Genomic DNA, 72,089 nt, shown 5'->3' with positions numbered 1-72,089 from the left:
CCGGCAGCCTGATCGAAACCTGCATCCCCTTTTGACCTCTGACCAAGATGATCGCTCTTGTCTGCACGGATTATCCGAGAGGAGACCTCATGGAGTCCACAACGGGAGTAGAGGAACCTGCTTATGTGCAGATATCGTGTGTTTAACCTTGCATGGAGTATCCTGATCACTCAAACTAATGTCGATGCATTGTGAGCTTCATTACTGTCTTCTGAGCGTGAGCTGCACAAGGTTCCTTACTGCCCAAAGCCTTGAGAAGGATGCGGTTTAGCCAGGATTTGTGGATAGATGTAATATACGCGTTTCTTTACCAAACAAATCTTACCCAGTCATAACTGTCTTACTTTTGTACACTGACCGGAGATTGCAGATTCCTATCTGGCCTGTTATGTATCGAATCGATAAAAAATCAGAAATACAACAAAATCAAATCAGGTCTTTGCAAACACTTTCGATCGATGTACGCTACATCTTTATAAACAGAGCCGTGTCCTCTTTTTGTAAGAGTGTACATTGCAATACAATCGAGAAAAGGTAGCAATGAGCTGTACTTAATGGTGGATTGAAAAGTCATGCTTCTTCACATATAGCAAAATATGCAAATTTATGCACTGAAAAGTAAATCAAAGTGCACAAGACACATCAGACGCAAATAATAATCTGACCATATACATGGATACCTGTGCCAAGGAAACACGCATTCTTAGAAGAACACGAAAACTGTGTAAACGTCAACAACAACACTGAAGCTTATTTGAAATAAATATTTCTGTCGGTAAAACTTGATAATAAAGACGAACGCCAAACACAAGGGAGAAATCAATGTTATATAACCTGACACATATCTCAGGCTGAATTTTTTAAGGGGTGGGAAAGGGGTTGGGGTATGGGGGTGTGGAGTATGCTCATACCCGCATGACACAGGGCTGAATATTTTTCTTCAATTCTCTATCGAGGACAACGTACATAATGAGCTTCTGCAATTAAATTGTTTTATCAAATACCCATAACATATTCTGACACCATCGTTCCTTGGGTTAACCTTACCCGTGAGGGTCCGGGTTAGGATATTGGCCTTCAGTAACCCATGCTTGCCGTAAGAGGCGACTAACGGGATCGGGTGGTCAGGCTCGCAGGCTCGGTTCCCAATTTCGTAGATCTATGCTTATGTTGTTGATCACTGGATTGTCTGGTCCAGGCTCGATTAATTACAGACCGCCGTCATATAACTGGAATAATGCAGAGTGTGGCGTAAAAATAAACTCACTAACTCACTCTCGGGATAACCTAAATTACCCTCTGAAATCCCATATTATGTCTCTCTGTGTTAACCAACACATAATAACCTCTTTCTGATCTAAAAGGTACTTCTCGAGATAAGGAATCTGAATTCCATTTGACTGGGAAACTTCACACAATGGGCTGACATGACACTGGAGAACGTCTGCACAGTGAACACTATGAAAAACAATGAAATCACGTTTGCATCATAAATAGTCAGTTACCATATTGTATTACCGCAAAACGTGTGACAATCTCTGAAAATTCCCAGGATTGATTATTAAGGAGACATGTTTTAGCAGTGGAGAGCATCAGTTGATTCCCTATGGCATGTAGAATCAGAGGATATGGGTTGTATGCGATACTCTTGTCATCAGTACTGATGGGAACAATACAGCACCCTGTTTGGTGGGATCTTTGTTCTATAAACTAAACCATCGCAGAAGGGAATGTGAATGGATCACTGAAGATCAGCGATGGCACCAGGTGAAAGGATCATAAACAGAGAGAGAGTGACATGACCAATGTAATAATGCAAACCAGCGACCAGTGAATCCTTCAGCTGAAGGACATCAGATTACTTCATTCCTTGCCACTGGTCACAAAATAATTTTGATGGCTGCACCGACAACTATTAGAAGCATCAGTCGGGACATTCTAGAACCAGCGTAATGTTGCTTGATGACATTTAATGTACTAGTGTCAAGCACATGCTGAGTAGTATGGCCTTGATCATGACATTGACATGTTGCTGGTCTGCATCATCTATTACAGTGTGACAGAGCACCGTTGGTGACTGATCAGAGAATATATGGGACACCTATAAAAACCTAATCCATCATTCTTGGAGGTATTGTTGTGATTTGTCTTCTGTGTCCTGCTATAAATATAGGCTTTAGATTGCTGAATAATAATCCTGCCTCGTATATTGTTGTCACGCATTGAGCTAAATCAACCTGCATTCCAAACATACATGAAATCCGAAAAACCAATACACCCTTGTTCATCACCGCCATGACTGATTGACTGATGTATGCAATACGCTTTGATCTGCTGTATCGTACATATGATTTAACGGTAGCAAATGTTTAAATGAACAGCAAATCACTGAAATCAAAGGTAAAGCATTAGGTTTAGGATTGTATTCAACTGGATGTTGCTGTACAGTTTGGTTAGAGTACATTCCACTGCTATTAAAAGTTAACCTAATATCAAACACAGCACTATTCTCTGATCAGCATGCACGAGAAGAAAGAATCTTTTTTGACTGTCATGGTGGTATTTAAGCAAAGGCCAGACAGAATTTATGACTTTATCGGGCGACCACGCATTGGCTGTTATGATAACCATATTCTCACGGTTTTGTCCAGTGAGATTAATCTTCAGGTGAGCTTCTCAGCCTTAATCTTTCAGGGGTAAAATTGCAACAGATCATATTTTGTTGTGCAAGACATTTACGTCCGTTCCCGAAGCGACTTATTCGGTGTCGTTCACAAATGACTATACTCAGACAATTACAATCATTGGTGTAAAGGTGTATGTCCTTATGGCAAAAGAATGGCTGATACACGCATACATAGACAGATGCTACTACAGTTATCGGTCCTAATTACCAGTGGGTGCTCCGATGCAATTTCAGAATTTCAAAAACGAAAATAAGAAAGAAAACTGTCCGGAACTTGCGGACGGAAACCAGTGACTGAGAGTACCGTTTTGTGTTTCACAAGATAAGCCTGCAAGTAAACGTAATCCCTTTGTGGCATTCTCTCAAGCCTTAGAACAGTGGGGCTTTCTGCAGCGTAAAGATAGAGGAAAATGGTATCCAGCAATACAGCGACAGTTTCACAGCTTACAACGCCACTATAACACTATAAAATAGTATTTTTTACTAGCTAGACCCATCTCATGTCCTTGAGACTCTACATAATGACTTTAAGGTGTTTACTAAATTCCATGTAGAACACATCTCAAAACGAGGTGCAGGTGGTGTTGCTGTGTTTGTGAGAAAGAGTACGTTTCAGAGTAGAGGTAGTATAGATATAGATGTAAGCAACCATATCATTGGTGCTAAATTAATCAGAAACGGTGCACCCCTCTACGTTATTGGTGTCCGTCTACCGTCATCACAGGTCCTAGACAGTGTGTACTTTGATGTCATGTATGATATGCTAGACGTGTATGACGAATGCTCCCAACTTGGTACTACTATCTTACTCGGTGAGTTTAATGCCAATATATGTGTACGTGATCTCTTAAAAGGCAGGGCAAAGCCTCTCCCACGCGCTCTCGCAGCGCGTAACCTTATTTCAATTGTACCACTAGATAGCAGCTGTACAAACACGTTTAGGAGTAAATGCGGCACTGTTAGAAGTATGATTGACTATGTGTCACAGACCTTGAACTTTGCAGTAGTGGTGTAGGCTATTACGTAGATACAAGCGTCCCATATTCTGTGTCTGATCACAGCCCTGTCTTAGTATGTTTCAATATGGACGCTGATAATGTCAGTTATCCTGGTGAACGTCCCAACTGACGGAAAGCAAATTGTACTGACTTGACGCTATTTCGGTTTGAAACCGAACATTACTTCAGAAATGTACAGTTTAATGTTTCCCATTTTTCATCTCCTGATGAATACGTCGAGTATCACAATAGTTATAGCACAGAATGTCTACATGCTGCAACTATACTTGCAATTCCTACTTCAAAAGTCCAAGCACAATTAAAGCCACACTGGGGGAAGTATGAACTTAAAGAACATCATGACCATATGCGTAATTGCCGCAAAAATTGGATTTCTAACGGCTAAAGCCACAGTTTAGATGACAAATTTTTATTGAATATAAACAAGCCAAACGTGCATTTCAAAGAAACCACCGTTCAGCTAAGCAACGTTACAGAAATGAAACATTTGATGAAATCTACCAAGCAGCTGAGGTAGACATCCAAGAATACTTTAGAGTTTCAAACATGTTAAAACGTCAAAAAGAGAGCAAACACAGTCTCTAAGTTATAACGGTGACTCCTGTAACATGCAGGACGGTGTATGTAATCTCTTTGCCAGGTACTTCAGAGACTTGTCTGTACCACAGAATGCAGAATACTTTGATACTGGATTTACAGAGCACGTTGATAAGTTTGTAGAAGATGTTGTATATAACCCTGTAAATGACAACAGTGATCCAGTCATTCTCTCCCCATTTACTAAAGATGAGGTGTTTGATACCGGAAAACGTCTTAAAAACAACAAATCTCCAGGCCCAGGTGGTATTTCAAACGAGCATGTAAAGTATGCTGGTCGGTCTGTTATTGACCATATTGTATCACTATTTAATGCCATTGTATCGTTTGAGTATGTACCAAATGCATTTAGTGTTGGTAATGCTTTACCAATTCACAAAGGAAATGGTAAAAACAAGCACGATCCATGTAATTATAGAGGTATCACTCTTACGCCTGTGCTCTCAAAACTTTTTGAAAGATTACTGCTCAAAAGAATTGAAACATGGACAAAAGCAGAAAACGACTTCCCCCACCCTCTCAAGTTTGGATTTAGGAAGGTGCGGGGGCGAAAACGGCAGCGCTTACTCTAACTGAAAGGATTGCCTACTATGTCGAAAGAAATTCTCCAGTTTATTGTGCCTTCCTTGATAATGAGAAAGCATTTGACAGAGTTTGGTTGAATGGACTTTTCTATAAGCTTTACAATTTCGGAATTCGAGGTAAACTGTGGCGACTTTTATACACTATATACACATCAATGAAATCATGTGTTAGCACTGGTGGCTGTATTTCTAAAGTATTCGATGTAAAACAGGGTGTAGGTCAGGGTCGTGTCTTATCAGCTTGGCTCTGCACTCTATATATAAACGACTTACTTTACAGTATCGTTGACTCTGGGCATGGCATATTTTTACCATGGGGTAAAACACCAGGGGTGCTGTTAGCCGACGACTTGTCTTTGCTAAGTGCATACCCAGGTGGACTTCAAAGTTTGCTTGATGTTGTGCATAAGTATGCGCACACGTTTTAATGCTATCAAAGAGTCTATTTCTTGTATTTGGAGAGACAAAAAGAAATGTCAATCCTAAAATATACATTGGTGAGAAGGAAATACCTTCCAATACACATGTAGAATTTGCTGGTCTCCAAATCTATTCATCCGGTAAAACCATAGAACGTACGCAGTTTGTATGTGAAAGGCTTAGGATACTCTTTAATGCCAAAAAGAACCATGACCTGTGTTTTGGTGGCCTTAACCAACACTGTTGTATCCGTATTTGGGAAAGAGTTATTCTGCCATGCCATTTGTACTCTTGTAATGTATGGGCCCGTTTACCTGAAAAGGAATATGAAATGCTGGAAACTGTACAAAACCAGTTTTTTAAGAGTATCCAAGGCCTTTCAAAACGTAGATCATCCACAATAGCCAGAGACAGTCTCGCCCTGGTCACACTACGAAGATATATGCACCAGGAGCCCTTGCTATTTCTCGGTAAACTATGTAACAGCGATACTGAATTTGTCTTTAAGAAAGTGCTTGTGCATAGACTCTGTCAGTACAGATAGCCCTCATCACTAAAGAAAGAGCGATATAGCAAGTCATCGCCTATCTTCCACATGCTCAATCTTGTAACAATGTATGACCTAGATATGATTTATACAACTATGTAAACCAATCTACCTTCTTAACGAAGGTTGAGTGGTCTGTACTGGTTAAAGAAAAAATACTTAAAGCTGAGGATTCATATGTTGCCTCTGTAACGAGGTTGAGACTTAACCTTAAAAGATATCAGACTATGAGATATCCTAAAAATGTTCACAGACTATGGTCTGCATGCTATAAAATGCCAGAGCGTTTCAATAATATTGCTGCTCTTTTACGTATCAGCACACTGAGCATTCAGTCTCTTTGGTGTGAATGTGGCATAGTTGCCTATGATATTGTAAAACATGTATTTCTACACTGTACTCTCATACAGAGTAGTAGAAACGCTTTGATTGAGTCACTAGTTGACATGCTAGATGATGACACTTTTGTCAGTTTATGGAATGATGAAGACCTATTTGTCTCATTTATAATCGGTGGTCTACCAAATGTATATGCTCAAGAGCTTGAACAAGAAATGTGGTTTAAATGTATAAAACTAATCGCAAGCTCTGTAAAACCCTGGCTACATCAACTAAAATACCTATTCTAATTTTGATTATCTCACTCTGTAACCTGTAAATACACACACACACACACACACACACACACACATACATACATATATATATATATATATATATATATATATAACCTATATTACAACCTAACCTATGTTACAACCTGCTGTATCTTCGACTTCGGAGGAAATAAAGCTTATCTATCTATCTATCTATCTATCTATCTATCTATCTATCTATCAAATAGTATTTTTTATACCTGGGGCTAGGGAATTAATGCTTCGAAGAAGGGTCGGTATAATTACTCGTCCTTGGGGTGTCTCTTGTTCCTTTAAAAACTCGATGATGGATTCTCGATGGCTTGAATGTGTGCACAATAAACCAAGCGGTACGTGTAACTGGATTACTGGTGGCATTTGGATCTCGTTATTCTACTGGAAGTGACTCGAAGGGTGTTTTTGCGTTTTCAAAAGCTTAAGGGGTCGAGTTGTTTGTCTGGCTAACAAGTGTAAACCGTGATAAAGGTGTGCATAGTACCTATCCTACGTGAACGTCTTTAGGTTTATTTAATTCTGACAGGATATAGCCACACAGTACTGCAACAGGATTGTGTTGGAATGTTTAATGGGCCACGTTGACCGTTCTAATACTTACATGTATACTTGTAATGAATTAAGTAGAACGCGTCGTTTGATGTCTGTGTTTAAATACACTTTGACATTAGTCTAACAATATATTGCCATTCTACTGCAGGTTAATTATGCGTTCTGGATTCGTCACGATCCCTTAGTAAGCACAACGTGTATTCGACAAATAAATGACCGATCAGTTCAGTAAACGCAGACTGGAAGTAAGTGTTTAATATACTCTGTACACTTTGGCTCTCACTCTGTGAAGGTCGATGCTTAAATGCATATTGCAGTGTGGCGTGTTTCAGCAACATGTGTGGCGTGTTTCTGTTGCTTGACATCAATCATAGCATTTTTTCGCGCAGTTGCCCTTTCCAAATTTCTACTTTTTTTGCAAATTCAAACATCTGGAAAGATGCAGGGATTTGGTGATACGATTAGATTAATCAGCCTAAAATTCGTAAATACTTAAACCTGCAGGAATAAAGTGGCATTTTGCAATACCGCAAGGCACTGGGTCTCAGATCACAAGAAGCATTTTAAGCGATAATGTGATTTTGGAATTATCAGTGGTGTAATTTGATTTTGAAAAAATCCTATTAGAAGATTTGGAAAGAATGTGTTTGTTGCGTTTTGCTGTTGTTTAACTCCACTGCACATCGGTGTTAATGCACCTTTGTGAATTCGTGTTTTTGTTTAGTCTAACTTCAACAACATGACAACCTCATGGACATAAACTTGTAGTGACAAATATATTTCTATACATAGTATTAAGAACCAACTCATAATATCAAACATGAGTTACTCATTCTAAGGATCATGATGATTCCTTTTCCGGTTTGTATTTAACAAAGTCGAATTTAACGCGTGGGAAACAATATATTTCTTAATGATTGCCTCCAGGAACGATGGATACCAAGACTATTCCTCTGGCGTTCATTTTGCAACGTCTACAAAACAAGAGTAATGTCAATCCACTACAAATGAAGAAATGTCATGTCTCTAGATAAAAAGAATATATTCAAAAGATATGACCATTCTTGACATGTTTGCCTCAAGTGTGTTATTCGTCAGTTCGCGGCCACAGTAATTCATTGATGTATATAACCATGCACCTGAATAAAGCATTGTAATACAGTGATTATATTGTGTCATGTGCTGCTGTCGAGATCACATACAGAGGACGTAATTAACAATCGACCTGCAATATACACTGACGACTTTCAATATCCCTTTCATTTGTTTCAAAATGTATCTAAAATGCCAAAGACAAAGTTTAAGTTAAGATGTAATGATTTACTTCGACGACATTGTGTTTACTAACTGATCGTGATGAATTCAGAACTCAAATTCAATTCATAATTAAACAGTAGTACAATGACAATATATTGTTAGACTAATGTCAAAGTATATTTAAACACAGACATCTCCCCTTCAAACGACCCGTTCTGCTTACTTCATTACAAGTTTACATATAAGTATTAGAACGGTCATCGTGGACCATTAAACATTCCAACACAAGCCTGTTGCTATACTGTGTGGCTATATCCTGTCAGAAAGACATAAACGTAAAGGCGTTGTGGCATAGGTACGTAACACTTATACTGTCTATACATACCTTTCACACGGTTTACACATGCTAGCCAGACAAGCAGCTCCATCCCTTAAGTTTTCGAAAACGCAAAAACACCCTTCGAGTCACTTCCAATAGAATAACGAGATCCAAATGCCACCAGTAATCCAGTTAAACGTAACGCTTGCTTTCTTGTACACACATTCATCGAGAATCCACCATCAAATTTTTAAAGGAACAAGAAACACCTCAAGAATGAATAATTATACCGACCCTTCTCCGAAGCATAATTCCTTAACCCCGGGTAAAACAGCTTCTTTTATTAGCTGCACAAAGTGCCCATTATGTAAACTGCAGAGCTGATCAATACTGATGCTGTACAGCCTCCAAGTCTTTCAAACTCTTCAATAGCGAAAGTAGGAATGATTGTCAAATTCCAACGGCAAAGTACAGCGTCACTCCGTCAACGTTTTTGAAGCCCGTGACACGTGTGGATATCGAATTAAATAAATCTGCTGCAAGAAGGATTTATCATTAAATTAATTTTCAGAATGAAAGACATATTGGGTTTATAAGCGACTTTTGTTGAATTATTATTGATGTGAGACAGATCCTTGACCTTAATGTGTATGGTATAGATGGACTGTGTGCTGAATGGTAAAAAGAGTAAATACAGTTCTTTTGTTCAAACATTCTGCATAAGTGGAATTGTGTAAACGAATGAGCAATGCCTACGTGACAAGAAACCCTATAATGTAGCCGCTTTTTTCTTACGGAAGCTATTAGTACACAAGATAACGAATAGTCCCTCTTGGTACCCACGTGTAACCACATTATCGAAGATTGCACATTAGTTCTATGCCTGATTTAGATGTAATTTGGTACTGTGTTTACATTGTGGAAAATAGTAAACTAAGCTACTAAGCTATACACTATTTACCTGAAAAACTTTCCTGTCATCTGTAGACATGTATATCATTTCGTATTCGTACAGCTCGGACGAATGTAAGCGTTGTTATTCCTGTGTACTAAAATTCCTTTATTCCGGCCATCCATCCATCCATCACGGCGTATTGTTGAAAATGAGTAGAAATGTACGTCACGGTCAGCAGTATTTCCTGTAAGAGTCAAGGCAAAGCTAACCAGTTATTTCAAGGTCAGCACCACTGCGACAATCTCACCTGACTGTCTGCAGAGTTTGTTCGCATGAGGTGCTGCTCACGACATTGGGCGCAGTACGACACAATCAGCAGGTCACACATTAACAACGATTCTGGTCAGTCTGCTCATTCAACACCTTTGATCTACTAGGGACATATTCTCCATCGTTGAGAGCCACTGGTGATGAACCACACAGCATTGAAAACCCATTGCTGATAAAACCCCGGTATTTGCTTGTATGGTAATCGCTTCTGAGTACACATGAAAATTAAATGAAAGTACTGATTTTTATAGATGGTGTGAGGGATCATCCTCTTTGTATTTGAAACGTGTTTACAGTTTGATTGCGCTGAAGATTTATATTATTGTTTGATGGTGATTTAATGCTTAAAAGCTAGATACAGGCATTTTATGTGGTGAGTATGATAAGGGCGCTTTTGAAAAATTCAAACAATATCTGACAAGATGCTCACAAGAAAATGGCTATCATACTGCACCGATGTGGGTTTGACATTTGCTTTACCTTTTCAATCAAACCTCATTTTTAATACCTATGAAAATATGTAAAACTAATAAATTTCGATTTGTCTGGATGGCATTATGGTAAATGCCAAACTGAAGATATGACATTATCGACAGACCAAGAGTGCCAGAATTATAGTCATATTTTCACAGTTGTGTCCGGTGATACAACCCGGAACACAACGGCAACAAACAGTACTTCACCTATTCAGTGTGAAAAAAACCACGACAAACCATATATTGTTTTTCATGTCACTTCAGCCGGTTGATGAACAATGTGTGCAATAACCTTACTCTGGCATGCTTCATAATTACCTACATACGGCTGTCGTCAATTCCACAATTATGTTTATTGCAGTAAGGTGCTTGTTAATCAGCAGAACCTTTCACAGTGCATGTGTGTTCATATTTTAAACTGTTAGTTTGTTTGGCCAAGACGCTGTAAATTATGAGGACCGCGGCGTGACTGAACAGCAGAGACACTGAAACAGTACGATTGCTATTTTAATGATTGCCAAACATGTGCTAAAGTTGCAATCAGAATCATACAATGAGCCTTTCAGGCTGGATTTTGTATCATGATGAAAACAATATTTGGTTTGTATATATTTTTCTAACTAGTTCAAAACGAAAGCCTTGTATGTTAATTACAAAGATTCAGTGTCGCGATCTTCAACAAATAGCTACCTGCCACTCAACACTTTAGTTCGGTATGGCTACTAAACCTCGAAATATGGAATACATGCCACTATTTTACTATCTAAACAGCATCGTGACGTCTTTATACAAGTATATGTACATTTATGTTTGTAAAGCTTAAGCTACATTGTTTTTAAATCATGACAAGGCATGCATGATTTGGGGATCTCAGTGCCTTATGTTCTCCAAGTTCTCCAAGAAGAATCATTTGAAGACTCTTGTAATTTGTTTCTATCATCTTTCTTGGAAGATTTTGTTCTTCTTTGGCATTACATAAGCAGCTTGCATGTTGCATGGGTTTGTGTTCACCAAATCGACAATAATTGCTAATAGTTCCGGGTATAATGCCGCGTGTCAATTATTACAGTAGTCAGTTCACTGTATATATGGGCATTGCAGACTTTCCAAAGCAGTCTTAATTTTCTTAGTCACGGATGGGCCCTTCGCAAATACCTCCACAGACAGTATGGCATCGATCAACAGCAAGACGCCATCGTTGACATTTGATTCCACTGCAAGAACCGAGTTATCTTCCTCGCATATGTTTTCATATTCATTACTCACGAACTGTTTCCGTGTGAATTTGTGTCATAATATCGTTGGAATTTAGACAGTCGCAGCATTTCTGTTTGAAGATGTTCAGAATCTACGTGAAGGTTTATCTACTTTCTGAATTTTGAGAAAACGTCTTCACAAGAGATCGCGTAGTAGATCGTTATGGGTTGTCACCAGTGACTGTATTATTTCCTCGGATCCAAGCCTTTAATCAGCAATATCAACATTCAGTGTAGAACACTACACAAGAAGTGAGGGAAGGCGGGCTAGCCTTGTAGTTGAAGCGTTCGCTCGTCACGCCGACGTATCTGACATACTTGTCCATTGTTTATCGTTAAGGTTAGCAGAATTACAAGGTGGTATAAGTTGTTTCTGGCAAGGGACTCTCGTCACTTTTGTCCTTATCATGAACTTACGAAATCTCATATTTGAATTCTTTGATATTCGCAAATGTTGATCCTTTTCGTCAACATCCTGGGTTCATCTCTGAGACCTATTCATATAATTTTCGCCTCTCGGCTCAATGGCATAATTAGCTAACAGTGGATAGCTTTGACACTGCATCTGACGTTTATACATCCCTACATAATCTTGAAGAACAGAAACTCATATGTACTTATTTAATTTAATTTCATTAACACAAGGGTGAACCTAAGCACGGTGATAGACACATTTGCTGCAGACGTAGTTGTAATACCGATTGTCTTCTCGTGATATTTACTGTCCTTAGAGACATATATTTCAGATAGTTAATCCAAATGTTTCTTGTCACTATGTGGCCGAAAAATTGGCGATATGTGGTAAAATATTAACTCAATCACTTACTCACTTGTCACGAGACACATACGTCCACGAGAGTAGGGAGCGTTCTGGTCTGTGCCTGGTGTAACCACCGTCTTTCTTATCACTGGTCTACTACTCCTTTTTAGAACAGATTTAGAAGATAAAGCTACTCTGTTTTCAATTTTGCGGTCCTTTATCGTTGATTTAAGACCGCTATATGTAATTTAAAAACTGAACGCGTTAGCGTGAGGTTTTAAATTAAACATTTAGCGGTCTTATATCAATGATAAAGGACCGCAAAATTGAAAACAGAGTAGCTTTATCTTCATTCTAGCTCGACTGATAAGCGTTTTAAAGCCGAACTGTTTGGCGCGCAAGAACAGAAGGCGCAAAGGGGCTTTTTTCCTGAAATCGCTTGGAATCGTCCCGTTGAGGGACAGGTTGTGTAATGAACAAAATAAGACATTTTCAACAAAATAAAAGCTATATTTCAGGAACCAGTATGCTTGTATTTGTAACAAGTAGCATACATAAATAATAAAAAAATACAGTTTATACTGTGAGCAAGTACAATTATTTGCTCTTTCTCAAGCGAATTATTGATCTCCCCTACTGTATGACAATCGACTCGCCCAAATGCAAGCCGTGAACTCGCTAAGTTTAGTCGCCGCTAACTTTATTCACGGAAATAATTGCTGATAACCACCCTACTATTCCCAATTTGGAAAAGACCTGACATGCCACGTTTTATGTGGGATAGATGGACAGTGGAAGTGGAAGGACTGGGCATTACGGCCGGGACGGAAGCGGTCAGGTTAGGACGTGTGGGCCGACGTGTGTTGTCGACGTCAACACACGTAGATCTGGACCCGCTTTGAATGTACTGCCGTTTTTGCCCGCTGACGGATTTCGCAGCTTCGTAGTTTCTTCACTGGGATTAGGGTCAAGAAATTCTTCTTCAAACCATTCGCTTTTTACTTCAAGATGCGCCGAGATAGAAAGTGCCGATGTCCGACATGTTTGTTTACAAACAATAGGGTCAACGAGTTCGTTGTATTCATACGCGGTGAATCGGTCACTTTAATTAGCGGTCCTTAAACTGTCTTTTAAGTACGGTTTTGATGAGCTCTCAGCCAATCAGAATCGAGTATCACACATTGTCGTGCTAGAATATTTATGAATTCTGTCCTGCTGTATGCTCCTCCAGTCTTGAGGCAACGCGTTGGCAGGTGTGCAAGGGTTTATGACGTACTTTGACGAGGCTCAATTCTATCGAGTTCATCAGATGTTCTGGATTCAGATCCTGAGATCTGGAAGGCTGTGACAAGGTATTGAATTTGAATAAAGGCGTGAACAGTGACACCAGCTTTCTATGGTACAGGGTTGGCATGATGCAACATCTTCCTCTGTCGGAAGAAAGGGGCATTGGAGAATTTGGTCGATGTACCACCTGATTCAACAGTACCGAGATCGGAATACAATTACCTGCCTTTTCATGCATGATGGTGATATGTTAAGCGTTTTCGAACCACCTCTGTCGACTCGTGGATAGAGTGTCTGATTGGTGAGCGGGAGTTCCGTGGTCTTATTCACGACCACCAAAGTACATTTAAAGATGCTACTTGTTGTTTCCCTGCCTGGAACTATCATGGCGATAAAACAAGGAATGGTAAATTCCCTGTGTCTGAGCTGGAAATCCATGTTAAACTGCGGTATCTCATCTCAGTGCTCTAGCACTATACAACCGGAATTAGTATGGTAACTATGCCCGTCGCCATATATATGCAATACTCGTCACATTAAACCTCATTTCACCTCGTCTTTTAGGGTTTTCATGATGTCACATCGAATCTCTCCATTTTCCTCCTGTCTCGTACCGCCAAGCATCTACCTAAGGATATCCGTGGATTTATTTGTGTCTGTCTTTGTTCAGAATCTATACCAATCTCGATAAGTTTGGGGAGTTTATTTTCATTTTATCGATCAGTCCCCTAGGCCTGTTCGTAAAGAATTCAACCTTCAGGAAAAAATAACTGTTTACAATACCGCGGGACAATTGTTCTATCAGCTCAGGAAGCAATCTAGATTTCTGATTTGTTAGTGCAGTCATGTAATGTACCAATTACGATTGCTCTCAGATCTGCAAAGAATGTGTTTTTTTACACAAAAGTGCAGCAGAGCGATATCACATCTATGAAATGGTATCTTTACATTCAGAACCTTATTTACATACTTATATTAGCAATGGCGTTTACAACTAAATATTTATATTTGTGTTTATTATAGATAATGATGCCACGTAACCATGACACCAATAAACGTCCTCAGCCCATGCTTGCCCTTACAGGCGACTAACGGGACTGTGTGGCCAGGCTCGGTGGCATGGTTGATGCATGTGATCGAATCCAAATCGCCTAGATCCATGATCATGATGCCAGTCACTAGATTGTCTTCACAACATGTGCAGGTCGTCGTCATAAAGCTGAAATACTGTTGAGTGTGGCTATCAACGGAAATGAGGCTACCAAAAAATAATATGATCGCGAAAATTTTATCTTCGTTGTGTAGTTTTTGTTGTTGTTTTCTTGTTTCAATAATACTGTACAAGTGAAAGGGGAATATAGCTTGGCTTTCAAACTGAATGCGAAATTCGAATCGCCAGTCAGTAAGGCTCGGGCATATATGTTTGAAACGTTACAAAAGTCGATTGTCATGGCTACGGATGATTATATTCGATCTATGATTTGGCCGTTAATGATATCTTGTCCATTGATACTCTTCTGCAATAATCATATAACAACAATTAATGTGGGAATACTTTTCTTTCCGATTCTCTAAAATACTTCTTCTGTCGACTGACTCGAGCATCACATGACTAATGTTGTATAGAAACTATACGTTAGTGTCGTTTGACTGTACATGTTAGAAACCCTGACAAATACCTTAGCGTGTATTTCGAAACGAATATAAAGGGCAAACGACTATCCGTACAGCTTTCCTGTCTTCCGTCTTCTTAATGTTTTACTCATATTGCCTAAGATCATCCTGGTGCCTGTTCAAGTGAACCTGTAATGTAAGACGTTAAGGTATTGCTGAGCAACATGTCATAACTTATTGGTCAATAAATTCTCAAGACAGTATGCTTTGTTATTTACTGTAGCAATAGTCGCGTAGCACTATTTATCAGCTTCGTTTCAATTTGACAAGGATGTATGCATAGCTTCCGTAAATTATGACAATCTGGTATTGTATTGACTTAAAATGAATCCAGCGTGGTGTACTGATGAAACACCAACTATCTCCTAACATTGCCAGAACAAAATTCATTTGCTTCATTAAGTTCTATTGAATAGGTTAAACATCGTTCTAAAACTATTTCAGCAATTCCGCGAACTTGCTCCTGAAAGGAAGAAACATTGTCGTGGGTTTCGGGCGCTTCATGTTCTGGTAGGATAGGCACAGTCAAAGTAAAAATCAGTCTAAGAATTAAGCAATTTGAAACAGCAGATAAATACTTACCATTCAAGATTCCAAAAACAAATTTGCACATTTCACTTTCAATTACCTTTTCAAATGAAATTGCTTTCAGAACAGAGCTTAGTATTTCTTTTCTTTGTGAGTTCACAATCAGCACCAGTGGTTTATTATACACATTGTGGATAGCATTTTGCCAATATATTGTACGAGTAGAAGAAGCTCAAAATGGCGAGGCTGCACAGCTTTATGTCTGTTCACTGCATTAACAATATATGAATGTAGATGAGGCAGCCGACACCAACCAATTAGCTTTGAAGAATAAAATAACTATCTTCGAGTCTTTAAACTTTGTGACTTTGCGACGTTGCACACCATTAGACAGACACGGTTTCCTACACACACGCGGTCGAATGTCAGTCACGCATATAAATAAAAACTGCTTTCAATAAGATCGCAAGATCCGAATGACACCTGTCATCCAATTACTGCTTGCCCTCGTACATAACCAATCATACGCATAAACCTTTTGAAATGAAATTGAAACTCCTCAAGAACGAATAATTTTACCAACCCTGCCCCCTAACTCTTTAACCATGGGTAAAACATCATACTTGACCAACTGCGTGAAGTGTCTATTATCCAACGCTTAGGTCCAGCCCATCATCATAGCAATGCTTACAGTCGTCTACAGTTTGAACATGTGCATGGTTTGAAAACTAGGGATGATTTCACTCACGTTAACGTTTTGGGTCCAGATATTGAATTACTCAATCACGCTACAAGGTCTGATTTTTTTCTGACAATATAAATGAAAAAACCCGAAGAAGTGATACCGTTGGTGTAAAGAAAATTGTTACCTGTAACATTATGGCATATGCATGGTGGTGGATGGAGACTTCTCTTATCAGATCATTTCTTCAAGAACATAGTTGCCATGGTGTCCGCCACACTAACCGAATTTTGTTACGGATTGTGTTCTGCTCAGGATACAGGTTTTGGAATAGCCTGAGTCATATCATCAAAACTTACCTTGATTTGGTTGCCTTTGGAAACACAATATTTATTGACATTTTTGGGGGGTACGTAGTCAACGTTCCAACAAAATTGTCCAATTAATTAAAAGGATATACTAGAACTAGTATTTCATTACCCTTTCTACTTCATTTCACTGTATCATTTACAAATGATGATTCATATCCAAATGCTTTCAAGCAAATGACTTGGCTTGGTTATTTCTTTATTTTTGGATTTCTATTAGATTTCTGTAATATTTATAAATATATATATATAAAATGCGGAAGATATTTCTTGACATTTGCCTTATTCTTTTCTGCAACAGTGGAAACGCAGTAATTGTAAATCTCACTGAGAGCTGCATTGCAACAGACAGGGGTTCATATTCGTGTGTCTCAGAGGAAGTGTTGCGAGTCAGAAAACAAGGTTAGTTGTGTGTCAAAGAATTGTCATGAGCAACTTACGATATTAAATTTGGGGCTAAACATTGATCATGATCATGTAGAAGAAGCCAAGCAGTGGCGGTCGTAAGAACATGCGCACGTATGTAAAACTTATATGAAGCTTATTGCTTTACGCCGATCAGCAAACACAAGAAGATAATATGTATATTCGTGAAGACATTCATGCAGAAGTCTGGTTGGCAGACATCATATATGAGTATATCAAGTGACCGTTATTATCACTATAATTACATTTCTGTGTTTATGATACTCAAAAAACATGACAGCGTTTCACCCATTTCGGCTTAGCTCATGGTTTTGCAAGACATGTAGACCCGTTAATGTAAAACCTGATTCCACTTTAATCCAGCAAACCTATTCAAACCATGACACAAATATACAATATTAAATGTGCAAATATAACGAGAGTGTCGATGAAACTGATTTTGTCTCACCTACAATGTGTCGTTGCTTATCGTATGTCAATTCAACCTGTTAAATTGGATAGATGCTCCTGGTATCGGTCACCAGTCGTCAAAAAAAGGAGCACCTTTCGGTTTTGTGGGGATCCGTCGAGACTCGTGCTCATGACTCCCGGATTACTGGCACGATAACAAGCCACATTTCAACAACGTGATCTGAATTCAGATCTACGTTGGACTACGTAAAACTTACGAAAATATACGAAAATGGACGAAGCACACTGACATGTTACGGATAGCTATGGAGTCGCGCGAATACAATCATTAGCCACTCTCGTCCCGTTCCATAGCCTGCAATGGAAATGGACAAAGTGAGCCAATAAGGATCCAAACGTCAAACCTCGCGTTCAAGAGTCTGAATGGCAGAAAAGTGCAGGAAGGAATACTGTAAGAATGACGTTGCAAATGGTAAGAGTCGATGAAATGATAGGCCTGTCTGCTGGCACCATGAGTGTCATTCGCTCGCATCTGAGCCAATGTAGTTCCGTCAGTGGTTTTATGACGTCTTCTTCTGGAAGTATATATGACAATAAACCGCTATATTTTTCTCTTGTACTTGTCTTTGAGACCAATAAAAATTAACAAGACTACAGTGACAGGGGAATGTATTCGGATGATTCGACGTTTCAGTTCCTTTTCTGAAAAATTAAATATATATAACTCCCGCCAACAGCCAGTCCCTGTTATCCAATTCCGATTCCACCCGAGGTCATTGGCAAACCAGCGACATGAATGAGTTTTCTGATAATCACCATGACACCAAGTGTTTCAAATATTCCAGCAATATTACGATGGGGGGCACCAGAACTTGGTTTTACACATTGTACCTATGTAGGGAATCGAACATGGGCCTTCAACGTGACGAAATGGAGCCTTACCCACTAGACTATTCTGACTCTGAGGACTCCGCGAGCTGCAGCTTAGTTGATGTAACATGTCATTGTGTTGTTTACGTATCTTACAACACAGTGTCTCAAGGTACATTCAGTATTGCGACGTAATTGTAAAGTTTGTGGTACTTATTCTATAAGTAGGCCAGACTTAGTATTATATACTAGCCACATAAAGAAACTGTGCATTGTCAAAATATTATCCCGGTTGATAAGTACGATAACAATGTCAAAGGTACATATAAACGTTAATGGAGGGATCATGAGACCATAACAAGTCTGGAGAATTTCAATTGAAAAGTCAATCACAATGACGTCACGAGTCCACAAGCGGGACAGGGTCAAACGACCATGTCACAAGCTCAATAACGGGTATGTCCACCATCGGCATTGAGAAGAGCAGTGCATCGACGACGCATAGAGCCTGTCAAACGTGCAAGGAAGGCTTGTGGGATGTCACGCCAGATTCTCTCAAGTTCTGTTGCAAGGTCAAGGACGTTATGTGGCGGATGAGGAAGACGGCGTAGACGTCGATCCGTCTCGTCTCAAACATGCTCTATCGGGGAGAGATCCGGTGAATTTGCAGGCCAAGGCAGTAAGTCAACGTTGTGGTGTTGCAAGAAATCCATAGCAACCCTTGTCGTATGAGGGCGGGCATTGTCCTGTTGGAATGTTAACCCAGGGCCATGACGTTGCAGAAAGGAATTGCCACAGGTCGAAGAATCTGATCCCTGTAGCCCACACCAGTTAAGTTGCCCTGAACAATCACCAAAGGAGTTCTTTGGCGTGCTGTTATTCCACCTCAAATCATCACGGAAACACCATCAAAGCGATTCCTCTCAAGACACAGGCCTGTGCATAGCGTTCTCCCATGCGTCTATAGGCACGCTGACGTCCATCACTATTGTTGATGTTAAACCTGGACTCATTTGTAAAACAACATTTCTCCACCAAAACAAGGGTCTGCGGACATGATTTCGGCACCACATTCGGGGAGCTTGTCGATGACGTTGTGTCAGAATAGGCCGGATGGCGGGACGTCGTGGTCTGATCCCGTGATGACGTAAACGTTGTCGAACTGTGTTGGGGTGGATACGGCGAAGTTCTGGGATATTATACTTATGTTAGTGTAAAACAAGCTCTGACAATAAAGTCATGTTAATATGTTCAAATAATCGCTTCTTGACCCCACAGGAAAATCGCTGACACGGGGTTTAATTGTCTATTATAAAAGCTTCAAAGTCTATATGGCTAGTTCAACAAAGCAACATAGTTGTTACCCAAGTACACAGAGGTAATATCTTTGTCTCTACCAACGGACTAAGTACAGTGTCTGAGACTGAAATAGGAATTATCACCAGACCGCACACTTAAAGGTTACAGTTCGTCAATACCATGCGTTATATTTTGGTATATGTCTACATATGTGTGTTCTGTGTACAAGTAAGTAGTATGTTGTTACAACGATTGATACACTTTATTATGTTTACAGCATAGTCATGTTAATGACAAACTGTTCATTAAACTTTTCCCCTCTTTCCGCGGCCTTACAGGGGAGGTTTCATAACCCAGACATCACGTTTCTTCGTAAGTGAAACAAAAAGGAAATATAGAATTAGTTGATATTAATGTTTGAAAACATACACTCATTTCCTCACTTTGAAAGCTCTATATAAATGTTGACATGTTGTGCAATTATGGGACCTTTGTTTTCCAAACTAAACACAAATATGAATCGATACGATGCGAAAAAGAAATAAGTTACATGTGATTTCTGTTCTGTTTTGGCCATGAAACAACTGGTTAAATACATAAATATGTTGAAAAAGGTGCACGACACAAAGGTCTGTCTTTGTGTATATTTGCCTTTAACGCAACATAAAATAATATTCGCATGAGCCATGTGTGCTGTTCAGTATGATCAGGTTGTTTATCCACATGGGCAAATCCAATCCATTTTCTGTTTTGCCATATATCTCTGCAAGCATATAGTATGACCAGAAATTATTGAGAATTTTAGGATAGGTTTAATTGGATTTCTAGTATGAGCAACCTTGACCAGCTATCAAGGGCTTGGTTTCATTCAAGAGAGACAACTCTGTTAATCCTTTTTCATTAGTTTGTGAAGAGTTATCCCCCTTTGTTTACTTGCTAGCAGACGACATTTTCAGTGATCCTCAGTATGGATGATTTAGAGAAGAGGAAGTTGATTTTACAGTATCATAACAAGGACATCAGATCAGCTAAAAAGTGATTTCAATTAGAACAGGGATCCCTTTGTCCACTGTTTATCGTGTTTTGAAAAATATTGCAAATGGATATGGCATTGAGCACCAGGGAGGCGCAGGTAGGCCCAGAAAATTGACTGTCGGTGACAGGAGGCGGCTTGGTATTCTTGTTTCTAAAACAAATGAAGGAGTTCAGAAAATTTTAGGCTGGATATGATTCATAGAGGAACTGTGGCTGTCTGTAAGGAGACAATTAGAACTGAGCTGCATGCAATGGGTTGGCAGAAAAGTCGAGGAATTCCATCACCGATCATGAAACCTGAACAAAAGGAGAGAGGTTGAACTGGTGCTTACAGCAAAGACATTTTAACTGGGACAATGCGATTTTCTCAAATGAAAGTTCTGTGTGGCTGTTTCCTAATACACTGAAATTCTGGACCAAACAAACTGAAAAACCTTTGTGTAGGCGCCCAAAGTGCAGTCCGAAATTTAACGTGTGGGGTCGCATATCTGTGTTAGGGGCAACGCCCCTCTGTGTATTTGAAGGGAATATGAACAGTGAGCGGTACACAGATATTCTCGAGGGACATTTACTTCCATCTGCTCACGTGTTCTATGGGAATTTTGGGATTTTCCAGTAGGACAACGACCCAAAACATCGTTCAAAGCATTCACAGGCCTGGTTTCGGACCCAAAATATGACATTATTAGATTGGCCAAGCTATAGCCCTGACCTCAATCCAATAGAAAATGTTTGGGGACTTATGAAGGAAAGTGTCAATAAGAAAAATCTGACAAATATTGCTGAAATGAAAGAAGAGGTGGTCCGATATTGGGACAGCATGGACGTAGCATAGTGTTACGTTTCAAAATTTATATGACATTATATCTACTCAGTCAAAATGCCAAATAAACCAATAAATCCACACTTCGTTATTTATCAATATATTTATTGATATTGGCAGCAAAAAGAGGCGAAATAAAGACAGCACATTTCATGTATCTACAAAATAAGATTTTAAAGGTACGCTGACGTCAGTACTTCCGACACTGATGGCAGTGCATCGTGATGGGCGTGATTCAGATGATGGATAGCTCATAACAAACGTGCGTGCATCACATATCAGTAATGGCATTCATTTTGTAGGACCTGAATATATACTAAAGGATCGTGTCAGATGAAGAAGGGAAATACCAAGTTACTATCGTGCACTGTTCATAAGGACCATATTTCAAAATTTGGTGATAAAAAGCCAGTGATATGGGTGGTTAATTGTTATTTTCCAACTTCAACGTTGTTGAAGTTAATAACGTTGTTGTTGTTTAACGCCGCTCTCGGCAGTATTCCAGCTGTAAATAATCAAATCTGGATCAGACAATCCAGTGATCAACAGCATGAGCATCGATCTACGCAAATGGGATACGATGGCATGTGTTAACCAAGTCAAAATCAAAATCAAAATACTGATATTCCTTTCGAAAAGGAATAGTACTGTTTGGATGAGATGAGAACTGTAGGACTCATCTTTTCACATGCCAGCTCAGATCAGAGGAAATGCAAAGAACACCATTTTACTGACTGGAGATAGAGGAAGCAAGAGTAATATGTCTACTTTCTTTTCATTGCTGCCAAGACAGAAGACATGACGAAATGACAAAGGAACTTACTCAAGGAATGCCGTTCAACCAATAGTTAAGACATTCAGAAAATAATAGGATATTGTACAGCAAAAACAGCTTTTTAAACCAATTATCTTGATTGTATTAGTCTCTACGCTTACTGATGGAAGGCACGCAGTGACGAGTGGTTTAATAGAACCATGAGTTTAATTGGGTATTATTAAAATCAATATATTCCATGTGACATTATATGGAAATTGGTGTCTAAAACAAACGGACGATGTCGTAAATAACTGGTGTCGGCAAACATAAGTGATTTAATATCCGGTAATCTGGGAGAATCTGACAAAGGGAAGTTATTCTAAACACATACACGTAAGCAGCATTGAGTGTGACATTTAAAAAGATAATTGAGGGTGTCTCGTAAAATATCTTGATTGAGACACATACCGGAAATTAACCAACAGTTAAATTCACATTGCCCGGGAAGATGGCTGCGGTGTCTGTTCATATAACCAGGGGAACTCTTGATACAAGACACTGAAGGTGATAACGCGTAGCATATGTTTTAGGCATGCTACATAGACAAAGGGGGAAGCTTTCCTTGTTACTGAGGAAGCAGTCCCTGGTAATGTTTTAAGGAACGTGTAGGATGTTGAGTGTGAATCCAATATACTTCTTTAGTTGAAGCCTGTCATGACACACTGATGCATTGCCAAACAGTGACATACCCAGCAAAATACCCAAACACGTAGGTAATATGTCAGCAACATACTGAAAACACCTAAGCAAATTGCAACATAAACTGTTCTCATGAAGTATTCCGTTAATTTCCAAACAAATCATAAGTCGAGTAAGTTCCAAATGCAATCACAAGATCCGAAGTAATCAAAGATCTCTTTGTTGTGAGTCCAAACCTTCTAGAATCAACAACACAATGTTTAATTTAACAGATGCAGCTCAAGTAGGAATAATTATCCCGTTCCTTCTCAGGAGCATTCCCTCCTTAACTTCGGGTAAAACAACTTATTTGCCCAACGTGCCTTTAATGTACAACTAATGTTGTGCAACCATCAGTCTTTGGGAGATTCTTTAACTTCAACAGACATTTTGCTGGTTACAGGCCAAAGGCAATGTGTAGCATCGATTTTTTTTCTGTCACGTGCCACGAGGCCCTATATCTTCCACACGGAGATCCTAATATTCTCAATAAAAGAGTTACTGAGTGTAAAAGCGGTTTTTTGAGGGCTGGTATTGACAGGAAACATGTTGCCACGTGTCCATTGACATGAAAAGGGTAAGGTACTGACAGACCTGGTGCCGAATCAATGGTCTGTTTCACGACTTTACCCGATCTGTTATCTGACCGCAATAATTCCTATGCTCCATTTGCAAAAAAAACTGATCTTGGTGCTAGGTACCCGTTTACGAGTAGCCTCATATTGTGATCCTTGAGACGTGAAGACATACTTGACAAATATACCCAGGCTAAGTATATCGTTCACAGGTGTAAAATGGCAAGTCTGTTATTGACCTATTTATTACCTTGCTTACTCATGGCATTGTAATATATAGAGATTGACTTCTATGAACTTCAAGGCATGCAGAATAACCACCGAGTCACCGCTAGCCACCCTCTCGCGCCAAAACGATTCAGTTTGGATTTGAAATGCAAAGGTTGAACTTTACGCGGTAGTGTGAAGTAGAATATTTTTCCGTTATCATTCAAACGTCAATAGCATACCATGGCCTTCCTGTTTTCAGGGTCTCAACCCGATAGACATCTGTGGGATGAACTTAACATGCATGTACGTCAGGGTGTAAACCATACATCACAGTACACAAGGGGCGGTAGGGTAGCCTAGTGGTTAAGGGACCGCCTCCGTGGTGTAGTGGTTAGAGCGTCTGCCCGGAGAGCGGAAGGCCGCGGGTTCGATGCCCGACCGCGTCATACCAAAAGACGTTAAAATATGGTACTTGTTGGTCCCTACCTGGCGCTCGACATTAATGGGTACAACAAGGACTGGTCGGCTCGGAGTCAGTATAATGTGTCTGAGTGGGGTATTCATGCTTCACTGCGGCATGGTATCTCAGATGGCTAGCACTATAAAACCAGCGTAAATCTGGGCTAGTACAAGCAGCCGCACATACACATACACACGCATGCACGTCGTCATATGAGCGAAATATTCTCAACCACGACGTAAAACCCAATTTCACCTCACCTAGTGGTTAAGGCGTTCGCTCGTCACGCCGAAGACAAGGGTTCTATTCCCTACATGGGTACAATGTGTGAAGCCCATTTCTGGTTTCCCGCGTCGTGATATTCCTGGAATATTGCTAAAAGCAGCATAAAACTAAACTCACTCACTTACTCACAGTAAACAATCGACTTATTCAGTCGGTGTCAAGGAGATGTTGAGGAGTGATAACAGTATACGGTGCTTACGCTACATTTGGAAGTACTGTATTGGGTCAGCAGTACCACCATATCAACAGAACATGTGACCATCACTAGGCTCAGTTCCATCCTTGCATCAGTCAAAGTAAAGGGAGTATGCGGTTTTATTTCAAATCAATAAACGCTTTATCTCATTTGAAACGGTGTACCTTTTCAGAATTGTTGTACCTATATAATGGTTATGCAGTGAAATTATAAACAACTATTATCTTACTCAATGTAAAACGGAAGCGCTGGTAAGCAGCTTAGTGCGGATCTATATATAAAGGTACGCGCGTGTAACAGTCATGGTGCATCGCCCACTCCTACTCCTTACAAATATTCTATAAATCGTTGGACCGCCTCCGTGGTGTAGTGGTTAGAGCGTCCGCCCGAAGAGCGGAAGGTCGCGGTTTCGATCCCCGACCGCGTCATACCAAAAGATGTTAAAATATGGTACTTGTTGGTCTCTGTCTGGCGCTTGGGTATAACAAGGACTGGTAGGCTCGGAGTCAGTATAATGTGTCTGAGTGGGGTATTCATGCTTCACTGCGGCATGATATCTCAGTGGGCTAGCACTATAAAACCAGCTTCAGTCTGGGCTAATACAAGCAGCCGCACATACACATACACACGCATGCACGTCGTGATTTGAGCGAAATATTCTCAGCCACGACGTTAACCCAATTTCACCTCACCTCACCTATAAATGCAAACGCACTGGTTTTACTGACTCACGCCTACTCTGAAGATTTACTACCTTTTATACATGCAGTGTGAAACAGTCTTTATTGAAGATGTTTACTAGTTTCAACAAATCCTGGAATTGCTACTGTAACAGGTTAATAACTTAAAGGAGAAAACAAATCGTTGATATTTGTAATAAGGTTTCAGTTATGCATGAATGTGTTTGTGAATTTGTATTGAGAATGGGTCTTCAGAAATTATGGGGTAAAACGATAGCTATAATAACAACAACAACGTTTAGAATAACAATAACATGATAAGATAAGTTATGAGACAGCCCAACACCTTATTACTGCATGTTCACGTCTGGCACAAACACACTGCAGCACCTCTCACTCAACGCCTTCATGGGGATGTCCTTGAGCCTATTGTCAAGGTAGGTTCTACAATGAAAAAGCAGATTCTCCTTGTGGGGGTCTTTTCTTCGGGCTTGGCAAATGCAACTCTTCATCTTAAACGTGGGAAGATAGGAGAAGGAGGATCAGTCAAATTACTTGAGGGAGGCGTTTTTTACCATCTCGTGGAAGGTCAGGTCTATGCGTACTTAGAAATGCATTTTAGAGATAATAAGGACAGATTTTGTGCAAAATATAATGTAAATCCAGGAACATCTCGTCAGTGGAAGCCGAGCGATGGCGTGGTTCATTCCTTTTGTTACCGTTTTCACTATGCCTGTACATTTGATTCAGTGTTCCATCCATGATATGACCAATTAGAGGGCGTCTTAGATAATGACAACTATACCATTTCTTGAATAGGCACTCACACAGATTCGGACGTATCCAAGCCAGACAAACCTGGCCTTCTCGGTGTGCGAGTTTCATGTATTTTGCTTTAGATAAAAACAAAGAATTCATTATGTCATGGCAAACATGCAGAACTGAGGGCGATGCGATGGAGCCGTAAAATTCCAGCCTAGTTCGGCAATGGTGTCAATTGGTATTTCTCTAAGTGAGTTAACGCCTTTTGTCCCGGGAAGATCATGCATTCAGCGAACAATGTACATTCCAATAAAACAAACTGCTACAAGAACAGGTTGTGGTATTTGTGAGTGACAACTAAGAATAAAATTTATTCAACGTTTCTAGTGGGAATGTACATTGATTTTATGGTCATTCACTGAAGAATTCACATATATCTTTCCATCCCATGTGGAGAGGAGGACTAGAATGTTCCTTGCGACTGCTTACTGCTTTTACCACACAGAAACAAAATATGTATCCAAGCCATACAAACCTGGCCCTCTCGGTCTTTTTTAAATTCCCTGTCCACTATGACACAAATGCGACTGACAAAATTCAGGAAGAACATGGCTAACATGCGGAACTCGTTAATGAAATGTCACGCTTTTACCCCGTGTGGCAAGTTGTTTTTGTTGCCTTTGGTTGGTATATATATACCAATCCACACACCCTTTCCTTAATCATACACAATCTCGACATCAAGCAGATTTACAGACTATGCCATGAGTAGGTGCTTACGAATCAATTATAAACGTTGATGTTAGCGGAAAGGTGAGCGCATCCTGTCTCATTAACGTCATATATCACAGTGAAAAATTCTATACTGAATAATGGATTGTTTCCTAACAAATTCAAGGACACCTACTAAGTGCTCATTTTTACGTATATATAAAAAGGAAAAATAACCATGGCAGATTCTAATTTAAATAATTATGATATTAACATCTCAGATGACTTGCCACTGTCATCCGGTCATCAGATGCAGTTTGCTTTGATGAATAAAACACACTTTGAATTTCACCTTTTTCTAAATTCTAACATAATGATATTTTCTTTTCACAGACTAATAAATAATCTTATTCATCTTGTATAAGCATGTGTTATACATGTACATGGCATAATGCCATGATATGTTATTTATATTTCTGTATTTATTTTGGTGGGAAAACTGTTATGAATGTTTCATCAGGTGGCGTGTTATTTACAAAGACTGTAATACTTAGCATCCATAGTAATAAATGACCGACTTTGAATGGAGGGACAAACCACTAATCGATAAATGTTACTGAACTTACGATGAAACTCGGGAACTTTATTCAGACCACCAGCATAACACTGACCAAAATGTAAAACGTCAAAGCCAGAGATAAGGCTTTTGGTTTCCGCCAAAACAGATTATCTTTGACGTACAAGGGAAAATAGCGTCGAAATATATTGCACTACATAACAAGCAGAACGTTCGTTTCATCCCCACTCAGCATATGATGAACTTCTAAGTCTATGTGCTTGTCACTCAACAAAATGAAGCTAAGTTTCTTTCTGCACTACGCAGTGACAGTTTAACATAACATTCGTACAACTCAAAACAGTTTGCAATACGCAATCTCAGTCACACCGAAATAATGATTAAGTCACCGGTGCATTTGATAAACAATAACTGCAGAGCGAAGGTAGTGATACGTAACTGCAGTGACATCACACCTGAACATTCTAGATAATTCTAAATTGCCTTCACTCATGTTTGATAGCACAAGGGAAGCCTGAATACATATTGAATAAATTTACTGTTATAAGAAAAAGACAAACACAATACAGAACCAATGCTCAAGTCCTATACAAATGTACTATATTTATGCTGTTGCCCTCGTGATCACTATTCCCATACATCGACGCTCAGCAGCAAGCTGACGTCGTTCCTTCTCGAGTTAATCCATCTGTCCTTTGGCAAGGCGAACGAGGACACTGCTATTCTTCCCGCATATTATCCAAATACATTAGTCGAACTGTGGTGATACCTATTTTCTTCTCCTTTCGTCCCTGGATTACTTGTTGTGTACCACCTCTAAACAGACAGATATATCTTCATATCACCGGATATGTTCTGGCACATGTTACAGAAAAGTTACGTCACTGTCAACAAAAGCCATATATTACTTGAAGATATTCAATTACTTGGTGGATGATGAATGGTAACTACTGAAAGAGAATTCCTGAAATAATGTCATTGGGTTTCTTATCTTAAGAATAATTGAATTTTATGCATCCTGCAGCTGGTGAATATATAAAAATAAGCTTCACAAGTACGTAAGCAAATGTGACTTACACATTAATTCTGTTCACGACAGACATTGGTTTGTAGCGGAAGGTATTGATCAATAAAATATCTGACAATGAAATTATTCTGTCTCTTTAAATACAGAAAACGTGTTTGATATTATCTTGGTGTTTGAATAATCAGAAGGCATTTGATAAAATCAGGAAACCCATCCAGGTTTCTTCATTGTTTTAGACTTTGGGATGCAAGGATAAACAAAGATAAGTATACTGTAATCCATTAGAAACGCATCGGCGGAATAAAACGTTTTATCTCCCTTATAAATGAAAGAGCTCTCCCCCTACTCAAAAATGTTAAAGCTTTCACGCAGTCACCGTATGTTACGGGTTTGGTCACCTCTTGCACAGTTACTTAACTTCGTCTCATTGATAAGATGACCCTGGTTACAAAAGCTGACCGTATCTAACGCCTATCATTTGCAATGCGAGTTCCAACGTTGTTAAGTATCTCCAAATCTCGTCCCACACATGTTCTAATGGCGCTAGATCCGGAGAAACTGATGGCCGCCGCTGGACAAAAAAATGTCGTTTTGCGGAAGAAAGTTCATGCTCCGTCCATAAGTAAGGGGTACATATCGTCTCGCAGCATGTATCGTGAATTATCCTATTCCAAGATATGAAGACGTTGATCTGACGCCATGTGGGGCACGACTATTGTTGTCAGTACCTGTACACGTTTGAGCTGCAGCTCGGCCACGACACATGAGTTGAGGTAACACATTTGCAGACTATTTACGTATTAATTTCAGCGCATGATGGTTCAAGTAATCACACAGGGATACGCGTGCTTGTCGGTGTAAATAACGTTTATCAGTTATATTCATATTACTTTCAGCCCAGGTAGGGTTCACAAGTGCATGATCAACGATAATATGCTGATGTGTTTCTTAGTTAATTCAGTGCAGTTAATCAGTAGAAGGTCAATAATTGAAAAAAAAACACATGGCACCAAAAACTATGCGATATTTCTTACAATGAAACTCTACACAAGAACTGTCTCAACGATGACATTTACCAAGAACAAAAATATAAATGTGTATACGTCTTGATGTAATGTGCAGATGACATATACTGGCACGTAAATAAACTAGTGAGATGATATGTACTCTCATTAGATGGATTTAGTATTGGCTCGTGTATTGTTGACACTCCTTTTTATACCACCAGGCGAAGTTATGATAGACTCTTTGTGAGAAATAACTGGTGATTGCAAATCACACATTCTTCAGAAGAGCAGCCAAATAGTGCTCTGTGCTCATTTAAGTGTCTTTAGGCTTGAGGCCTGTGCGTGCAAACTTTATGGCATAAGCAGAACTACAGCCAAGTGTGCATCTCTTTTCAATGTACATAGTACAGATATATTCCTAAATTAGTTTCTCATCAAAATGTTTCATCTTTGATGATTAGTATTGAGATAAAACGTAATGTTAATTTTTTTATTCTCTTTAATCTGCGTTTGCTTGACATATTGAATCTTTAAATTTTCTAAGTCAAAAACAAATTGTATACACTTCTGTAGTAAATATAAGCCGCATAAGGACCCAGGACTATTTGTAAATGACACTTTCATTAAAGTCGTTAAGGAGGCCAAGTTCTTGGGTCTAATATTTGACTCCCATTTAACTTTTCTTCCGCATACCAAATCCTTGAAAAATAAATGCCCGAAGGCACTCGACTTATTGAAAGTCGCTTCTAATTCAAAGTGGGGAGGGGATCAAGCTACCCTCCTGCACCTAGTTCGATCATTGGTCCAATCAAAACTTGATTATGGCTCCATCGTTTCTGGTGAAGCCTGTAAAAGCAACCTACAACTGTTAGATTCTGTCCACCACCAAGGTCTAAGACTTTGTCTTGGGTCCTTCAGAACTTCTCCTGTTGACAGTCTTTACGTCGAGGCCGATGAGCCATCTCTTACACAAAGCCGTATAAAATTATCTTTACAATATATTACAAAACTGCACTCTAGTGAATCTAACCCTGCATATAAATGTGTCTTCAATTCCCTCAATGAGGATTTATACAACAAGAAATCTTCTCTTCTTCCACCTCTTGGGCTCAGAATTAAACCATTCATTTCTGCTGCAGGCATTCAGCTGGAACATATAGCTCCTTCCCGTCTTCTTTCTTCTCCTCCTTGGCAATTTGTGAGGCCACGTGCACAAGTAGACTTAACACTCACAACTTTTACAAAATCAGAAACTAATGAATTACAATATGAACAAGAATATAATTAATTAAAAACTAAATATGATACATACAAATCATTATTTACAGATGGGTCCAAGGATGGTGGCGCGGTGCCATGTGCCACTGTCATTGGATTAAGAACTATTATCTTCTAGAATACCAGATAACAGCTCTATTTTTACAGCAGAAGCAAACGCCATATTAACGGCTCTTAAATATATTCAAAGACACACTAAACATAAACAATACATAATCTTTTTCCGATTCTCTTTCCTGCCTTCAGGCTATTAAAAGCTTTCTTGTAAACATCCAATTTTAATCGAAATTATTGAATTGTATAGTGATCTTGCTACTGGCCAATGCGACATCGTCATTTGTTGGTTACCCAGCCATGTTGGCATTTCTGGGAACACAATGGCCGATCTCGCTGCCAAGGCAGCACTCAACAAATCTGTGACACCACTTCTTATTCCATACTCTGATTACAAAGCTGCTATTAGATCCTATATCCGTGATTTCATGCAAAAGAAGTGGGACACCCAAGTAGGTATCAATAAATTACATGAAATGAAACCCTATATTGGTTACACCTACATGGGTTGTCAGTCCAGATTTGAAGAGGTCATCATACGACGATGTCGTATTGGCCACACCAGGTATACTCATGAATACCTATTGAAAGGTGAGGATCCTCCGTTTTGTACCCCTTGTGATGAAAGGATCACGGTCAAGCATGTCCTGCTTGACTGTGTTGAATAATCCATCACAAGGGATATCTATTTCAAATCACGAACTATGAAGGATCGTTTTAATGATATAAGTTGTCATTTAGTTATTGCATTTTTAAAAGAATTAGATTTGTTAACTGATTTGTAAATAGATAAATATTTTATGATTGAAAGTTTAAATTCATAACTCAGATTGTTAGTCGCTGTACCGTCAAGAGGGGTTGAAGTATTTTAAAAGTATTGTCCTCCTGAGAAGGTACGTAAGTCCCAAAATTTTCAAAGTCAATTTAAACTTACCAGGATTTTTAAACGTAGTATTCTTGTTATTTTAATTTTGGCTAACATTTCTTACAATCGCCAACAGCTGAAGGGATGGTGTGAATCCAACTAGGGTCCATGCAGGTAGCAAAGGTACTGTAAGTCCCCATGGTCCCTAGTATGGTGATCTACCTTTTGTTGCTGGCGATCTATAGCCTGTTTTTTCTATTGTATTGCCTAAATTGTCCTATTAGTTTTAACTTTCCACACTAGTTTTAATTCTAAGTGTGATATTCTAGTTGTTTTACTGTCCTTTGATGACAGGTTTTTATAATATACACATATTCCATTTCAATGTCAAATGTGTTCTCGTCACGATATGGCTGAAATTTTGCCAGTGTGACGTTAAATATTAACTCACTCACTCACTCTTAATCATCGTGTTCAGAGAAAATGAAAGGGACAGTATTTGATCTCGCTTTGTTGTCTAGATTCTAATACTTTTAAGAATGTCTGAAAGCTTCAAATGATGCATAATAGGACATTGTGTGACTTCAATATTTTACTTGTAAGTACATAATTGTGTGATTTGTGTTGCTGAGACACTTCGAGGAATACCATTGTTGTTACCATACATTTGAAACTACCAAACATCATCACACCCTTGTCTACGCAAACACTGTAACTCAATACTGCCGAAATATTTCTCCAATTCGTTACTTTAGACATTCGCTATAACATATACAACAACGGGACATCTGCAATACTCACCCTCTGCTGCGATCACATTGATCAAGGCAGACAGACAAAATTCAAAACTTTAAAACATTAGCGTCCCCGTTGCCTTTGTTGTATTGCATTTGCCACAAAGATTTTAGAGGAGAGGTGAAATGGTTTTAACGTCGTGCTTGAGAATATTTCGCTCATATGACGACGTGCATGCGTGTGTATGTGTATGTGCGGCTGTTTGTACTAGCCCAGACTGAAGCTGGTTTTATAGTGCTAGCCCACTGAGATACCATGCCGCAGTGAAGCATGAATACCCCACTCAATCACATTATCCTGACTCCGAGCCGACCAGTCCTTGTTGTACCCATTAATGCCGAGCGCCAGGCAGGGACCAACAAGTACCATATTTTAACATCTTTTGGTATGACGCGGTCGGGGATCGAACCCGCGGCCTTCCGCTCTCCGGGCAGACGCTCTAACCACTACACCGCGGAGGCGGTCCAAAGATTTTTAGAAGCAATCTGGTGAAAACGGTTGCAGTGAGTGTGGATTTCTCAAACAGTTTTTTCCATATTTTCTTGGCCTGCAGGGCTGTATCATCAGCCGTTTTATTAACATTACAGAACTGTTTCTCTAAAGGAAAATATCCACCACGATCTTAAAGCTTTGTAGTTGTTGGCATACTAACCGACAATTCTGGAGACCAACAGTGTCTCCAAACAGAATCAAAGAATCAGCAAATATGAGGAGAAGATTTACATCTGGATCCCACACTCACTGGGCACGTCTTGTCGACCTTAAAAAGGAATTGATTTATGAAAACCTGAAACAGGAACTGGCTCACGACATAGCCTTGTCTCACACCAAACAACCAAATGCACAAGACGCAGTTATTCGACCGAATGCAAGATTTCACATGCCCAACATTAACTGTGACCACTTGTAAGTTATTCCATAACTGCTGAACAGATACCATGGAAGGAGGAATCTGTTCAGTTAACGTGGGTTTAGGGGAAATTAAGTCAGTAAGTAAAACCATCAAAAGGAAATAAAAGGACGAAATACTTACTCCCTTCGCGTGAAAGAAAATGTTATTCAATATAATCTAACACAAAGTTCTTGCCTATTGTGGAACATTCCTTCCTGAAGCCTGACTAACTCTCAGAGGTTTTACTGTGAGTATCTGTCCAAAAAACAGCCTCTTAGGTAAGAAGGAGGATAACATATCACTGAGAATACTCTGAAAACAGAAGGTTCTGTAATTCTGTGGCATTGGCGAGTCACTCTTCTGATGCCATTGAATGATAAACCCCAATGACCAGTTCGCAGAGAAATCAAATTTCTCACTTGGTTCATAGTAATACAGCTAAGTTACCGTTTGAAATCAAACTGAATTGCATCATACATCTAGCTAGGAATGATATAATGCAGCATTTCCGTTGAGAGCATCAGACCAATTTCAATGAAATGTTACCTCAATTGCTTGATAGCAGTATCATGTGACAAAGTACATGCATATTTACTGCACAGACAAAAGAGAGAAATACGTGTATGCACAAACATCGTGAGAATGCAATGGTAGGCATCATGAGACAAAACCCAGTATTCCCAACAAACACACTCTATCGTCACGCTATCCCATTTGCGCTTCAAAAAGCAGAAACGCTGTACAAGCCACTTCAAGTAGAATAACAAAATCAGAATGCTATCAGTAATCAGGTTATCGGTCTGGTTCGTGTACCCACCTTTCAAGACACCGACAATCCACAATCAAACTTTAAAACGAAATGGAAACACCTCAAGGGTGAGTAGTTATACCGACACTTCTCCAATGCAAGAATTCCTTAACCCCGGTTAAAACAGTCTATTTGATTACCTGCAAAAAGTGCCTATTCTGTCAAATTTGGACCCAGCCCATAAACGTTGATGGTGTGTTGTAGGCCTCCAGTCTTTAAATCTCTTCAACGTTGAAAGTAGGAATGATATTTGCATGCTACTGGCAGCATGCAGCGTCACTCAATTCATGGTTTTATCACCACTTGACAGGGTCTAGTGCCAAATTACTCCAATCTGTCGCAAGAAATGCACCAAATTACTCAAATCTGCAACAGGAAGATCTACTTGTTCTATTGAGTAAACCGTGCAAGTGATGAGAATGGTGTGGTGTAAAACTGAGTTCTGTGATGATGTCGTTGCAGATCACACGTTCTTTGACGTGAAATGTATACAGCTCTGGTAGCGATATATATGCAATATTAATGCTGTTCACCTCTCCAGTTGCAAATATCTGCATACATGTCATTCCGTAACATTACCTCACTTTGGAAACACTTTCACGTCTCTAGTGAACAAAGGCTTTCATCCGTTTAGTCACTGTAAATGCATAACCACACAATCCGGCGATCTCCCCACTTGGAACACGATCAACTGAGTCAGCAAAACTGGCCACCTGATCTAGTTAGTCGCTTCTTACCTTCAAACATGGGACGCTTAAGGTCATTTCTCACCTGGGTCTTCACAGGTACGTTCTTCGATACCCGTGAAGTACCGGGTTTAATCTGGGAGGCGAATAACGGGATCGGGTGGTCAGGCTCCGTAAGCTGGTTCACACATGTCATCGTATTCCACGTGCGTAGATCGATGCTCATGCTGTCGATTTCTGGATTGTATGGTTTAGACCTAATTATTTACAGATCGCTGCCATATAGCCTGAATATGGCTGAGTGTGGCGTTAAACAGTAAACGAACAAGTAAACAAAAACGTTCTTCCAGAATAGACGTCCTCGTCTAAAGCTATATGGGAAACAGTTTCAAGACAAAGCAATAGGACACACTGGAATAATAGAAAATAGAAAAAGCTGTGTGACCAAACACATTAGAGCAGCCTCATTATCACTTGCAAGTATCCGACACCATATGATCGGCTGTGATCCAAAGTGGACTATAGCTGTCAGTGCCTGCGGATTGTTTACACGAAACGCTACGTAGTCAAAATATATAGCTCACATACAAAGTGAACTAAACCAATACGCTGTTCGTAATACTGTTCATTTGTTTTAATGGGTAAACTGAATGTTGCAAAATTATTATGTTTGGGTGTATGGAATGTCCATAGCTTGACATATATATCTTGAATGACACAATTGATTATGTCATTACTTCGATTTCGTGATCTCACACATTTTGTTTCATCAAATCGAAAACCTACCAAATGGATAAACGTGTTCAAATTGACGTATTTAGCTCTCATTACACGTGTTTCCTCGTATGCTTATCTTCTTCCTTTACTTAATGTATACACATGGAACAAGGTATTGCAACACCCCATATTTTACACAATATACTATTCAAAAAAAGAAACGCATAACCATAAATCTGTTTCGGAAATGTACAAATATACGTTAGTACATTAATTTTTACATCAGCTTAGAAGAAGGACAAGTCTATACGACCAAGTGGATAATTTTAGATAACGGACGCGTCGAGCGCGATGGTGACGACCAAGCACGGTCGCGACGTCGGGGCTTCTGGCTCTCTGAACCTGTTCCGTACAGCTTGACCGGATATCCAGGCACCCTCGCTGCTGTGCTCTCACCTGTAGCAGTACAGTCACGCAAATGTAGTCCGATCTTGGTCTGCAGTGGTGACTCTAGGTCTGCCTATACGGAGACGGGCATTTGTTATACCTGTTTGGGTGTAAAGAGCTGCAAATTGTGATATCGTGCTCACACTAACATTCAGACGGCTGGTAGCAGAAGATTGTTAATCTCCAGCGTGGATTCTTTCAATGGCGATGTTCCGTGTCGCAGCGTCAAGTCGTAGCGTAGTCATTTGACCTTGAAACCTTCAAAACGAATGCCGATCTCCGAAAGTAATCTGGACTTTTATAGCCAGACAGTGCATGTTCTTTGCTGCACAATTTCAACTAGAAGGTGATTCATGTTGCGTTGTGGCAATGACTTTTTCATCCTTGTAAGAAATCTCATCAAAATCAACATTTTCAGGTAAAGTCGATTTTTTACTTGTGCAAATGTGTAAAATCATATTATCAACACTTGTGTTATATATTTTGACGATTGTCACAACACAATAGGTAATTAATTGATTTTTAAAAATACAAAACGTCTATGCCTTTCACTTTTGGGATAGTATATTAATACATAACTAGTAACGTAATAATAGACATTATCAAAACCTCCCTCTCTCTGGATAAGTTGACCCTCGAGCATTAATTCAACGACCAATATAAATTTTTGTTACCGATGACCTGCAAGAATCAAAACTAAAGCAACATGGCCAAAATTGGAAAGATTGAGTGAGTGAGTAAGTGAGGTTACCAACTCTTTGGCACCAACTCGAGGAAAGTCAGTTTGAGTGTCACATGGAGACGTGTGGTGGCGCTGAAGTCAATACCTCGTGTGACCACCGTGGGCATCCAGACCTGCACGGCATCGCCTCGGCATCGAACGAATAAGTCTCAGAATCTCGTGTTGCCCAATCGCAGCCCACTCTGCCTGTAGTGCCTGTGCGAGTTGCTGAAGTGTCAGGGGCTGAGGGTTACGGCGTCGCACCCGTCTGTCCAGGGCATCCCACAGATGTTCGATCGGGTTTAAGTCCGGTGATCTTGAGGGCCAGGGGAGCACATTGATGTTGTGGTTCTGGAGGAAGTCTCTACTGTGACGTGCTGTGTGGGGCCTGGCATTGTCCTGTTGAAACAACACCCTCTGGCGATCAATGATTGGAAGGAGGTGTGGGCGTAGGATTTCGTCACAGTACCGTTGAGCTGTCAGGTTGCCCTGGATCATCAACAAATCACGTTCCAATAGAAATCGTGATTCATCACTGAACCAGATTCTACGCCAATTCGGTAGGTTCCAGGCCTGAACGTTGGTTCACCATTGAACTCGATGTCGACGATGTTGTTGTCGAAGCACAGGGCCAAAATAAGGTCTTCTGGCACGTAAACCAGCCTCTCTCAACCCGTTCCTGACGGTCTGTGCAGAAAGCCTCAATCCGGGTATTTGTCGAGCGGTACTGGTCGCCGTAGCTGTTCGATGACGCAGGTGATGTACCCGGATGTAGCGATCCTGCGCCGCAGTAGTCGCTCGAGGTCGCCCACTACGAGGGGCATCTGCTACAGCATTCTGACGGCGATATCTCTCCCAGAGCCGTGAAATGGTGCTTTGGTGAACATTCATGCGTCGGGTAGCTGCACATTGAGACTGGCCAGCTTCAAGCAAACCTATGGCGATATGACGGTTGGCTTCACTTAGACTTGGCATTTTGCGTTCCTGAAACAATATTCCAAATACAGTGAATAATCGACAGACAGCGATCAACCTTTTATACCCATCATTGAGACTATCTGATCCCCAGCTTTCACGTGCATTGCATGTGAATTGTGTATTCTGTGACACAACACACCGAAATTGAAAATCATGCTGTTATATACGGGTATTTTACGGATGGTGCGTTTTGTTGTGATGTTTCAAAACATAAACACCATAGGACTCATAAACAGAGCAAAACCTTTTGTAAAATGAATCAGGTTTTAATTCATTGCTACATGAAATTGCTATTTTCATGATGCGTTTCTTTATTGGGAGATTATAGATCCAGCTCATCTTCTTTTCCAAATAGCCATTTAGAGTTATATTTGCTAAAGCAATCATCATATCCAAAACTATTCCAACACTGCAATTGTTTCTCGAGTTTTTTTCCCGTTTGCAATTTAGGAATTTTGCTAACAATGGTAGTACTTTCCTAAAGGATACACATGAATTAGTTGTGGTGGACCAGACACGTTTACTACCGGTAATTACATCTGTCATTAACGTAAACCATATGGGGCAATATGAACGCCGCATCTCTACTACCAACGTAAGTTTAGATCAGTACATCCAGATGAAGCTGAGTAGTCACGCGACATTCCACGATTACATTGTGGGAATGTAAACATTGCGAACGTTACCGTGTCGCTGAAAACTTGTGAGTCGAATTGACACCTTTTAACCGTCGTAAAACATAAACGTAATGTTTCCACCAGTGATGTTAGCTGCGTGAAGCAACTGCAAACCAAGAAACAGGGTGCAACGGAGTAGTTTACTGTAGGAGGCCGTACGAGGCGATGACAACTGACATGCATCGTGACGTCGCTTACATTGTGACGTAATGTAAAATGGTGCGATTACGAGGGGGCACACTAGAATGGCGCAGTGCGGGATAACATCATTCAATTGTTACGTCATCAAAAAACTATACCTTTATTGTCTGAAAATGTTTGTTTTTTTCGATTGTTCTAACCGCTAGGCATCTTAGAAAGAAAAGTAGCATCACTGCCACCGACAATCATATATTACGTGAAATTGTTCAATTACTTGATGGATAATACTAGTAATAAAGCAATGGCACCTTTTCTTACGAAAAATGATTTTTTGTTCATAACTTGCATCGTCAGAATATTATACTCCATACATTTTCATTGTGTTTGGACTTTGTTTGTAAATATTTATCAGTGGTTGGTGTGTCAAAAAAGTGACGTCTCGTTATTTACTTGAACAAACAAGTGTAAAAGTGTTTCAAAAACCCTGCATGATGTATTTCAACACACCTGATTATGTAACATTAATGTATTACATGCGCAACCTTTGTACAAAGTAATCGGTTGTAAGTATTCCGTGTATAGTAAAATGTCTATGTGGTCTGTAACAAAATACATTTGAAAACTGATACTAGATTATCCATTGTGCTATTCCTGAATAATGTTGCAAATGACATGAGACCACGTATTCATATGTTTGTTCAGATGAACAACTGATTTGAAGAGCATGTAATTATATCTGGTGCAGGGGGTGGGGCAATAAACATTCACCGTTTTCGTTAGCAGCAAAATCATTAGTCAATGATTTCGAAACAGATGCCTAAGACAATATTGAAGTCGTCAGAGGATTCCGTATAGTTATAGAAATATTCTCGATGCTGTTCTTCCTTTTTGGAAAAATACCATAATATCTACCTATACATAAGTTAGCCACGCAGCCATCCGTTTAGCATTCCAAAATGCAAAAACGGTCTTCGATCCAGCCACTTCAAAAAGACCCGAATGCCACCAGTAATCCAATTACCACTTTGCTTCATGAGCATGCATTGCAAGCCACCGAGAATCCACTATCAAGTTTGAAAGGAAGAGATACACTTCAAGGACGGGTAATTATACCGACCCTTCTGCGGGGCACTAATCCCTCAGCCCCGAGTAAAACAGCCTATTTGATTAGCTGCACAAAGTGCCTATTATGTACAGCTTGGATCCAGCCTATCAATGTTGATGTTGTGCTGCAACACCCAAGTCTTTGAAACTCTTCAACATCAAAAGTAGGATTGCTGGTTACAGCCCAACAGCAACGTGTAGCGTCACTCACGTCAACGTTTTGCTGTCACGTGACATTTCCAGGTATCGAATTACTTAAATCTGCCACAAGAAGGGCTCATTTTTTCTATATTCAATATTCTCCCAGTAGAACAAAAAGAAGGGTGTCAGGGATTTTTTCCTGTTGGGATGGCATTGATGGGAGACACGTTAAAGAGGATCACGTTTCCTTTGACATGTAATGTGTATGTATGGCCGAATAAAGACGGAGTCTACTGCAATTGTTTGTCCTTCTTCAAGACATTGCCTGCCTTGTTGTATGCCCGAAATTGTTCAATATAATCTCAAACACAATTATCTACATAAATGTCATTTCGGAAACCAAATGCACTTTAGAAAATGCCTAGGTATACAAAGATCAAAGGTAAAGATATGTGGAGACACCAAATAACGTATGATATAAGGACACAGAAGGTAGCGTGCAGACAACGATCACCGCTTTCCAGGTACCCCTTTATATCCATGTAATGCAAGTTGATGCTGAGAGAGTGAAATATACCTGGCATGTAACTGAAGTACATAGTGATTTTCCAAGACATTTGATGTTTTGCATAATGTTGTATTTCCATGGTAACAGGTGACTGTGACGTGATCAGTAGCAACAGATGTCATGCAATAGTAAAAATAGCTATAGTTGGACGTGTAACTCAGGTAATCATTGTGTAACTAGTGGGAACAGTGCCAAACTCTTGAAATCAGTGGTAATAGATGTTAAGCACGATAGACATCTCGTCTAATTGGCACTTTCCGATGCGAGAACTACCGAAATAACCCTATAATTGATGCAATAAATAGGTCGAAATGCAGCAAAACAGGAAGCAGTGGTACCAATACCAAGGAGCTCTGAGTCGGAATGGCAATAGGAGGTGGCAGTGATACGCTGTTTAAGATGTAATCAGTAACGCTCTCTGGCTTACTCTGAAGGAGATGATATAATGTCCTATATTCTCAACACGAGTACATTATGAACGGGTTCGTGAATGAGTATATTTCTAAGCTGGACTTTATACTATGTACTGGTACTACAATATATTTCAACAGTTTACCTCATGCAGACCTTCCATCGGAGAAAGAGCTTTAATCATGTTTTTATGTCAGCTGACATGCTTTAAGTAAAATTACACGTTTTCTTCTACATGACGAGATAGTTCTTCAGTGCTCGATATCCTCAACATAGTTGTTCTAGAAATGCCCTCCTGCCTCCAGACCTTGAGCAATATTGGTACAGGGACACCAACATGTCGTTTATAACGGCCTTGCGTCTTTAATTCAATCTCATGTTCGAGATAACCTGGCGTCTTGAGTCAGTCTGTTTTACAGAAGTCAGCCATCTTCCTGTGTCTGGAGAAGAAGCAGCTTTTTAATTACATTACCAGCACCGCCAAACGCAGGGATTGTATGCTGGATATTAACTATCTAAATAAGCACTGGTGTCGAATTCGTGGTCCAGAAACATGGAACGTCACGAATAAAACATCTCGACAAGATATATATCGTACACTCACGAAACTCGCGGGTTGGCTGGAAAGGCCTACATATCTCCTGACTGGCGTTCTAATCGCATGTTTTGTGCTGAGAAGGCATGTCTCACGGACGCCTATGTAATGGGATGAAACATTAAGATGGATTGATTTTACCAATGGGGTTATAAGATATCTAACAGATTCGACAATTGGGAATATTGTTTTTAAGAAGGTCTCTTACACCAGACACCTTGGCCGTGTTATGAAGTGGATGAATTGGCTAAATCAAGTCCTTGGAAACATAAATACATTCATTCTGATGAAACGTCTTGTCATAACGAGTCGGAGGGCTATGCACACAGCTATAGATCTAATACCCGACAATTTATACTTGTAACGTTTACAAAGACGATGGGTTCAGTCTTCAGAGGAGACAGAGGTTCTTGGTAGCTTGTATTTGTTTGGTACGAAATTAAAATGATCGGCTATTTTATGATATTGACTTGAGGTTCTAAAGCAACAATGATGTCACCTGATTTGACATTCTCCAGACTCACAAAAATCATGCGTTTCAAGTCAAGAAAACACTAGACTTTTAAGACTACAGGATGATTCGCCTGTTTCCAGTCAATACATTCATCATATCTTCCGAAAACATATTCAGCATCTCCTCTCCAGAGTAAGTTATAATAAAGTTTTTTCGTTTAATTCGAAATGTGACGCATGAGAAACACAAACTGATAAGCAATGGAATTTGTGTGTTGAGGGGAGCGTGTAAGCTTATCGTAAACATCTGGTATCATTGCCACTTAATATTGATTCAAAAACGCATGTTCATGTTCTAGTCGGAATTATTAACTGATTTGTAATCGGGACTGTTTTGTCGCGTTTATTTGCAGAAGTTACGCGAACCTTACATCATTCAAATCCTACAAATTTTGAACACAAACTACCACTTTCTATTTGTATATGTGAAACCGTTTTTATTTCACTTTTATTCCACAGCCTAATCTTTCCTTAAAATGCGTAAATGCACAGAAAGTTATCCATTTCAAATTTGGCGGGAGAGTTACCCGCCCTTGATAGGGGTAGACAGGCTTGCATCATCGTGGGAAAAGTAATGGTAATATTTCCTATCTAATGCTCTGTAATACCCCAATTGTGGGAGCAATTGTTTGGAGAGAAACATGGGAGTCGATTTGAACACTTGGTGCAGCAGAATTGGATGTTTTAGAATGCCACGAGGATGCAGACAAATTGAACACGTGAGTTTCTACACGGGCGAGACAATATGGACGCCGGCTACAGACTTCACATACAGACTCTACGCTGTGTGCTTGACATTGACTACTATTCTCTTCTTCAGTCAAAATTTACATATGCAGAATGGTATCTTGGAAAATATATTTTTGAACATTTCAAAATTACCGTGTACAGACAATTTCATAGGTGGTCTCGGAAAACAACAGCCTCTGCACGTGCGAAGTGAAATTGGGTTGAGTTGGGCTTTACGTCAAATCGGCATTATTCCAGCAATATAATGACGAGAACAAGTTTGCATTAATAAACATTGTAAGTACAGAGTCGGAATGAGTTTTATTTCAAAAACATATATTCATTACTTGTCATTTAAAAACAGAAAAAGTCATAGCACCAAGTTTAAAAGCAGGTAATTCGTTAGTCACATTACACAGTTATAATTTATGATGCAGATCAACTTCCCTCACGTAGTTGACGATCAGATGAGCGTTCACGCGGGAGAACAGATCTTTCAGATTTGTTGCATCATAATGTGAGTCCCTTGCAGACGACAAGTCCACACAGTCAAGCAGAATATGCTTGATGGTGAAAACCTCATCGCAAGAGATACACATGGGGGGGGGGGTCCATTCCCATCCGTCTTCAGCAGATAGTCATGTGTAAACCGACTGTGGCCAATACGATGGTCGTAAATTACCTCATCACGTCGGTACCAAGTAGGTATAACCAATTGTTGGCTTCAATTCATACAGTTTATTTCTTCCTACTTGAGTGTCCCACCTGTTTTGTATGAGGTTCGGAGTATAGGTTTTGATGGTAGGTTTGAAATCAGCAGTTGAGATAAGGGCTTGTCAAGAGCTGCTTTAGCTGCAGCATCGGCTTTTGTGTTACCTGCTATTCCGACGTGACCCGGCAATCAGCAGAGGACGATGCCACATTGGCCAGTAGAAAGGTCGTTGTTAAGTTATAAAATGTCCAAAATGATTGGGTGACTTTAAGTAACATTTTGAAGTGCTTGAAGGCAAGATAATGAGTCTGTAAAAACGATGAAGTTTTTGGAGTGATTCTGCTGTTTAATCTAGGTCAAAGATGCGAAGATAGCTTTGGCCTCGGCAGTGAAAATGGAACTATTGTCGGGAATCCTAGAGGAGACAATCGTGGATCCAATGAATGTAGCACTGGCAATTTGGCCCTCATCCTTGGATCCATCTGTGAAAATGGATCTATGGGTGTCATACTTGGAACGTAACTGGTTGTATTCCTGTTGGAACACCAAAAGATTTGTTTCGGACTTTTTGAGTTTAGTGAGGGTAAGATCGACCTGTGGTTTCACCATCTGCCAGGGTGGTGAAGACAGGAGTCGGTAAGGTGCTATGATATTGAAATTAATTTTAGCTGCAGATATGTGTGGTTGAATTCTGATTCCAAGTGGTCTAACCAGTCTTGGCAGTTTAGGAAACAGGTTTTCATAGAGAGGGTTGAAAACACAATTTTATGCTGGATTTGACTGACTTGAACGTACTTTAGTGCTATACTGCAGTGAAAGTTTAATGCGGCGTTGTTCAAGGGAAGGTTCGTTAGCTTCTGCATATAGACTGTCTACCGAATAGGTCCTAAAAGCTCCCAGGCAGAGCCTCAGGCCTTGGTGGTGGATAGAATCCAATTTTTCTAAATTGCTTTTGCAGGCTCCACCATAAACAATGGAGCCGTAGTCTAGTTTAGAGCGAGCCAAAGATCTGTACAAGTGAAGGAGGGTAGTCTGATTCCCTCCCCGCTCTGTATTTGAAACGACTTTTAGTAAGTCCAGGGCCTCCAAGCACTTGGTTCTCAAATATTTTTTGTGTGGTAAGAATGTCAGGTGACGGTCGAATATGAGTCCTAGGAATTTGGCCTCTTCTACTACCTTGATGGAAGTACCATTTAAAGATAGGCGTGCATGTTTCTTACCACGACATGAAATATTAAATCGTCCATCGTGTTATTTTTAATGCTGAAATGGGTGACAGACAACTGCAGGATGCTGCCTTGATGGACGCCCTGATCTCGGTGGAAATAATCAGACAATGTGGAACCTACCCCTACCTGAAATTGTCTGTTGCTTAAAAACTGAGATATGAACTGAGGTAATCTGCCCCTCAATCCAAATTCATGTAAATCTTTTTAAGATACTATGTTTCCACGTTGTATCGTATGCTTTTTCTAAATCGAAAAAGATAGATACTGTATGCTGTTTGTTGACAATGGAATTTTTTATAAAAGATTCCAGACGTACGCGATGGTACTTCGGTTCTTTCGGAAACCACATTGGAGGTCACTAAGGAGGTTATTGGTCTCCAAGTACAAGATTAATCGATTGTTGACCATGCGCTTTATGGTTTTACAAACACAGCTAGTTAGTGATATAGGACGGTAGTTTGAGGGATCAGTATTATCCCGATCAGGCTTTGGTATAGGGATGATAATGGCATTGTGCCACGAAGGAGGAAAGTTGCCGGTTGTCCAAATGTCAGCAAATATATTGAGTAGTGTTTCCAAACTTGAATCAGGGAGGTGTTTGAGAAGCTGATAATGAATTTCATCAGCTCCTGCCGCAGTGTCGTTAGCCTGCCCCAGGGCAGTACGTAATTCATGGAGAGAAAACGCTTCATTGTAATCCTCACCATTATCAGAGTTAAAATTCACTGATTTCTTTTCTTTGGTGTTTCTGGAACCTGGGGCTATAATTTGTGGAAGAGGAGTGGTTTGCCAAAGTTTTGCCAAGTTTATTAACAATTTCAAATGTATTTGTTACAAGAGAGTCACCATCTTTCAGATGGCGAACACCAGATATGGATCCTTTGCCCTTAATCTTTTGAATCATGTTCCACACCTTGGACACGGGTGTGCGGGAGTTGATTTTGGACACATATTTCTTCCATGACCGGCGTTTAGTTTATTTACATGTACGTCTTGCCCTGGCATTTGTCATTATAACGGCATTCAGGTTATGCACAGTAGGATGTTGTTGGAAGTATTTTTCCGCCGTCTTCCTATTTTTCCTAGCTTGTTTACAGTTTGTATCAAACCATGGTTTGCGTATGTGCGGCTTTGCAGAGGACTAAGGAATGGTTTCGTCTCCAATAGTATTTAAGATATCAGAAAATAGTTCCATGGGATCAGGAACATTCCTGAAGTTGTCCGGTATAAGTTTTACAGAGCACAGAGTTTGGAATAATTGCCAATTGGCCTTAGTAAAATTCCATCTTGGTGAAGGTGGTTCATCCGCGGGATTGATAGGAGTAAGAATAGTTGGGAAGTGGTCACTTCCAAAAGGTCATCGTGGACCGACCATTCAAACTCGTTTAAGAGATTAGAATCCTTAAGTGATAGATCAAGTACAGAGTATGTTCCAGTGGCAGGATGGAGATAAGTGTTTGATCCATCGTTGAAGATGCGTAGATCATTATTGGAGAGAAAATCTTCAAGGACCTTTCCCTTATTATTTGTATCAGTACTCCCCCATAGAGGGTTATCGCCGTTCAAGTCGCCCATGATTATGCAGGGTTTTGGGAGTTGATCATACAAGTTCTGAAATCTGATAGGCGAACAGTTGAGGAGGGAGGAAGATAGAGTGAACATAGTGTAAACCCTATGTTCAGAGTCATGTTTGTAGGGTGGTGTTAAGTGGAACAGGGCTATGGAGGATGCCCTGCCTCATTAGGATAGAAGTGCCTCCTGTAGCTTTTACACCGGGAGGAGAAAAGGAGTGGAAGGAACTGTACCGATGGATGTCAAATTTATCAGTCCTTTTTATGTAGGTTTCTTGGAGACAAAACACGGATTGTTTGAAGTCTTGAATCAATAACTGTAATTCGTTATAATTATTCTTCAGTCCTCTGCAATTCTATTGAATGATGTTTGTGGATTCATGGTGCTTCCACTGGTGACATGTCACGTGAACGTGAGAAAGCGTTTGATGAATTCCTATTGGTGGAGATGGAGTGACCTCCATATCCAGATGGCGAAAGGAGTTATGGACCTGGACGGGGACCTCTGCAGGAGAGATGGCCTTTGGTTTTGTGTTTGGCAGTTGTTCAAGCTGCTTTAGTCTCTGTAGCTTCTTTTTTTCCACTTTTTTGGCGCGCAGTTTCTGTGTCTGGTTTTGGCATTTGTTCTAGTGTTTGTGATTGGCTTTGGAGATGGAGTGGCTGAGATGGGCTGAGTTGAGTTGAGTTGAGTTGAGTTGAGTTGGCTGAGAAGACATGACCCATGTCAAGTCGGTCTGACATGAGATAGTTGCAGTAGTGATAGAAGGACGGGAGGCAGCAGAAGAGTAAGAGATGGTTGAAGGGGATACAGTTCAACTTGTAACCCTCTTCCTAGCTTCATGAAATGAGACATTTTCTTTATGCTTGATCTTTATGATCTCTGATTCGCGTTGTCACACGGGACAAGATTTGGAGGAAGCCATATGGTTACCACCGCAGTTTGGACACTGCACTTCCATAGTACAGTCATTGCTCTCATGCTTGTCATTACAGCGGTAACAAACAGCAGAAGAACGACAGGACTTGGATCCATGTCCTAACTTTTGGCAGTTGTAGCACCGGAGTGGATTAGGTACATACACCTCCACACCAATGCTGTAATAACCAGGTCTAATAGTTTCGGGAATCTTCGTTCGGGCGAACGTAAAGAGGTAGGTGTTTGTGGGTTGAACCACACCGTCCTTCTTGACAGTGAATGTCTTCACAGCTGTGACAGACTGCTGGGAAAGTTCCTGGACAATTTGTTCCTCAGTCATGTCAGACAGGCACCGAGCTCTGGACGATCTTATATTGCAACGGATCTCCAAGCTGCAAAGACCGGGGATAAGGGGGTGTTATACTCCAGCGACTTTGACATGAAATGCTGTAGCTGTCTCCCAGATTACAGGTCACGATGGTTCGGTCCATGACAATCAATTGGAGACGTACAGAAATCGGAGGTTAGCATCACCAGATTGGCCAATGGGCCATCGCCTTCTGTGCATGGGTCTGCAAGGCTAATTTGTTTTGGCAGAATATCAGTTAGCATTTGGAACATGGCCAAAAGTGTTATGTAATACCAAATTTTGTATAAACATTCCATGCACAGGGCATGGCGTGACCAGCCGATTGGTAGAATCGGGCCTATTCTACCACCCGTCTAGGCGAAGTTTAGGTCGAAGTGGTGTGTTGGATTATTGAACACTATTGCCGGTTCTGTCATCCTCAACCACCAGGCTCCCTTCCTCTGACGACACAGGGACCCAACCTACGGCAAACGAGTTGCCCAATTGGTCGCCTCTTACAACCAGCAATGGGGTGTGGTGGACCTATTCGACCCCGGGTCCACACGGGGACGAGGAGCCATTGGCGTTACCCAGCACCCACCACGAGGCTTGTTCACATTTGATCCAAGATGGCGTCTTGTCTTGTCGGGAGACATTGAATCAAACCTCGGACCTGGCCCTAGTACGATAGGCAAGGGAACTCAGCCAGACACAGAGATGGATTCAAATGTGAGTGTGTCAATCAAAGCCCTAACTCGTCAGTTTGATACACTGAACGAGACAATATCATCTTTGAATGAAATGTTAAGATGTGTGAAGCGTACTGTCAATGAAAGTAACGCTAAATTGAACAATCAGCTGGAACTTATTAAACAAGAAAATAGTGATCTCAGAAAGATAGTAACGTTTCAAGCAAAGAGTATTATTGCTCTGGAGGATACAGAGCGAAAATTATTCACGCGGGAACAACTTAAAGAGTCATCGGAAACCAAACAGAAAGTATACTTATTTCTAAAAGATCAACTAAAATTGGAAAACAGTGATAACATTCTCTTTGACACTGTGCACAGGTTGGGCCACAAAGGACCACAGGGGGCTAATCCACTGATCATTATAAAGTTCATCTCAAGAGACGACAAATACCTTTGTTTAGTAAGGCAAGGGAACTGCTGAAAGGTAACACTTCTGTCAGGGTATCGGAAGATTTCTCCCCTAAAACCAGACTCCGAAGGAAGCAAATGGTACCTCATCTGAAACAAGCAAGGGAAGAGGGGGAGACCGCGTTTATTAACGGTGACTTTCTTTTCATTGATGATGTAAAATTCTCTGTGAACAGTTCTGGAACTCTTCTCCGTTCGTTTGTTACTCCCATGCCGGGTCACGATGACCGGAATGCTAGTGTATTGTAGCAAAGTGGCCTTGACCTTAGTACTGCTATTGACAATTTCTCGGAAAGCCCATGCATCTCGAACTCGCTGCTGATAACAAACCTGTTGTGTTGGAATTTAAATGGTCTCTTCAGCAAACTTAGCAACCCTGACTTTATACATTTCATTTCTGAACATTTGATAATATGCTTAACTGAAACTTGGGCTAAAATTCATGATGAGTGGATGGACTCTGTTTTCCCTGTTTCAAAAGATACTATAATATCAACTGAAAACTTATCTTAGGCTGTGTTTACATAAGACCAGAAACACCCACTTGTAATGATAACATGGAACGTATATAGAGAATACTACACGAGGTCTCATTACATACGAATTCTACGAAAAGTGTGTCCTTCCTATGGTATCTGACCGAGCGAAAGCGAGGTTAGATAACATAGGAAGGTCACGAGTTTCGTATAATTCGTATGTAATGAGACCGAGTGTGGTATTTTATTTATTACCCACGTCTTACATGCATTAAATTGACAAAATAGCGTATTTTGGTTATTTTTTGGTTTCAAACCGAAACCGGTTTCATAAAGAGGTTGCGGAAGAGTTTTGTACCTGTAGTACAATATTTGCATGACGTCACACTGTAATGACGTCACCGCCTTGGTAACAGACGTCAGGATGCATGTCAGTTGCCATCACCTCGTACAGCCTCCTACAGTAAACTACTCCGTAGCACCCCGTTTCTTGGTTTGCAGTTGCTTCATTCGGCTAACATCACTGGTGGAAACATTGCGTTTATGTTTTTCGACGGATATAATGTCTCAGTTCGACTCACAATTAAACAGCGACACGGCAACGTTCGCAATGTTTACATTCCCACAATGCATTTAAGTTATAGAATGAATGAATTCACGTTTTCGTTATGAATGAAAAAATAGTTATGTCAGAATGTGACCTAATTGAGAGGTCATCGGTTATCCAATCAAATCGTTAGAATCTCAGGTCAAGTCTTAAGACACAGGTCAACGCGATACGACACTCGTGTGACGTACGAGATTAGTATGCAACTACCCATACGTTGACCACGTGGGTAATAATGAAAATTATATTGCTATACTAAAGGAAGAACTTCCTAACTGGTTGGCTCGTCACGCCGAAGACCCGGGTTCGAATCCCCACATGGGCACAATGTGTGAAGCCCATTTCTGGTGTCCCCCGCCGTGATGTTGCTGGAATATTGTTAAAAGCGGCGTAAAACCAAACTCAGTCAGTCAGACTTCCTAACTGTGACTTTATTATTTGTGGCGACTTCAACAGCCGTACGGGTACCGAGTTCGACTATATTTGTTTTGACAATGCTGATTTTCTACCGCGAGATGAAGGCACATATGAGGAGTTTGATGCTCCACCATTGTTTCCAAACCGTAAAAACAAAGACCAAGTTGTGAACAATTGTGGATGAGATCTCCTAGAACTGTGTAAAATATTTGGATATTATTTATTAAATGGCAGGTGTTCTGACGAAGGCGACTTTACATAGGCCCAACTGGGTACAGCACACCAGATTATGTTTTAGTATCAGCATCTTTGTATCACTGCGTGGAGGATTTTAAAGTTGTCTCTCGTACAGACTTGGATCTTCTTCCGCTCACAGTATTACTTTCCCCGTTGTTTACCGTGGCTGTGCCAGTTCCGGAGGATACTGTTAATAACAGTAATCGACGCAGGTAAGTCAAAACAATATTGTTAAAACATGAAAAGTGAAAGTTCAACGGATTTGTTTAATAAGTTTAGTGACATGTTACATGTTGATATTGATAAAGCATTGGATATTCTACAGTGTATATTTCAAACATGTGGAAGTGAAATGATATGTATTCAACCGAATTCTATCCCTGCTAAAGGACAGCCCGACTGGTTTGATGAGCAATGTCGTACTCTCAAGAGAGAAAAATACCGATGTTAAATATGTTTAGAAAACAGTCCACTAAAGAGAATTATAACCAGTATAAGTGCAGCAGAAATAACTTCAAATATACCTGTAGAGCCAAGAAGGAACGCTATAAACATTCAATAATTCAAGCTATACATGATGCAGCAAGCTCCAGTGACTGTACATTGTTTTGGCGTCTTGTGAAACAGTATATTACAAGTCGTTCATCTGAGTCTGTTATCTACCCTTCAGTATTGGTTGATTACTTCAAGAACCTATTCAATCCTATACAACCTGATGATGGCGGTTTTGCAGAGGACATTAAAGCTTATCTAAACAATCATTACTGTAATACATGTGCAGAATGTTGTGTTGAAGATGATATTCTTTCAATAGACGTTAACGATCAGGATGTTATTAATGCCATACGAAATTTGAAATGTAACAAATCTCCGAGCGATGACGGTATCCCAGCAGAATTGTTTTAAAACTGCTGAAGGTGTCCTTGTGCCATACCTAGTTATACTCTTTAATAAGATATTGCACACTGGATATTACCCTACATCTTGGTCTACTGGTATCATTATACCATTACATAAAAAAGGCAGCTAGTGTAATTTCGAATAATTTTAGAGGAACTTCCTTATTAAATGTGATAAGCAAAATTCTTTCTACAGTTTTGAATAAAAGACTGGAGTATTATTTAGAGCTCTGTGAACTAGTTGGTGAATACCAAGGCGGCTTTTAAAAGGATCACTCGACTGTTGGTAGTACTTATCTTTATTCTTCAGGATATTGTTCAGAAATATATTACTCGTAAAGGTGGTAAACTATATGTTGCTTTCATAGATGTTTGTAAGGCCTTTCATATGGTAAACAGGCACACATTATTATATGTTCTTTTTCAAAATGGAATCAACGGTAATTGTTTGACTTTGATACAAAATATGTACAGAAATGTTAAAGCCACTGTATCTTATGATTGTGGTAGAAAATTAACTGAATATTTTGATAGCTCCTGTGGGGTTCGTCAATGTTGTGTCCTCAGCCCTGTGCTGTTTTCTTTGTACATTAATGAACTCAAACTGTCACTAGAAAATACATTTCAGGACGGTATATTTATATCCGAAAAAAGGTTAAACATTATTGCATTGTTGTTTGCAGATGATTTGATTTTGGTTGCTGACTCTGTAGTTAAACTTCAGCGTCATCTTGATGCTTTACATATGTATTCTTACAAATGGGGCATGGGTATAAATATTGATAAAAGTACAATTATTGTTTTTAAGATGGGTGGCCCTCTATCAAAGCATGAAAAATGGCTGTATAATGGTACTACAATGGAAACTGTGAATGTCTATAAGTATCTTGGTCTTATGGTAATGCCTAAACTAATTTGGACTAGAGCATGTAAAAACCTCTCTGAACAAGCTAGTAAAGCACTTTGGCCTGTTAAATCATTGATAAGGCGGTATAATATGTGTTTTTTCTGATACTTTCTATATTTTTGATAAGAAGATTGTTCCAATTCTTACACATGGCGCTGAGATCTGGGGTTTTCAAAAAAGAGAGAATATTGAAATTATCATCGTAAGTTTTGCAAATTCGTGTTACAAATTGGTTACAGATCTCCTAATGCTGTTGCTTATGGGGAAATCGGACGACCCCACCTGTCAAATGTCTATTTTGTACAATGCATCAAATATTGGATAAGATTATTACACATGCACCCAGATAGATACCCTTATCAATGTTATCGATTTTTATTGTTAATTGAATCTAGAAAACGCCCAACATGGGCAAGTTATGTAAAGCATTTACCGTTTAGACATGGGTTTGGAATTGTATGGAACACACAATCTGTTGGTGATCCAAAGATATTTTTATGTAAATTTATTGAAAGAATTAATGATTGTTTCCACCAAGAGTGGCATTCATCTCTTCTTGACAGCAAATCACTGTGTTTTTACTATTCTCATAAATCCTTGTTGAACTGTGAACAATATCTCCTGTCTAATATTAGTAATGATCATAAACGTATTTTCACAATGTTAGATCAGGATGTAATATACTCGGTATTCAGTTAATCAGGAAAGGTTGCTACTGTCAATGATAATCGCATTATGTAAGCATTGTAAAGCTGTTGAAGATGAAGCTCATGTCATATTCAGCTGTACGTTTTATGAGTGTGTTCGGCAACGTCTTATTCCAAAGACATCAAGTGGACACTACGTTTCCATTCAAAGTCTCTGTACATCCGTAGGTAGTAATATCATTAACAATTTTGTGAAATATTTGAAATATGTTTATTCTGAGAAACATTGTTAGCAAACACGTTTCTTCGATCCATACTATGTACTCATTTGGTAACTTAAGAACCATACTATGTATTATCTTGTATTGTAGGTCGTATGGTATGATATGCAAATATGTCCAAAAACATCAAGTGAGCATTACGTCATAGTTTAAAGTCCCTTTACATCCTCTGATATTATTATCATCAACAACTCATGAAATATTTGAAATACGTTTATTCTGCGAAACATTGATACCAAACACATAGCGTAAAAGACCCGTCGAAGCCATTCGGCTGCGCCATCGCGTCACGTCCAAGAGAAAAAACTACCGGACCGGGTCGTCGTGAGTTATCTATAACAGCCCGGTGAACTCGAAGGAGGCGATACACGTCGCACCACAGACCCCATATGGTCCATAAAAACGTACCGCGTCGACCGAGTGGACATCAAAGACGACGAACCGAATTTGTATTACTTGCAAGACAGACCGGGTGGGGGATTCGTCCGAGAGGAGTTGATGATCGTCCCTCACGACACGGTATTCCCCCTTCTTATTAAAGCTTCGTTTTATGTATCTCATTATCAACATGTGAAGATTGATCGAGAAACGGTTGTTCAGACGCGTCGGGGTGGACGTCAGCGGCCTCGATATTTACGCCGCCCTGCGTCGAGTCATAAGTCGAGGGAAATTCACCAGCCTGTATGATAGTTTAGGTCTCTTGGGCAACGTCTCATGGATACGTTAATCAATTATAGCCTGACAACCAGGGTACGCACCACCCCGTACTCCACCTACTCTGTAGCTTACTTGGTCGAGTTCATGGCAGACCTACTCCATAAAGTCGTCACCGAATATTACGGATACATTTAAATCCAGTCCAAACCCCGTTTGCTTTCCAAGCTTATGTAACCCAAGTTTAAAATGATTGATTGTGGCTTCTGACAATTGTTTTCAGCTATAGACTGGTTCCCTTGAAACTTTTAACGGTGAGCGGTTTTAAAACTGGTTTCAAACATCCTTTTCGCTACAACCAGCCAGCAACCCTTATACGGCTGTGTACTTTGCTTTGTATTCATTACCCGCGTGACAGGCCACAGCCAGAGAAATACTCTCATGTCAGGCCTAGGTGGCGTTGCTTAGCTAGGCCGCCATCTTTGTTTTGCTTAGCAACGAAGGGTCTGCCAGACCCGGCGTTACTAGGCTGGACGGTCATCTTTGTTTGGCTTAGCAGCGACGGGTATCCCAGACCCGGCGATGGTAGGCTGGACGACCATCTTGTTTAACTTAGCAACGACGGTGGTTGTTTCACTTGCAAAAGTGTCCGCCGATACCCCGTCTCGAACTCGCGTCGCTGGATTACGAGTCCTACGCTTTACCATAACACCACCAGGATTCCCGATCAGTCAATATTCGGAACTTTGGGTCTAGGCTGGAGGCACATCGAAGGATGCCTCTCGATAGACCATCGCCGTTCTTAAGGGGGGCTGGGGAACTTATTTAATAAAAATAAGCCTCTAATACGCATGTGCGTCAAAAAAACTACTGGCAAACATTGTCAGAATTGAAAGAATTGAATTCCATACCATTTCGAATTCAAATAAAATATTATTATATAAATATTACTATTTTTAACTGGTTCATGTGTCACTAATTTCGATTTGTCGTCAGCGAAATAGATCAAACTCATGTTCTTTGCCCAATAGATCTCTATAGTTATATTTTCTGAATCAGTCGTCATTTCCAACCCTATTCATGCTCCTATGCCAACACTCTTTCAAAGCCATTTTCTCGAGTACATTTCCCTTTTGAAATTTTTCATTTTGGCAAATAATCCTAGTATTTTCATAAAGGATACACATAAATTAGTTTGGTTGGAATGCACACGTTTACTACTTAATATCCATTACAGATATCCGACCTTATTGGATCACTTGTTGTTCTCCATCATTAAACAGGTCAATGCATCTTAATAACAACGGATATGTTCAGGCACATGTTACAGACAGGTAACATCACTGTCACTGACAATCATATATTACGTGAAATGAGTCAATTACTTGTTGGATAATGAATGGTAAATACTAAAATAATAGTACTAAAGTAATGGCACTTGGTACACGTATCTTATCTTACGAAAAATGAATTTTTCATAACATGCATCTCGAGAATATTATACTCTATACATTTTCATTGTATTTTACGGAAGCGTAGTAGGGCCACGGTGAAATTTTTTTGGGGGTCACTATCTCCTACGTAGGACTTAATATCTCCTACGTAGGACTTAGTTTCTCCTACGTAGGACTTACTATCTCCTACGTAGGACTTACTATCTCCTACGTAGGACTTAGTATCTCCTACGTAGGACTTAGTATCTCCTACGTAGGACATTAGTATCTCCTACGTAGGACTTAGTATCTCCTACGTAGGACATAGTATCTCCTACGTAGGACTTAGTATCTCCTACGTAGGACATAGTATCTCCTACGTAGGACTTACTATCTCCTACGTAGGACTTAGTATCTCCTACGTAGGACTTAATATATCCTTTTTAAGGATGGTTATTAAGTTGAGAAATGTTTGGCTATGCAGGACGTTAGATAGTCGAAATGTGAGTCAGTGAATATTTATGACACTAACGCAGTGTTACTGTACAGTGTTATTGTGTGTGTATTACGTTAGGGTGACGTGGACCCTGTTCTAATTGCAGTTATGGAGGTTTGGGCATGGTTATGTTTAATCTATCATACATACATCTATTCACACACACAAACACACACACACACACACACACACACACACAGGTGGGAGGGATGGTTGGGGTGATGTTGTGATATGAAACTCGGGTTATAACACGACCTCCGCAAGTTGTTGCTTGTCTTTATAGGGCTAGGTTGGATCGGATGCAAAGCTCGTTTGCGGTTTTATTCGTAATTGTTTACAGGTTGACTTGACTGGGGTGGACAAGTGTTGAGTGCGGCGTAAAACAATACGAAATTCAAAAAGGCAAAGAATTGTCATTATAGTTATTTGTATAAATATAAGGGGATACGTGCACATAGATTGCCACCTATAGTCTAAGATACGTCTGTACACGCAGATTATGATTCATGTGCAACGGCCGCTGAAATATCCAATGGATAATAGTAAAGTGTAACAAAGTGCAACATATAACAGTGAACTAACTGCAACGCGTAATAGTAGAGCAAACTGAACGCAAGGCAGTAAAGTATAACAGTCGGTCCAACACAGTACTTATGTGCAACAATTAGTTGAACACATGACTCTAATAGTGAAGGAAACAGTAGACTCTAATAGTAAATTGTACACATGATAGTAGACTCTAACAGTAAATGAAACACATAACTCTAATAGTGAATGAAACGAATGACTGTAGACTCTTACATGACTGAAACAGTGAAACAGGAGATTGTGTGCGTGTCTGGGGCTTTAAGTCGACCGTTTCAGACTACGCTTCCGTAGTATTTGGACTTCGTTTGTAAATAGTTATCAGTGGTTGGTGTGTCAAAAAAAGTGACGTCTCGTTACCTACTTGTAGAAACAAGCATAAAAGTGTCCAAGGGGCCTGCTTGATGTACATTTTTCAGATGCACGAACATTTGTATATACTAAACGTTTATTAGTATTCTGTGTAAATCAAAACGATAATATGTTGTGTTATATAATACATTTGCACACTGTTATTAGATTATCCATTGTGCTGCTCCTGAATTATTTTCCGAATGACATGCACCATATATTCCTGTGTTTGTTCAGATGAACACTGACTTACAGAGTATGTACTTATGTCGGGTGCAACGGGTGGGGCAGTAAGCCTTCACCGTTTTCGTTAACACCCAAGATCATAAGTCTTTAATAGTGATTCCTAAACACATGAAGAAGGTATTATTCGAAGAATCTGCATGGTTATGGACATGTTCTCGATGCTGTCATATATTTTTCGTAAAAACACCACAATATCTCCCTATACATAAGTTAGCCAGGCAGACACTTGTTTAGCATTGCCAATGCAAAAACGGTCTTCGATCCAGTCACTTCAAAAAGAAAAACAAGATCCGAATGCCACCAGTAATCCAATTACCGCTTTGTTTCATGAGCATGCATTTCAAGCCACCGAAAATCCACTATCACGTTTTAAAGGAAGAGATACACTTCAAGGACAGGTAATTACACCCACACATCTCCGAGGCATTAATCCCTCAGCCCCGAGTAAAACAGCCTATTTGATTAGCTGCAGAAAGTGCCCATTACATAAAGCCTACCAATGTTGATGTTGTGCTGCAACACCCAAGTATTTGAAACTCTTCAACATCAAAAGTAGGGTTGCTGGTTATACACCAACAGCAACGTGTAGCGTCACTCAGGTCAACGTTTTGCTGTCACCTGACAGTTCGAGGTATCGAATTACATAAATCTGCCACAAGAAGGGCTCATTTTTTCTATATTCAATATTCTCCAAGTAGAACAGAAAAGATTGGTGTCAGTGATTTTGTTCCTGTTGGGATGGCATTGATGGGAGACACGTTAAAGAGGATCACGTTTCCTTTGACATGTAATGTTTATGTATAGCCGAATAAAGACGGAGTCTGCTGTAATTTTTGTCCTTCTTCAAGACATTGCCTGCCTTGTTGTATGCCCGAAATTGTTCAATATAATCTCAAACACAATTATCTACATAAATGTCATTTCGGAAACCAAATGCACTTTAGAAAATGACTAGGTGTACAAAGATCAAAGGTAAAGATCAGTGGAGACACTAATAACGTACATGTATGATATAAGGACACAGAAAGTAGCGTGCAGACAATGATCACCGCTTTCCAGGTACCCCTTTATATCCATGTAATGCAAGTTGATGCTGAGAGAGTGAAATATACCTGGCATGTAACTGAAGTACATAGTGATTTTCCAAGACATTTGATGTTTTGCATCACGTTGTATTTCCATGATAACAGGTGACTGCACCGAGATCAGTAGCAACAGATGTCATGCAATAGTAAAAATAGCTATAGTTGGACGTGTAACTCAGGTAATCATTGTGTAACTAGTGGTAACAGTGCCAAACTCTTGAAATCAGTGGTAATAGACATTAAGCACAATAGACATCTCGTCTATTTGGCACTTTCCGATGCGAGAACTACCGAAATAACTCTATAATTGATGCAATAAATAGGTCGAAATGAAGCAAGACAGGAAGCAGTGGTACCAATACCAAGGAGCTCTGAGTCGGAATGGCAATTGGAGGTGGCAGTGATACGCTGTTTAAGATGTAATCAGTAACGCTCTCTGGCTAACTCTGAAGGAGATGATATAATGTCCTATATTCTCAACACGAGTACATTATGAACGGGTTCGTGAATGAGGATATTTCTAAGCTGGACTTTATACTATGTACTGGTACTACAATATATTTCAACAGCTTACCTCATGCAGACCTTCCATCGGAGAAAGAGCTTTAATCATGTTTTTATGTCAACTGACATGCTTGAAGTAAAATTACACGTTTTTTTCTGCATGACGGGACAGTTCTTCAGTTGTCGATATCCTCAACATAGTTGTCCTTGAAATGCTCTCCTGCCTCCAGACCTTGAGTAATGTTGGTATGGCCTTGCGTCTTTAATTCAATCTCATGTTCGAGATAACCTGGCATCTTGAGTCAGTCTGTTTTACAGAAGTCAACCATCTTCCTGTGTTTTCGAGAAGAAGCAGCTTTTTAATTACATTACCAGCACCGCCAAACGCAGGGATTGTATGCTCAATATTAACTATCTAAATAAGCCTTGGTATCGAATTCGTGGTCCTGAAACATGGAACGTCACGAATAAAACATCTCGACAAGATATATATTGTACACTCACGAAACTCGCTGGTTGGCTGGAAAGGTCTACAAATCTCCTGACTGGCGTTCTAATCGCATGTTTTGTGCTGAGAAGGCATGTCTCACGGACGCCTATGTAATGGGATGAAACATTAAGATGGATTGATTTTACCAATGGGGTTATAAGATATCTAACAGATTCGACAATAGGGAATATTGTTTTAAGAAGGTCTCTTACACCAGACATCTTGGCCGTGTTATGAGGTGGATGAATTGGCTAAATCAAGTCCTTGGAAACATAAATACATTCATTCTGATGAAACGTCTTGTCATAACGAGTCGGAGGGCTATGCAAGCAGCTATAGATCTAATGCCCGACAATTTAAACTTGTAACGTTTATAAAGACCATGGGTTCAGTCTTCAGAGGAGACAAGGGTTCTTGGTAATTCAGCTTGTATTTGTTTGGTACGAAATTGAAATGATCAGAAATATGACAGGTCGAACTGGTTCCAACTCAGGTCGGGTATTTTATGATATTGGCTTGAGGTTCTAAAGCAGCAATGATGCGACCTGAATTGACATTCTCCAGACTCACACAAATCATGCATTTCAAGTCAAGATAACAACATACTTTCAAGAGTACAAGATGATTCTCCTGTTTGCAGTCAATATATTATTCCCATCTTCCAAATACTTCTTTAACACCTCGTCTCTGGAGTAAGTTATACGTAAGTAACACTAACTGATAAGCGATGACATTCGTGTGATGAGGGTAGCGTGTGTGCTATTTCAGGTGAACAATTAACTTGCCTTTATATGAGTTTGTGACCGTGTCCTCAATGGGCATTATGCTCAAATCCTATCGTAAACATATGGTATCATCACCACTTAATATTGATTCATAAACGCATATTCATGTTCTAGCCGGAATCATTAACTGATTTGTAATCGGGACTGATTTGTCGCGTGCATTTGCAAAAGTTACACGAACCTTACATCATTCAAATCCTACAACTTCTGAACACAAACTACCACTATCTATTTGTATGGGTGTAACCGTTTTTAATTTCACGTTTATTCCACAGCCTAATATTTTCTTTAAAATGCGTAAATGCATAGGAAGTTATACATTTCAATTGTGGCCTAAAATTTTCCGTGACAATACAGTTTTGTTATGCTTGATTTTATCATTATGTAGTTAGCTATTCAGATCTGTTTTGTTAACGAAACCACTAAATTCACAAAAATGGGTTGCAAAGTTTGGTCACAATAATGAAAGATCACGAATAATACAGCACTTAGATCTAAGTGAACTCAGTAAGGGTGGTAACCGTGTATGAGTCACAAACAATAAATAAATGTAAAGTCGAATTTCAGCTTACAGGTAAGTCTCGTTTAATTTTCTAATTCTACCAACCAGTCCCGTGCTAACGGGATCCCATGAGATATTCAAAGCCATCTTAATGTACATACTAACAGCAGTGAAATAAAAAACAAAATTCAATTCATGTATGAAAACTGACAGTCACAGTCACAAAAGTAAGGGTAAACACCCTAAAAAGCGTATAAATAGCCCCTCGGGACTATTATCATAACCAAACACTTGCAAATAATATCAGAAATTAGGGAAAAACACATGTAATTTAGCCGTCTAAGTAATTCACTGCTACCTCGCATAAGGCGCCATTTGCACTGATCTCGCGCATGCGCACTTGCAATCTCGTGGGATCCCGTTAGCATGGGATTGGTTGGTAGAAGTAGAATTTGTGAAGGAACGTTGCATTCAAACAAGAATTTAGTTTTCTTTGAAATGTCTTTGATAACATAACATATTAAGTAGCTTTGTTCATTCTACATTTAACAGCTTATTTTTACTTGTGGGGGTGGGGGTTGGGGGTTATAGGTTTTATGGGTAATTGCTATGAAAGTTCACGCAATCCTAAATTTGTCTGCAATTTTCGGTCACAGTTTATCTTTGGTACATGACTTTAAGACAATTGCGTTATGTAGTGATTTTCAGCAATCCATTGTGGTCAGAGCGATTTAGGGGAACAGGTGGTCAGGCTCGCTAACTTGGTTGACATATGCGAAAATATCCTATTTGCGTAGATCGTACACTCGATTATTTTCAGACTATTGGCATATAGTTGGAGCATTGCTGTGTTCAACAAAACAAATCTAAAACTAACCATATCATGTTCAGTTGCAAACACTTGTTTCAGTGATTCAGTCATAGTATTTTGTGCGTTAGTTTGCCTTTCACGCCAAAAGGAAGCCATTTTGGAGGATACAGGAGAAGGTATAGTAATTCTACGGTGTTTACAGTTTCATGTTTCTTCTTCGGAGCATGGGAAGGTTAGTGCGAATTCTGTGAGGTTCCTCGTTTCACCTCTCTATTTATTTAAGCGCTGTGTATTCAAGTTCAATCTCTTACCAATATGTCACCTCTTTCACATGGAGAAGATGTGTCACTTCAACTAATTGCAGTGGCTAGACCTTGTTTTACAGCGTCGTGGAGCATTGCTTCACTTTATCATCGGAAACCCGTTAATCCAGTTCAAATTTCCGACATATTTAGGGTTCACCGAACCAACATGTTAATATGACGTAATTTAATAGGCTCTTGTCTATCTCAGTAATACAGGTGATGTAGATTTCCCTAACTTTCTCGTTGATCTTGGTGGTTGTGTGAAGGTAGGGCGTGGTCCAAAGTTACTCGGTTAACGGGTGCAAAATTGCGTTACGAGAGGCTTCAAAGTTACTATAAAACCATGTTGGTTAACAAATCTAGTTTCAAGTCCTAGATAAGTTCCGATATGCTGTTTCACTCTGTTAATCCTGGTGCATGTTTACCCAGACAGTTAGTCCATATCTGATACAAATTAAAACTGAACATTACATATCATTAATGCATGGTCTTAACCTGCAAGATCATTCCAGTGATTTAATCTACAGCTTTTATTCCACATAACACTGTGCCACATTATGCATTTGGAACCACACCCAAAATACCTCATCTGACATCAGCTTCAGGTTACATTGCAAATATTCTTTCATACTCTGGATGGGGAAAACAACACATAGAAAATAATTCTCCAGTGCAATTTACACTCCCTCGTCGACCGCTTTCTATGATTCTGAAAACCCAAACAAGATCCTTTCTACAAGACAGTATTGAATAGGTTTCTGATTGTTTATGTTATCATGAATATTGCGACAGTGCACAATTTATCATTATATTCTTCTGTATGCATATATAGTGTGCATGTTTGCGACAAATTCCACGTACATTCCAGTTACTACTATCGAAATATCACTTTAATTATCCTTCTTGTTATGGCTTAAGCTAATGTAATGCACTTTGTAAAGATAGTTGACATAAACCATACACCATTGAAAGTGTCTACTTAAACCTCAATCTAGTATTTCAAGCACCCGTAAATTACTTAATGACCGCTGTATAGACATCCAGATCACAGCTGTATAAACAAACTATAATAAATCTGATCTTATTGAGGGCAATTACTATTGTATCACGGTCACGTGACATCAGCTATAAAAGCTAATTTGACATCCACACTAGAGCGGTAAAACAAACCGTAATTAAGCTAATCTAATTATCCTATCATGTCACGTGTATATTCCTCCAAAAACACATTTTAGCTTGTGCAATCAGTAACTATTAGTAAAAATATATGGTGTATGTTAACAAACCAAAATCGTAATTAAAAGACCTATTATATGTTTTGGCCAATAATTCCAATATCGATCAGTGATGTTGCGACCATAAAAAGTGGTCCCTGATTTACTCTCACCACACTTCACCTCACAATAAATATTGAAACATCTCCTTGACTGCTCATTGACTAAAGGAATTTTACATTTTATTTAAGGATTAACACTTGCTATCCCATAACGAGCCGGAAAACAAATGGTGGAAAATGGGCTTCCCTAAAACCTCTCTCATGCCAAAACAGAAAGGAATGACGCCATCCTTCAATGTCAACGGACTCCGGAGCAGCACCAACTTAGAACAAAGTCAAGTAAAACCCAGTACTCCACCACCAGCTATTCCACAACCTCCACCCACAATGGTCGTCAAGATTAAACACCTGGGAGTTGACAAGTTTGATGGCGAGGGCAATGTCAAGCTGTTCATTGACCGTCTGAAACATGCCTTCCAGCTACATAAACTTAATGGAAAACAACAAAGACAATACCTGCCTATGTTCTTTGAAGGCAAGGCCAAACGTTTCTTCAACGCACAAGCTCTTCCAGTGGACACACCCATCGAAGACCAGCTGGAGTAAAAGAAAGATTTGGACCTGCAACATTTGGCACAGCTCTGTGCTCTGTAGCCCAAATGGAGTCAGAAAGAGTGCAAGTCTATATAGATAGATTCCAGTCCATCGTAGCAGGACAAGACATTCCCATTCCCATCAAGGTCAAGATTGCTCTAAAAGGACTAAAACCATTCATAAAGCAAACTGTGGGCAATCGTGAGCCCAATAATATAATGGACATTCAAAGGTTTGGACAACTCGCTGAAGACCTCAATTTTTCAGCACCAACAGTCCAAGCCAGCCCCACAACAGAGTCTTCCATCGAGGCCTTGCTAAAACAATTACTAGCAGAGAAACAGACCGCAGTCATGCATGCAGGAGCATATCCTCGACAGCCACAGGTTCAGCCCTTTGACCCGGAACATTATCCCTACAGGCAACAATACCAAAAGTACAAACCACGACACCAAGGTGACATCCAACAACACTGGCCCAACTAACATCCCCAGCAACCTTCTAGACAACGCCAACACCTACCCTCACATCAATGGCAGAAGTTCCAAGGTCAACATAGATGCAAAGGATGTAAAGGTTGGTGCCCTCCTCGTAGTGTTTGCCCATACAAAAATCATATTTGTACTGTTTGTAATTATGATAAGCACCCTGGTCATGCCAATGAGGCTTGCATCCGAAGTCAAAGATCGAAAAGGCACCTGTGTCTTCTCGTAAGGCTAGGTACGAAAGTAAAACCAAGGAGTTCAAAGCCATCTCCAAAATAGAAAGATTTGTCAGTGCCATTGCAAAGTCAAATACCACTCAAACACAACAAAAATCTGTTTCTATTCCCAAATCCCAATACCATAGTTCCCATGCTCATTAGATACATTAGTCCCTGAAATCATTAGTCTACAGGTCCCTTTAATCAAAAACACCATAAATTCTTTAGTTGATACGGGTGCAGCTATTTCATGTGTCACCAAGAAGGTTTGCAGGCATTTCCTTGACTAAACTTTAAGAATCTGTACATAGCCAAATTGCAGGTCTAGTCAGTGTCCATGTCCCTTTTTATGCTGAATTAAATTATCAGTCTCGATCTGAAGGACACCTCATTATTGAGCATGCATTTCATGGTTTTTTTTGTCCATTCGTACCATTCACTTCTTGCTGGACAAATAAATGTTTTACAATCAAGATTTGATATTAACTCTGGTTAAATTGGAACAAACATCACTTCAGTATCACCAACCAACTCCTCCTCTCCACCCCCCCCCCCCCTCTACAGTAAGCCTATATGTAGCAACTTCAACATTACTTTTTTCCATCATACTTCACGTTATTATCTCAATATTGCTTAGTGTAATCGTGAACCAGCCACAAGGTTAGAAATCACACTGTACTTCCATTTCACTTGCGTTTACACCATGATTTATATGTGAATATCCACCCTGTACTTAGTTGGAGTGTGTGGCCATCCTACAGGGATACTAGCTTGCTACCTACAACTTATGATAGTTATGTAGATGGGCATATCTTTCCAACTGTTCTGGACTTTAAAGCTAAACGCATTCATGCAATTTTAAAACATCCTTATCCAGCTACTATTTTTATATCCCATCATGGTTTATAAAATATCCTCCATTCGGACACCAGCCATATTTACATATCAAAATGACAGATTGCAAACAGTTGTTTTAGTAGTTAGGAGGGCAAACGAGGGCACCAACCATTATTAGAAAGATTTATTGTCACATTCTGTATTCCGGAGGTGACTTCGGCTATACTTATTTTACATCCAGACTAGAGCGCTCAATCAATCAAGTTTATTGAAGAAAAAAACACTCACAGTGGTCCATGGATGTAGACATTTGTGTGAATATGATATGGTTGTGCACATTTACAATGTCATGTGAGAATAATAGTAAATAACGTTTACTAGACAAAGGTTGCTGGTATGCGTTTGATAAATGTTGATAGTTTAGGGATATGTGACATGCGGCGGTGTGACAGTTGCCCAAATAGCAATTCAAACTCCTGTATGAAACCTGGCTGTAATCCTTAAAATCAAATGTAGAATTCCTTTAGTCAATGATCAGTCAAGGAGATCTTTCAATATTTATTGTGAGGTCAAAATACCCTTTCTTATATGGACTATTGTTATAGTCGAAACATCACTGATCAATATTGGAATTCTTTTGCGATTGGCCGAAACTTATAATAAGTTTTTGTAATTACGAATTTGGTTGGTCACATAATTTTACTAATAGTAACTGATTGGACAAGCTGAAATGGTTTGTTTTACAGCTCTAGTGTGGATGTCAAATTAGTTTTTATAGCTGATGTCACATGACCGTGATGCAATGGTAATTGGCGTCAGTTAGATCAGATTTAGTAAGTTTGTTTATTCAGTTGTGGCCTGGTCTATACAGTGGCCATTAAGTAAATTTCTGGTGCTTGAAACAATAGATAGAGTTTTAAGTAGACACTTTCAATGGTATATGGTTTATGTCAATTATCTTTGCAAAGTGCATTACATCAGCAAATAAATACAAAATATATACATGCAGAAAAACATACACAAGTATATAAAATATAATGATAAATTGTGCACTGTCACAATATCAAACCTTTGTCCTTTGAATAGCCCACATACAGCCTCAGTTAGTTGGGATTTTAAATAAAATCAAATCAATCATTAAGTCGTTAACTGTTTTGTCCCTTATGAGACAAATGTGATTGACAATATTCGGAAAGAACATGACAAATATGCGGAAATCCATAATAAAGTGTCACAATTGTATAACATGTAGCCAGTTGTTTCTGTTACCTTGGGTTGGTATATCCCACTGAGTATCCGGGTTAGCTGCCAGAAGCAGAGCCCTTCTGACACCTGCCTCCATATTTTCCGGAAAGTTCTTAATGGATTCGACTAGGCAGAGCTACCTTGGAGAAATCCCATTCACTGTCATAAGGAAAAGGGTACCTGAGCTGACGAGGAACCTGACAAGCTGGGATGTCTTTTCAACACCCAGTCTCTCTCTGCTCTATCGTCTGTTATCGTATCATATTTTATTTGTCTTATTTTATATTATTTTGTAGGTAAATATAATATCAACAAAACCATTTCCATTATCATTCACAATCACCTAAAGCTGACTGTACAGACTATGTTATAAGCAGATGCTCATTAATCAAATCGAAATGATGATAGCATCAGGTGTTCAAAAGTGAGCATATCCTGTCCCATCAATGTCAACAATATATAACCCACTGACAACATTCAAAACTGAATACTCGAATGTTTCCAAACAAATTAAAGGACAAATACAAAGTAACCAATTTCGTCTTCATTCGGTGCCAACATTTTGTATGATGCAAATACCAGTAATTTTATAACTAAAATCGGAGATGTCAACAGAAGGGGAATAGAACGGACATAGCTCGTAGCAACACCCGAAAGAACTGCGTTCGAGCCACGAAATTCGGCCAAGCTGACAACTGGTATATTTTATAGTGAGTTAACTCCCTAGTCCAGGGAATGTGATACATTCAAACAACATTGTACATTGGTACAAAATCAACTGCTAATATAACCAAATGATTTCCTTGTGAGTGACAGCTAATAATCGAATATATTCCACATTTCGTGTAGATCTGTTCATTGTTTACATGGCAATTTACTGAAAAAATCACGTACTGCATTCCATTTCATATGTGGAGGAGGACTAGGATTTTCCATGCGACTAGGTACAGCTTTTGCCAGACAGAAATAATGATTGAGTCACCGGTGCATTTGATTAAGCATAAAATGAAAACGAAGGTAGTGATCTATAACTGCAGTAACATCACACCTGAAAATTATGGATAATTCTAATTTCCTTCACTCATGTTTGATAGCACAAGGAAAGTCTGAATATTTACTCAATAAATTAGCTCTTATAAGAAAAATACAAAGAAAATACGAAACCAGTACTCAAATCCTATACAAATGTACTATATTTATGCTGTTGCCCTCGTGATCACTATTCCCATACATGTACAGCGCAAGCTGACGTCGTTCCTTCTCGAGTTGATCACGTCGTTCCTTCTCGAGATAAACCGTCTGTCCTTTAGCAAGGCAAACAAGGACACTGCTATTCTTCCCGCATATGATCCAAATACATTAGTCGAACTGTGGCTAGACCTATTTTCTTCTCCCTTTCTCCCTGGATTACTTATTGTGTACCACCTCTAAACAGACAGATATATCTTCATATCACCGGATATGTTCGGGCACATGTTACAGAGAAGTAACGTCACTGTCACCGAAGGCCATATATTATTTGAAGCTATTCAATTACTTGGTGGATGATGAATGGTAAATACTGAAAGAGAATTCCTGAAATAATGTCACTAGGTCTCTTATACTAAGAATAATTGAATTTTATGCATCCTGCAGCTGGTGAATATATCAAAATACCCTTCACATGTACGTAGGCAAATGTGTCTTACAAATTAATACTTTTCAGGAAGGTAGACATTGGTTAGTGGGCGAAGGCGTTGATCAATAACATATTTGACAACAAAATCATTATGTCTCGTTAAATACAGAAAACCTGTTTGTTGTTATCTTGGTGATTGTTTGAATAATCAGAAGGCAGTGGTGAAAACATGAAACCCATCCAGATTTGATCACTTTAAATACTTTATTTTCATGTGGGAAATTATTAATAGGATTTAATCACCACATACCCTTAGCAACTTTGAAACTGAATTAAACGGTCTCATTGTTCAGTTAATGTATATTTGTAATTACTTTCTAATTTCTATACTATACTTATTTCAATCAACATTTTAATACTTGTATGTCGTGTTGCAATATCTTGTATGAGACAAAAGCCGCTACAACATACATATCTTAGAATATTGACAAAATGTAATGTTAATGAATATTTGTCCTAAATCTACATACGACGTATTGAATGAAGTTTTTAAGTCATAATGGTTTTACTTTTGACAGGTATTCTGGAGCGACACGCATGCTCATTTTCTTAATCACGGCCTTTAACTAATTTATAAAACGAGAAAGGGCAGAATCTTGCTCTGTTTACTAGATCGTAATAGTTTTCGGAATCTCTGAAAGCTTCAACTGAAGCATGATAGGACAAAACACTTATCACGCGAGTGTGTTTTGAGATAGGAATATACATTGAATTTGGCGTGCCTTGGTGTTAAACAATAAACAAACACACAAACAAACAAATTCTTCCAGAATACCTGTCAGAACTATACTAGAAACAGTTTCAAGACCAAGCACTTAGACACACTGAATAAAAAGAAAATACTATAAGTATCCGACACAACACTGCCAGCTTTGATTCAAAGTAGACTATAGGTGTCAGTATGTCGGGAAGTTTTCTCTCAATTACATGAACCAAGTGTTCGATTACATCATTAGAAGTACAGCTCACATACAGTGTGTATTAAAGCAATAACTTGTTGGTAAAACAGTTAATTTGAAAATACCAATTTTGCTTTTGGTGGGTAAATTGAAGTTTTCAAAATTATTATTTTAAATGTATGGAATTTCCATTACTTCACGAATATCACTACATGAAGATCCTGAATGACACAATTGATTATGTTATTACTTTGATTTTGTGATCTTGCAAATTATGTTTAATCCCGTCGGATAACTCGTGATATCTTGATCATTTGCTTAATGTATACATATGAACAAACAAGGTATCGCAACATCCCGTATTTTACATAATATTAATGTGTGACATTAACCTAATAATAGAACTTATCCAAGCCTCAATTTATCGGCATAAGTTGACCACAAAGGATTAATTCACTGACGAATAAGAAATGTTAACGATGGCCTGCAAGAATCACAACTAAGGCAAACATGGCCAAAATTGAAAGAATTGAATTCCATACAATTTCGAATTCAAATAAAATGTGTCACTGATTTCTATTTGTCGCAAGTGAAATAGATCAAACTCATGTTCTTTTCCCAGTGGACTTTTATAGTTATATTTTCTGAATCAATTGTCAATTCCAAACCTATCCATGCTCCTATGCCAACACTCTTTCACAAGCAATTTTGCATTTCCCGTTTGCAGTTTTGTAAGTTTGCAAACAATACTAGTACTTTCATAAAGGATGCACATAAATTAGTTTTGGTTGGAATACACACGTATACTACTTAATATCCATTACAGATTCCCGACATTATTGGATCACTTGTTGTTCTCCATCATTAAACAGGTCAATGCATCTTCATAACACCGGATATGTTCAGACACACGTTACAGGAAGGTAACATCACTGTCACTGACAATCATATATTACGTGAAATTAGTCAATTACTTGTTGGATAATGAATGGTAAATACTATAATAATAGTACTAAAGTAATGGCACTTGGTACACGTATCTTATCTTACAAAATATGAATTTTTCATAACATGTATCTCGACAATATTATACTTTATACATTTTCATTGTGTTTGGACTTCGTTTGTAAATATTTATCAGTGGTTGGTGTGTCAAAATAGTGACGTCTCGTTACTTACTTGAACAAACAAGCATACAAGTGTTTCAAGTCTAAGGGGCCGGCCTAATGTACTTTTCTCAGATGCACGAACATGTGTATGTAGTAAACGCTTGTGAGTATTCTGTGTATGTCAAAACTTTATACGTTGTTAAAATACATTTGCAAACTGTTATTAGATTATCCATTGTGCTATTCCTGAATTATTTTCCGAATTACATGTACCATATATTGCTGTGTTTGTTCAAATGAACAACTGACTTACAGAACATGTACCTATGTTGGGTGCAACGGGTAGGGCAGTAAGCGTTCACCGTTTTCGTTAACACCCAAGATCACAAGTCTTTAATAGTGATTCCTAAACACATGATAAGGTAATACTCGAAGTAGTCAGACGATTCTGTATGGTTATGGACATGTTCTCGATTCTGTCACATATCCTTAGTAAACACACCACAATATTTACCTATACATAAGTTAGCCAGGCAGACATTTGTTTAGCATTCCAAATGCAAAAACTGTCTTCGATCCAGCCACTTCAGAAAGAATAACAAGATGCCACCACTAATCCAATTACCACTTTGCTTCATGAGCATGCATTTCAGGCCACCGAGAATCCACTATCAAGTTTGAAAGGAAGAGATACACTTCAAAGACGGGTAATTACACCGACCCTTCTGCGAGGCATTAATCCCTCAGCCCCGGGTAAAACAGCCTATTTGATTAGCTGCACAAAGTGCCTATTATGTAAAGCTTGGATCCAGCCTACCAAAGTTGATGTTGTGCTGCAACACCCAAGTCTTTGAAACTCTTCAACATCAAAAGTAGGGTTGCTGGTTACAGACCAACAGCAACGTGTATCGTCACTCACGTCAACGTTTTGCTGTCACGTGACACTTCGAGGTATCGCATTAATGAAATCTGCCACAAGAAGGGCTCATTTTTTCTATTCAATATTCTCCCAGTAGAACAAAAAAGAAGGGTGTCAGGTTGGGTTTTTTTCTGTTGGGATGGCATTGATGGGAGACACGTTAAAGAGGATCACGTTTCCCTTGACATGTAATGTGTATGTATGGCCGAATAAAAACGGAGTCTACTGCAATTTTTTGTCCTTCAAGACATTGACTGCCTTGTATTCCTGAAATTGTTCAATATAATCTCAAACACACTTATCTACATACATGCACTTTGGAAAATGCCTAGGTGTACAAAGATCAAAGGTGCAGATCTGTGGAGACACTCAATAACATATGATATAACGACACAGTAAGTAGCGTGCAGACACTGATTGCCGCCTTCCTTGTACCCATTTATATCCATGTTATGCAAGTTGATCCTTTAGGAATGAAGTATACCTGGCATATAACTGAAGTACACAGTGATTTTCCAAGCTATTTGATGTTTTGCACTCTTGAAATCAGTTGTAATAGATGTTAACCACGATAGACATCTCCTCTACTTGGCACTTTCCGATGCGACAACTACCGAAATAAACCCTATAATTGGTGCAATAAATAGGTCCAAATGCAGGAAGACAGGAAGCAGTGGCACCAATACCTTAAAAGAGCACTGAGTCGGAATGGCAATGTTTTAGTGATTGCAGGTGGCAGTGATACGCTGTTTAAGATGTAATCAGATACGCTCTCTGGCTAGCTCGGGTGGATATGATATTATTTCCTATATTCTCAACACGAGTACATTATGAACATGGTAGTGAATGAGTATATTTCCATGTACTGATGCTGCAATATATTTCAACAGTTTACCTCATGCAGACCTTCCATCGGAGAAAGAACTGTAATCATGTTTTTATGTCAACTGACATGTTTTAAGTAAAATTACATGTTTTCTTCCATATGACGATAAGCGCTCGATATCTTCAATATAGCTGTTCTTGAAATGCCATCCTGCCTCCAGACTTTGAGTAATATTGGCATGGGGACAGCAACATGTCGTTTATAACGGCCTTGCGTCTTTAATTCAATCTTATGTTCCAGATAGCCTGCCGTCTTGAGTCAGTCTGTTTTACAGAAGCCAGCCATCTTCCTGTGTCTGGAGAAGAAGCAGCTTTTTAAGTACATTACCAGCACCGCCAAACGCAGGGATTATGTGCTTGATATTAACTATCTAAATAAGCACTGGTATCGAGTTCATGGTCCAGAAACATGGAACGTCACGAATAAAAATCT

Source organism: Haliotis rubra, unplaced genomic scaffold, assembly GCF_003918875.1.
Source record: "Haliotis rubra isolate DU_JTF1 unplaced genomic scaffold, ASM391887v1 Scf146, whole genome shotgun sequence".
Taxonomy (NCBI): Eukaryota; Metazoa; Mollusca; class Gastropoda; order Lepetellida; family Haliotidae; genus Haliotis; species Haliotis rubra.
This window is presented reverse-complemented; position numbering follows the sequence as displayed.